Below are 71,411 nucleotides of genomic sequence, written 5' to 3' on the forward strand. Positions count from 1 at the left end.
TTCTTTGTCTCTGGGATCATATAACTATTTTTTCCTTCCTGAGAGAGAGCCCTGCCTCAGTCTCTCCAGTGCTTGCTGGGGTTGAAAGTGGGAGAATAGAAAACTAGTATTGAGTCTCATTAGGACAGAGTTCTGGCTTTAACTTCACTTTGAGTCTTTGGGTGATCTAAAATCAAAATTGATATAAAGTGTATTTAAGAATCAAAATAAGGGCTGGGGATGTGGCTCAATTGGTAGCGTACTCGCCTAGAGTGTGTGAGGCACTGGGTTCGGTTCTCAGCACCATATAAATGTGAAATAAAGATACTGTGTCCACCTAAAAACTAAAGAAATAAATATTTTTTTTTTAAAAAAAAGAATCAAAAAAAGGGGGAAGTCTAGTTTTGTCAGTCATATAATAACTAAAGTTCTTAGGTTTTCATAGAATTTTTATTATCACTCATAAATACAAAACTATAACGTAAGTCTGGCTACAATTTATAATGTAAATTTTAGTTGATAAGTGCAGTTGGCTCTTTATATTCAAATAATCCTCACTGTATATTCATAGAAGTCCACTGATATTCAGGAGATAAAGATTTCTGGCTGATCTTTCTCAGTTATCTTCTGTGCCTACTGGAAAATGCTAGAGTTATCCAAAAGTCTGTCCTGATTTTTCTTCTCATTTTAATCCTTTTCCTGAAATTTTTCAGTGTATCATGTGTAAGAGTAGCCTCATCATTTTCTTCTCTAAATCTGTTCCTGGTTGTCCACCAACTAAGCAAAAGTCACCAGCTATGGCTTAAGCCAGGGACCACACTATTGCTCACAGATCACATTCCATCATTCAACCAGTGACTGTTGTGCTTTCTACTCCTCTCTGTATGATCACTTTTCAGTCTCTCCAAAACCCGGCCACCACCCAGGAGCCCAGGAAAATTCTCCTTGGCTAGGTTGCAGCAGTAGCCTCCCTGCCTCCTGAGATCATCCAGATGCATCTTGCCTGAAATTCAACTTTGCTCCTGTCCTGAGCCTCCCTAAATCAATTCTGGTTCTTCCATAGAATTACACACAGACTCTTAGCATGGCCTAGAAGACCTCCTCCATCTGGCCTTCTAGCTCATGCTCCTTCCCATCTAGAGCTGTTAAGAACAGCAGTCATTCTAAACCTCTTTTACTTCGGCTGACCTCCTGTTCTCTCTCACCTCTAAGCCCATGCACATGAGATTCCTTCTCAACGGGATCCTTAGGTTCTCAGAGAGGATGTCTTTTTCTTCTAAGAAGCCCTCCTCTATCGCTCTAATGGGCTTCCTCTCCTCCTCTGTGCTCAGACACCACTCTCTATATTTAATACTGTTATGGTATTACAGTGCAACTCCATGTTTGATTGCTTGAATAACCCCAAGAAGGCAGAGCTGTATCCTTGGTCCAGAACCTTGGGTATCATAGGCTCAGTACATATCTATTGTATTGAATTATGGTATGTATGTTTGAATAAAAGCCACATTATTTATTTTGGATATTATTTAATTCCTAAGACAACCACATGGATTATGTATGATTATCCCCATTTAATGGAGAGTAAAGGAAGAGCCCAAGGTTCCATTGGTTTTCCACTTCACAATATCTCCTCATGGAAGAAGATTTTCCTTCCTTCCTCCTCCTCCTCCTCCTCCTCCTCCTCCTCCTCCTTTAATTCACAGGGCTCTGTTGTACTACTGGGACTTGCAGAGGACAAGGCCTTTCTTCAGTCAGACTGGTCTAAACAGAGCCAGCCCTCCTTCCCCTCCTTCCCCTCCCAAGCCACAGCTGTGTTCTGGAAAGCTGGATGGCTGAGGCCCCTAATAAAGAGCAGACCTCCCAACCTCCTTACTCCCTCCCCCACCCCTCACACGGTTTTTCAAATTAAAAGTAACTAAACATAAGGCCTCAAGGGGAGAGGGAAGTTAGGAGGACAACAACATCCCTAGATAACACAAAGCCAGGCTCTCTCGCAAGGTAAAAGGGTAACAAAAAGCCAGATCCACAGCGACCGGTCCTGCCACATCTGTCCCAGCTCTGAGGAATGTATGGCCCACCTTGGCTGGGCTGGACCATTCAGCCAGCTCTGGTTCTCAGGATCATTAAACAGGCTGTGTGTTAGGTATCATCCACAGGGAGCTGCCTTCTGCTACTCTCTGGAGAGTTCCAGAAAACACGGAGGTGACCCTGCATCTTGGACTGAGCCAGCGACCACGGAAGAGGTGGGTCAGGGGTCCTGGAGAGAGGGTCATTGCCAACCAATTTACACAGGCCTGTTGGACCCTTCAGGAGAACTCCCCTTTTTCCAAGTCTTGGACCGCTTTCAATCTTAGCGTGCAAAGAGGCTCCTGGGGCTAGCTTCCGAGCCTCCGCAGGGGGCAGACCCGAGGCAGGCGCTGAGTCCTCTTCCCTTTCAGGGACCCCACATCTGTGCGCTGCATCCGCGACCTCAGCCAGCCTTCCCGGCGAAGGACCCTTAGCTGGCCCCAGAGAGGCAGCGCTTCCACACGCGGACCAGAGCTAAAGGGGGTGGGAGAAAGGGCAGTCAGTGCCGTTTTCTTTTGCAAACCACCAAAGCCCTCACGTTCAATTCAAGCGGTCAGAAACACCCTGGCCCCTGCCCATCGACTGCATTTTGCTAAAAGAAATTCGCAAGTTTGTTTAAATGTGATTTTCACAACTAAAGGCTCTGGTTCCAATTACATCCTTAAGTCTTAAGCAAAAGAATCTTTTGCTTCAGGTCCTAGGAAAGTAGTGTTGGGGTGGGGGTGGAGCTGGGGAGCCGAGGAGAAGCCACAAGAAGCCAACTCCGAGGGAAACGCCCACGAAAGGCAGAGGTGTGGCGCCGCGAGCTGCAGCCACTCTTAGCCTGGAACTGGGTCGAAGGAGCTGGGGACACAGGGCAGGGCAGGCAAGCCTGCCTCCCCAAACAGTGACCATTTTGATCTGGTTGTAAAAGGTTTGCGGGACTCTCTTTTCGAAGGTTAGCTCATCACTGCACCTCTTTATACACTTGCACCCAATTTCTGGTTCCTAGAGGCGCGAAGACAGGGCCACAATCAGCGCGCTTCGCCTCCCTTTCCTCAAACTTCCCGGCCCAGATCAGTTCAGAAGTTGGGCCTCCTTCCCCTGCGGTCTCAGCCATCTGGACTCCCGATTTTCAGAGAAAACCTTCACTCTTAACCCCTGGGGTGGGAGTGGACACAAAAACCAAAACATAAGAGAAAATCACCATCCGGGTGCGTGTTGGGATCTTTGTACACAGCCTAGGCTGGCGAAGACCAGGACTTTGGGATCCCAGAGCGACAAGGTCCCCGCAGGATCTCCCGGGCAGACACCCAGGAAGGAGAGAAAGGACTCCGCGGCCAGCCGTGGCCAGGCAGTGCGTCCTGCCTACCGCGCCTCCGAGACCACCCAGGACCCCGGGCGTCGAGGGAGCCATCTGGAAGGATCTTAGAACAACACGGGAAGAACGCGGCTGGGCTCGCCCCACCTCCCCCCGACGCCCCGGTCTGACTGACGGGAGCAGACCCGACCTCTCCAGGAGCCCCGCGGACCGTGGAGGGCGGAAAACACGATTCAAACCCGCCTATGAGCAGTGGGAGGGGCGGGGGCTGCAGGGGCAGGACTGGGTTTAAGAAACCACCCGCCTCAGTTCGAGGGCCTCCTGCCCGGAGGTTGCTCCTGACCACTGGGTTTATTTTGCTTTGGCAGGGGAGGCAGATGTTGACCTCTCTTCATTTTTGCTCGATCCAGCCTCGCCGAAATCTCCGCCCCCCCCCCCCCCCCGCCACCATTTGCTTCCCTGCGCCACCCCCCACCGGGTCGCTGTCCCAGGAGTCAGCTCCCCAGGCCTTTAAACTTTTGAGAATGTCACACATGGAAACCTTTAGCAAATGTTTGTTAATGATCATAACAAAGGCATCATTCAAATTAGGCAGGTAATTACTACCAGAAGGACAACTGGGTCCTCGCTTGCTCATCCATTTCTCTCTGCTTTAGACTCCGGAGGAGTTTCGACTCAGAGACACCTCCGCCCAGCCCGCATTCTGGGCCCCTCTAAACGGCTCTAAAATGAACTGTGAAGTGACCATTTGCGGGGACCGCTGGGCCCCTGTGTGCTAGATAGAGACCGCGGTGGCCTGAACAAGCTGGCAGTAACTGCGTCGCAAAGGGGGCCCTGGTTGGCAGGCTCCCTACCTCGCCTCTTTCCCTTTTGGGTTCCAGGTTTAAAAACCCAGACCTCAACCTATCGTTAATAATAGCACGAATGCCGGTACCGGCTTCCCCCTTTACCTTCGCACTCTGATTTTTTTGAGGGGGTCCTTAGTCCCCGTTCGTTATCTACAAACATTACGGTATCCTGCTAGCATTCCGAACAAGGGGCTGTTCATACATTTGCCTTCAATGATTTCCTGAAGGAACATGTGGAAGTAATAGCGAGCAGTGCAGTCACTCCAGCTGAAGATGCACGAGAAGGGCGTGCAGAAGAGCCCGGGGGAATGAAGCCCCCAGCTCCGCCCTAGGAGTTTTTTTTTTTTTTCTTCTTCTTCTTCTTCTTCTTTTTTTTCTCCAGAGTTTGACACCCCACGATCCAGTCCCAGTTAAGTACAGCTCCGCGCTCTTTGGAGCTTCTCTCTAAGACCCTCCTCTGCCCGCTATCCTGGGTTCACCCTCCTGGTGAGGCAGAGGTGTTGGCTATTCGACATGCCAGTCCTAACCAGGTCGCTCTGCCCATTGAAGGGTGTGTGGAGTGGATGGTGGGGTGGGAGAGGAGGATAAAGGATGACTCCCCCCACCTCTCCCAAGCAAGATAATTCAAAATTCGAGCGCGGAAGGCTAATGGGCTCCCCTCCCCCGCCCTCTCTGGGCTGTCCCACTCCGCGCAAGTCTGGTTCTTGGAGCATCAGCGCCCCCTTTCCCTCGCAATCAGGATTGTGCTTTTCCAATACTGTGTCTTCTGGTCTGAGGCGCCGCGTTTGAGGCTCAACTTTAGCGTACGACCCATTCGGTGGGAGGGAATTGAGGGAGAGTCAAAATGCACCCTTCCCCGGGTTGCGGAGGTGGCAGGCTTGTTTTAGACGGTCCTCCAGACACCCAAGCCTGAGGTCTTTTGTATTGTGAGATAGAAGCTAGGGCAACCTCTCCCAGATAATCCCCATAACAAAGGCACAACAAGATAAGTGGCTCCTAGGGCATAAAGGTCGTCCTGTGCCAGAACGTTCCCAATTTACGCAGACTCTCGGTTATTTGTACTCTATCTCCGACTCCATAAGGTCTTTCAAAAACCGGTCATCATCTTATTGGACTCAACCGTTTGCCTAATCCCATTAAAGGATTAACAACTACATGGTTTCCCCCCCAACCCCCCCCCCCCGCACCCCCAGTACCCCAAGGATCCTAGTTCAAAACGGCGCAACCGCTTAGAGATTTCGCTCCAGGGCCCTATTTCTGGTTAGGCCAGGAGTTGCTACAGAGGGACATTTCTCAAGTCCAGATTATATTCTTTCTGGGCATTAACTGCAATTTTACGTGATCCTTTTTCTTCTTCTCAAAAAGAATACACAGCTATAGCATCGTAGGAAAATATCCCCCAAATTGGGAGGCAAACTCTGGAAATGATGTTTTGTTTGTAGTTCCACGAAACCCCTTTCCCGGCAGAGCGTCAACACCTCCCCTTTCAACCACCCCCACCCCATCTGGTCTGCTCCCCGCCCGCCCCCTTCTCAGCCTCCCCCCAGCCAGTTGTTGTTGAAGTCTGGGGGTTGGGACCGGACCCCCTGATTGCGTAAGAGCAAAAGTCAAGGCGCAATCTGGAGACTGGGAGATTCAGAGTGCAGGGAGTTCTAGGGTAACTTTTATTTTGAAGAGGCCAAGGAAGGGGGGGTTCATTTCCTGACAGCTATTTACTTAGAGCAAATGATTAGTTTTAGAAGGATGGACTATAACATTGAATCAATTACAAAACGCGGTTTTTGAGCCCATTACAGTTGGAACTAGAAGGAGAGAAACAGAGGAGGGGACTGCAGGAGAGACTTGGAGGCCGTGGACATACTTTTTACTCCATGTATAGGATTTCCATTTCGGATTGACATAGGAGGAGAAGGTAAGAGAAAGGAAAAAATGATTTTGTTTCTAAATGATCAGACTCTGGCTCTGGAAGAAGCGAAGTTAACTTCAAACTTGGGGCGAGGAGAAAAAAGAAGAAAAAATGTGGAGCTGAATTTCAGTTATGTATCCAGAGAGTAATTTATTCTGAATAAACTTCAGGGGGTTGGAGGGTGTAACCATAGAGTTAGGAAGTCTGAAATTAAACAACAACAACAACAACAACATTTTCCAGACCTATTTTTAAAAGCAGTGTTTTTCTAACAATCCTATGGCCTCCCAAAGAAACTGTTTAGGCTTACATTTTTGAGGTTTCTTTGGAGGTGGGGTGGTATTCGTGGATACTGGGACAAACACCAAATAACGCTGGGGGTGGAGGCAGAGGTGTTTGCCCTCTTCTTGGCAGTGGGTCCTGGAAGGCGACAGGTTTTTAATGAGTATTTTCATTCCTCGTTCGCGGTTTGGCGGGATATTGCAGCAGCCGGTGGTGTGGAGCGCGGCTGGAGGACCCGGAGAGGTGGGGAGAGCAGGGCGCCGAGTGGGACGCGGGAAAGGGTTTTGAGGCGGGGGAGGTGTGAAGGGCTTGCCTGGAGGAGGCCGGACCTCGGGTGCCTGCCGGGTGCACATGGCGCCAGCCAACCGCGCGTAATTACTGGACGGCGCTGCGCCTGGTGCGAGCCGCGGCCAGACTCAGCACTGCGGTGGAGGCAGGACCAGCAGAGAACTGGCCTGGGCGAGGGTTTGGGGAGCTCCGGAGCGATTTGCTGGGTCAGTGAGGTGTGAGTAACAGCCGGCACCAGCCCCGCGGTGCGCTCGGATTGAGTGCCTCCGGCGGGGGCGACAGCGGCGGCGCGGGCGAACGGTCTGGAGTAATGACAAACACATTTGGCCTCGAGTGAAAAAGTCGTCGTTGCCTCGCATTCCAGCAACTGGGATTTAAGGAATTTGGAGCTGCACTCCAAGGGGCCCTCATTGTGCACGGTGGTCCCCACCCCCCACTGGTCTCCACTCGCCTCCTTCTCCGTGGAATCGTTTTCTGCTCAGTCCCGGCCGCAAGCAGAAAAGGGTGCAAGCTTCCCCCAAGTGCTGACCTTCTGGTGAGGAAGTTAGAAACTACTCGAAACGGACAAAGTTGGCTGCTGGTAAGACAGGTGAGAGGCCAACCGTCCTCACCCATCCTGTGGGCACCCCAGCCTGGGGTACTCTCTCCCCTGGGTGCTTCTCTCGGTGTTGGGATGCGTGGCACTGGCCGCCCGCGCTCATCCGGCGCAGCTTCATCCTCACCAGTCGCCCTTTCCCTATTTCTTCCCCAGAGGCGGCCTCCCTGCGGGCTTCCGAACGTTCTGAGCGCATCTTTCCTTCAGTTTTTACACCTGAGATTAACTCCTCTGGGCAGCGCCAGGGGAGCGGGCGGCGTCCACTTGGCTTTGAAATTATTGGGGTCAGCGGTCTGTTCGGAAAGGGTGTTGACCAGCCCATTGCTAAAGGGAGAGTGTGGCCCGACCCGAGCGTGCAGCCGGACGGTGTCGGCACGGCTCGGCCAGGTGTACGGAGTGCCAGTGCCCTGGCGTCGCGCCTGAGTCAGAAAGGAGGTGCGGGGCACTCTGTCTACTGTAGGTCTCGTTCGAAGCCAGGGCACCCGTCCCGCACTAGACATCCCCCAGCCCAGGCCACGACCCTCGGAGTGTGCGGAAACTGCCTGGAGGAACTTGCCACTGAGTCCATCTTCGAGGGTGGGAGGAAAACGCTGGCTGGGAGGGAGCTGGCTGGGATGGTCCCTATGAAGTCTGGGCCGCCCTGCGCGGGGCTGCACTGCCTGGAAAAGCCCCGGACTGGGCGGTGTGGGAAATAGCTTTTTGGCTCCATGACCGTATTGCTCAATGTTTTGGACCCACTCGTCTCGCCTCGATCGCTCCCAATCAGAACTAGGAAGCTTTATGGAGTCTGAAGGCAAAGGAGGCACGACATCCCTGCGAGGTCCTGGGCCGCGGGAGGAGAGGGAGGGGCGCCCCCAAGCTTGCGGACCTCACCCACAGCCGCGCTGGCTCTGGTTTTTACATAACCCTGCTCTCCATCGGCCGACCTGGACTCTGGCGTTGCACCTCCTCCCCGTCCTCGGCCTCTTCCTTTCTACAGTCCTCTTGAAGAGGAACATTTTCTTGACTCCCAAACAGCCGGGGACCTGTCCTGTCCTACCCTGACGCCCTGGTCAGTCCCTGCTTCGGAGCTCTTGCATAGTCTTGCTTTTGGATTCACCCAAGTACAGCTGGACCTTGCTGTGAGTGGACCTAGAGAGTGAGTGGGCGCCAGAGGAGAGGGAGGCGCCAGGAGTGAGTCGTAGATGGTCCCTTGTGCCCAGCGATCTTGATCCAGCTCTTAAATCGCCAGGGACTTGAAACTGAGCCCAGGCGCCCAGCTCTCGGCCGGGGCTGCTTTCCTCCCGGGGCGCAGACAGGGGAGGGATGCAAGGGGAGGGGCAACGGGCTGGGCTTTGCAGCTGAAAACGCGTCTGGCGCCGAGGCGGGCCCGTTTTGTGCCTCCTGGGGACAGGCCGTGGGCGGCGCGCGTCCTGGGGACGTGGTGGCCAGCGTCTTCCTGTAGACCTCGATGGGTGGGACTCCTTCTGGCTTTCTGGGAGCTGGCACTAGGTTACACACTGTTAGTGGAAAAGTGACAATTTGGGCGGAAAGAGCAAAAGAACTGAATAAGTGACCAAAAGGTGCGGCTTTTAGTGTCCCTCGCGCCCAGCACGCGGGGTCTCCCTGCAGCATCAGCCTTGGGGAAGAGGGGCGTAAGGAATGTTGCGGGATCGCGCCCTGCGCGGGATGCAGGGTCAGGGGCAGATGGCTTTTCCCGACTACACTGTAGCCCTGCCGGTGCTTGCCTTTTGCTGAAACGGCTCGGCGGCATTTCCTTTTGTTTTAAACTGAACGGCGAACCGGGGCTGGGCTGGGAGAGTGGATGGTGGGAGGGGATAAAAGGGAACCTCAGACTAGGGTCGCCTCCTTCCCTTCCTTCTGCTACAGTTCTCCCTCCCCGATGAAAGGGGAGCGAGAGGCGACAGTGGACTAGGGTGTGCTCGGGGACGGTACGGCTAAGGCGAGCGTCGGGCCAGGTGGGTACCGGAGAAGGCCAATTTCTTAAAAGCTGAGGGGGCTCAGGCTTCCCTCGCCTCGGTCTGACCCTCTTACCGCCGCCCGCGGCCGTGTGGCTCTCTGGCCCACAGGAGGCGCTGGTGCACGCTTGTAACCCTAAACCCCTCGGCCCCTCTCCCTCCACCCCGCCCAGCCCCTCTCCCTCTACCCCGCCCGGCCCCCTCTCAGGTCTCAGTCGAAAACAATGCAAACGCCGAGCGCCGTGCCTGGGGTGTGGCGGCATCTTCTGCTCTGCGGCTGGGAGCGCGGCGACTAGGGGAGTGGGACCTCGGAGCGGACCGGCGTCCCCACCAGTACAGTGGCGACCGAGCCTCCCAGAGCGTGGAGGAGACGGAAGGTGGGGCGGCCCACGCCGCGAAGGTGTGGGTGTGGCGGTGACGGGAGCAAAACGTTGCTGGCGCGGAACCTCGAAGGGAAGGTTTGCAAGTCGCGGTCCCGGCTGCGCTGCCTGGGACCTGGAGTCTGAGCTGCGGGCTTCGGAGCGAGCCAGCCGGGTAAGGTACGCGGCGCTGCCGCGCCCTCTAGCGGGCTCCAGGGGCGCGCCCCGCGTCCGCTAACCCAGGGTCCGCGCCGCAGTCGCGGAACGGAGCTGGAAGCCAGGGCCCCTAGAAATTAGGATCATTAGGGTCACCTTTACCTCTTTTGGGGGCCTTGGATAACTCCCGGCAGGCGCTCCTGGTACCTGGAGGCGCTGGGTGGGCGAAAGGGGGCTAATGTCTCGGGTTTGGGTTGGATAATTGGAGTGTCAATTTTAATTCAGTCTGCGGGGGACCGGAGTCCCGCGCTCTCTTGGGGGACAGTTGCCAGCTTCTGCGTTCCAGCCTGGCACAAGTCGCCTTGCCGCGCCAGCGGCCTGTTGCTGTTTGTTTGTTTTACGACCCTGCGTTATTGTGCAACGGAAAGGTCGTTTCCAATCAGCCAGGCTGCGGTCCCTACCGGGCGGGTTTATGAGGGGTGAAAATGGCAAGGAACAGATTGGGCAGCACGGCTGGGGACCTGCATCGCGGCCCCGCTCGGCTCGGCCCAGGTGGTCTCCCTGCTCAGACGGGCTGAAACGCGAAGTGGTGAGGGCGTGGGCTCCACAATACCTGAGAGACGGTCCTGCTGAACTTTTACTGTCTGGCAGAGCTGCGTCCTCCTGGACGCCGAGGCCAGGTTGCCTGACGCACCGCTCCTAGCGACATGGTGGCGGTGCCCGCCTCTAGCCGAATCTCCTGGGGCCCTGAGGGGATTCAGACATTTTCGATAGCATCTTTGCTATGTTTGATTTCTATTCAAGGCTTTCAACAGAGGTCACCACGAAACCTAAAAGTACAGCCTAAGAAAGGAAGATTGTAAATTAAGATTTGGGGAATTTTAGCTCAGAATTCTTTGCAGTGACGTCTGTGTATCAGGGAACCCAGGGATGCACGTCTTTGGACCAACACTGCCATCTACTGGCCATTCTGAAGAACTGCCATGACCCTCGGAGTGAGCTTCAAGGAGATTCCAAGCAAGTGGGAAGAAACAGTTTTTCGCCTGTTAGGAGAATTTAGCTGCAAGAAACGTTGACGGACATTTGTTTTGTGGACATTTATGTAGTTTTCTGCCCTTTTTCCCCCTTGTTCTGGGGATGGAACCCAGGGTCAAAGTCATGCTAGGAAAATGCTCTACCACGGAGCTACACCCCCAGCCCTCTGCCCAGATTGTTAATCATCTAATTTACTAATGAGCAAAGGCTTTACCTTCCACTTCTGATGATCAGGGTAGAACTGTGAGGAGGTAGGCAGGCATTTGAGTTCCTGTTACAAGCAAAGAGATCTAGTTTTGGGGGGATTTGGTGACCTCAAGTTAAATGCTCAATTAGGTTGTCCCATTAAGAGTCACATCAGTTTAGTGTTGATTAGAAGAAACTATCATTTTGTTCTCCCATGGTTAAATATCTGGTTCATGGAAGCAAAAAGCTTTATGAATTCTGATTATCCCATAAAATGCTCCCGTGTAAAAATCCTCCAGCTCCCACCCATCATTGGAATGCCTGATGGAGCTCTGGGAAGAGCAAAACAACAGAGTTCTGGTGGGGCGCAGATCCTGGGAAACATAGTCTCCACTGGAAAACACAAGTGGCCACTGAGGTAGACCTGAATTGGGGTTGCCTGGGCTGAAGTTATGAGACTGAGTAGAACTTTGCCGAGAACAAGTAAGATGTGTAATTTTCACAGTTAGAATTAACTTAGGAGAGCCGAAATTAACCCAACCTCGGAAATCTGAATCTTGAGGTCATCAGTGGCTTTGGGGCCGTGAGAGTGTCTCTTGTGGTCTTTAATCATGCCAGGGTGGAGTGAAATTCAATATTCGATGGTCCTGCGGTGGGACGTGTTGTGCTGGTGGTGATGGAGAAGCTGGCTGTGATTTGATGAGAGGAATATCATGGTGTTTTGGACACAGGGCCCTTGCATTGCTTATTTCCTCTTCACTCTCTGAGCATGGTTCTCTTCCCTTGAAGTCCATCTTCAATGGCTCTTCACTTCTGATTGCAAGGAACGAGATGGTATACTGTTCAAGAGAAAGGGTGTAGCTGCAGTCAGACTCATTTCTCTCTTTATGGGATTGTTTATATTGATTCATCTCCTAATACTCTTCGCAGCTACATCAGGCAAGAGGTGGCAAGCACATGGGAGTGGACCGCTGGCCTGGGGTGAATTCAGAGTTCAGATCCACCTCCCCAGTGATACAGGACAAGGCTGGAAATATCCACCCCTGATGTTGTTTTCATATAATACAACTTAGGAGCCTGTAGAAAGAGAATCAGTCTGAAAACTAACGCCATTTGTATTCAGCTATTTAAGTGAGTCCTACATAATGTTGAAAGGCCAGCAAGTCAGATATTATTAGTCCCAATTTATAGAAGAAGAGACTGAGGTTCAGAGAGATGGGTAAAGAGTCATATTTGGGAACAGAACCTAGTCCAATGTGATTTGCACTGTGTTTTCTAGGAGAAGGAGCAAAAAAACCACGTCACCTGCTTGAGAGCAAACGTGGCACAGATCTCCTCCCCCAGCTTGTTTCTCTTCACTTGTAGAAAATGCTTTTTGAGCTGTGAATATGGAGGATTGAGATTGAATCCAACATATCGTTGGGTGAGAGAAATAATTAATGATTAAAAAATAATCTGAGGGGCTGGGGTTGTAGCTCAGTGATAGAGCGCTTGCCTAGCATGTGCAAGGCCCTGGGTTTGATTCTCAGCACTGCATAGAAATAAATAAAAATAAAGTTCTATCAACAACGCAAGAGTAAAATGATTTGAATGACATCTGCTTTTTCTCCCTGGAACGTGTCTGTCGCCACTGACTCTTCTGGCACCTCAGAATTTGTAACCTCAGTGACTTGTTTTTGCCCACCTGACTTGCGGATGATGTTCAGGATAGGAGGAACATTTCCTTCCAGAGTAGAAAAGCATCAGGAAGAGCAAGACTCACTCCCACAGGGCCAATAGGTGAGGGGCACCTCCATCTTTCCCGTCACCTCCCCGTGGGGCGGACACTCTGCAATCATTCACCAGTATGTGGTCCGAGTTACCCGTGAGTAATGACATGAAATTTCACAAACACGCCTGGGTTTCTAGTCAGGGAACTGGTGTTATCTGAGACGGGATTTTGAAATCTTAAGCAAACCCGTGTTGATGCTCAGCCTTGGCGTCACTATCGCTCTGCGGGAGGCCCTGTGCTCATTGCCCACTTTGTATGTCAGTCAGTAATCCTCCCTGCAGCAGGTCCCCCCTATCTGGACACACAGAAGGAAATCTGGTGGGGCCTGGCCAGGGTCAAATGCTCCTCGGAGCCTGCTCTGTAAATGCAGGGAGTCCCTCTCCTAAACTTGCCAATGCTTGAAAGAGACATGGCCAGCAAGCCTGGCTGCAGAGATGCAGGATAGAAATGTGATAAAACCCAAGACATCAAGCTGGCGCTGGAAGCCACTTTGAAGTCTGCTAAGAGGGTTATCAGCAGGAGGCTGATATTTGTATGTACAAACACGCAGGCTGTTACTGCTAATTGTGGTAAGTCAGGCGGCCAGCCTGGCTCTGGGGGCCCCTGTGCCTGCTACTGCAGCTGTGGGGAAACCCTGTGTCTCCCAGTACCCGCCAAGATCCCCAGAAGCCGCCAGCCAGCTAGCATCCTGTGAACTGACTGCACTTGGGTTCACATCACGGCAATTATTTCTCCCACTGTGGTGAGCAGGGAAAGAAAGGGAGGGGGCCTCCCATTTGCATTAGGAAATAGTGGGCGTGTAAGGGGACAGGACACTGACCTTCCCTTGTGAGAGACCTGGAGTGGAGTGGAGAGAGCAGAGCTTTTGCATCCCGCAGACCCTGTTACAATCCTGGCACTGCCCCCAGCTGTGTGTCTTTGGGTCATTTGGTAAACCTCTCTGGGCCTCAACTGCCATTTCTTGGACTTAGCTGTCACAGAGTTATTCTAACCAAACAAGGAATACACATACAAACTTTGGCTTAGTAAATGAAGATTTCTCATTCTCCTATGTTTTCCTTTCCAACTCTCCCACCTCCAGCATTCCATCTTTCAGCGGTCCTTCTTCTTCCTCCATTTTTCTGATAGAATCCAATGAAGTAGAAATGACATTTCTGCAACCGGGTCACTGTAAAGCCAAAACCCATGACCAGGCACCACCAGGAACTACATTTAGGCCATTATCGACTGGATCCTCCTCAACTAAAACAACCAAATAACAGCTAGGGCTAAGCAGGACATAGGTTGACCCCCAGCCCCCCAGGCTTGTAAAGACAGCTACCCAGGAATCCTGTGCACACAGCTTAGTCTCAGAGGTGACAAACCGAGTCCCCTGAGCTCGCTCCATGGCATGAGCTGGGGTGCAGCGGGACCCCCTCTATGGTTATCTTAAAGCTTTCATTCCTGCTCCGGCCCTAGGAGTGCAAGTTGGGTGCCTAGAGGCGCCAGTACCTGCAGGCCCACTTACAGCTCCTTTTCATTGACTTCAGCAAAAGGGTTTATCAGTGACTTGACCTGGGAGGTAGAGGAGGGATAAAGTGAGTGGAAGAATAGACGAGAAAGAAAAGTCAAAGGGGTCCTTTCAGCGAGCCACAGAATAGACGGGTCAGTGGTTTACTGCAGGGTGACACGGACTCCTCTGTTTATTTTTCATTTTTTCGGTGGTCCTGGGGATTAAACTCAGAGGTGCTTTACCTTTGAGCTACACCCCTTTTTCTTTCTTTCTTTCCTTTATTTATTTATTTATTTTTAAAGATTTTTTTTTTTAGTTATACATGGACACAATATCTTCAAATTGTTTATTTATTTACATGTGGTCCTGAGAATGGAACCCAGTGCCTCACATGTGTGAAGCAAGGGCTCTGCCACTTAGCTCAACCCCAGCCCAGCCCTTTTTATTTTGAGACAAGGTCTTGCTGAGTTGCTGAGGGTCTCAGACTGTGCTGAGGCTGGCCTCGAACTTGCGATCCTCCTGCCCCAGCCTCCTGAGTTGCTGGGATTACAGGCATGTGCCATGGTGTCCAGTTTGATTTCTTTTTCTCCCTGAATTTTTGTTTCCCTCCCTTATTTTCTTCTTGCCCACTGCTTGGCCCGTTTGTGTCTTGTGGGTGTTCTGTTTCCGTCTCTTTCTCCACTTCTCCACTCCCCAAATTTTGTTATGGGAAATCAGGTCTCTGCAGTGCTGTTTCCTTAATGTGAAAGTGAATGATTGAACACAGGAGTTCAGGCACCGTCCTCGCCTGTTTCCTCATTCAAGCTGTGCCCGGTGTCCCATGCCTTGCTTGGTCCTGTTGTAAATCTATCTGGTCTTAACCCGAACCCCAGCTGGGCTTGGGATGTTGCTCTGTGCCCCAGATGTCTTGTAAGTGTCCCGTAAGGGACATCAGTAAGTGGGACTTTCTCAAACTCTACATCAGAAAGATACTTTCATATTAAAAGTTGTTCCAGCCCAAGCAACTTTTCTGAAAGTCGTAGAGGATGAGACTTTTGATGAATTGTGACACGGAAGGAGGGACAACCCAGTTGGAGAAGGAACTGCTCTAGTTGAGAAGCTGAGAAAAAAAACCCATTAACATTTATTTCTTTATTTTTTACATTCTTAATTTAAATGGTCTAAAGAACAATTCTCCTGTATTCTCCAAGACAACACATTGGGACTTGTTGGAATTCTGAAAGCTACAGGTGATCCAAAAGGTATTTCAGCTTCAGATCCTGTCGTCATCTTGGAGTCCCATCAGGCTATTTGATTCTTTCTTTTTAGATCTCTGACAGTACATCTTAAATGAGGACTGTTTTTTTTTTAAATTTCTAAAATTTTTTTGCTAAATTGTTGCAGTTAACATTTTTGATCGTGCAAAGTATAAAGAGAACTAGGCTCCAGGGTTGTTTTCCATTAGCTAACACTGTTTCTGTTTGGCTTTTGACTTTTGCAGTTTTCCGGAGCTATGGGCACTTCCCATCAGGCCTTCCTGGTCTTCGGCTGTCTCCTCACAGGTATGCATCCCTGTCCTGGGGAGCCCTGTTTTCTGTGTACTCTGAGCATGTAGTTCACAAGATTGCAAACCCAAATGGAAAATTATCTAGAAGGATCACAAGTTGTCAGTTCCCTTTGCTGCTCTGAGTTAATTCCATTTCAAAAAGATCTCTAGTGCTGGTTTGAGAATTTATATATACAACCCTGGCATTGAAATGCTAGTTATAATAGTCCAATCTTGCCTGCTACCTTCTTCTGGGCTGCTGGGAGAGGTGTATCAGAAAAATTCAAGCCTATTCAAAGGAAATAAAGAATAGAAAATTCTTGCCCAGGCCATCATACCTGTCAAATCAGCTTGCCCTAATGAAAAATGCTTATGATGCTTGGAAGTCTCCAAGTCACCTCTACCCTGTCTAGGAATCTAATTGATAGGTAAGTGTTTAACTCTGGAGGAATACTATTATACTTTCTCATCGAGAGAATGCCATGTGCCATTTCTTGAAACATTTATCAGATTTCCCTAGTTTTCACCCAGGTATTTATGCAATGCAGATGCTCCTCTGAATCCACTGCTTTTCCAGCCCGAGGAGTTAAGTTAGCCTCATGTCTTTGTGTTTACCCACATGGGCACCATGGAATTGAGCAAGACCAGAGACTTAATAATTCTGAGCTCCACTAAGTGTGCCCCACCTATAGGGTGTTGGTTGGCCCAGTAGCCTTGACAACTGCTGTCCCAACAAGCCCAGGACCCACAGTGGTGGCATGCTGAAGTTGGATGGGATTATTCCCACATTAGCCTCCAAGGAATGTTATAGGCTATTCATTAAGTTATAATCTCTTCTGTCTGTTTTATAGATGAGGGAAGCTAGACTGAAATTTGAGGTCCTAAGATGAACTTCAGAGTTTGTGCTCTTCGGCTTTATCTATTATTTGTGAATGAATCTGCATCATCCTGCTTTGGCTTCTGCAAGTCATTAGAGAGTGACAGCATTAGAGGGAGAAGTGGCAGATGCGTCATTCTTGAGTACAGATCTGCTCTGTGCTTCCTTCAGACTATTTTCCTGCCCTCCCCCACCCCCCCGCCCACTTTTATTGTGGTGCTGGGGATCCCATGCATCCTAGGCAAGTGCTCTATTGCTGAGCTACATCCCCAGACCCCTCACCTCCTATTTTTTTTTTTTTTAACCAAGGGGAATTTCTTCAGGGAATGTACAGGATAAAGGACATATGTGCTTGAGCCCATGCCGTCTTGGGATATTTTATGGTCACACATAAGAGACTGAAATATGGAATTGGGATCAGATGTCCTCCATCCATCTGAGTGTTTGGAGGGGAGAAACTGGGGGGCTTTGGTGGGGTTATTGAGGCCCTTGGAACACTTACTGCTCTCAGCAGATGCAGTGGCTGTTATAATGGGGGTCCTTTCATGAGCATCCAGGCTAACGGATTTTTGCGTAGAAATGGTCATTGTTCGTGTGGCTGCTACTGTGGCTCCTCTCAGTTCCCTGAGTGAGACCGTCCTTTCTGGCTGCACCCTATTCAGAGCGTGTTTCCTTTTACAGGGCCGGGCCTAATCCTCTGCCAGCTTTCATTACCCTCCATCCTTCCAAACGAGAATGAAAAGGTTGTGCAGCTGAATGCATCCTTTTCTCTGCGGTGCTTTGGGGAGAGTGAAGTGAGCTGGCAGTACCCCATGTCTGAAGAAGAGAACCCCAATGTGGAAATCATAGATGAAGAGAACAACAGTGGCCTTTTTGTGACAGTGCTGGAAGTGGCCATTGCCTCGGCAGCCCACACTGGCTTGTACACTTGCTATTACAACCACACTCAGACAGAAGAAAGCGAGATTGAAGGCAGGCACATTTACATCTATGTGCCAGGTGAGTTGGAAGGCTCCCCTGGACGGGCTGCTTGGCCTGTCTCTCAGGATGACTGTGTGTGTGTGTGTGTGTGTCGGGGGCGCAATCAAATGCAAGGTCTTTGTAACTGTGCTAAGATTTTTTAAAATGTAAAATTACCAAGTATGTATTAGGGAAAATTTTAAAAATAGAGAGCACGCAAAATTAAATAAAGATCATTTGTAAAACCATTATCAAGAAATATTCATTTTGAGCCAGGGACAGTGGTGCTTGCCTGTAATCCCAGTGGCTCAGGAGGCTGAGGCAGGAGGATCGCAAGTTCAAAACCAGCCTCAGCAAAAGCAAGGCGCTAAGCTACTTCGTGAGACCGTGTTGCTAAATAAAATACAAAATCGGGCTGGGGATGGATGTGGCTCAGTGGTCGAGTGCCCCTGGGTTCAATCCCTGGTATCACTCTTCCACCCCCAAAATATTCATTTTTAGAAGGAGTCTTTGCTGTGTTGTTCAGGTTGGTCTTAAACTCCTGGGCTCTAGCGATCCTCCCACCTCAGCCTCCCAAAGAGCTGGGACTCTAGGTACGCGTCATTGTGCCCAGAGGAACATGCAAAATAAAATAAAGATCATCTGTAATGTCATTATCAAGCAATATTCCTTGTTGATACTTCAGAGCTGTACTAAATTTTGAAAATCATCTTTCATATGGCGGGTCCTTCATTGGCATTGTGCAAAGTCTGAAATAGACTCATTTCTACTCACTTCAAGTGAATTTAGTGAGGGGAAACCCCATGCTAATGACGTTATCCTGTGTCGAGATGGGAGTAAAATGGGATTAAGCAGGTGAGGGTGTTATGGGGGGAAGGCCTAGGAGAGGAAACGGGAGGGACCCTGCAGAGGCTGGGAGAGCCACGGTACTGTCTGGTCACTGACTTTGTGGGGTGACTGGGTTCCAGCCTGCTGTGCTGGCTGAGGAGGTTGTGGGAGACCCCAGCCTATGGACCCCGTTTCATTCATTCATTGGAAGAATTATCCCCGGGGAGTGTGGCTGTAGGTTTCCATGGACTTCTGGGCCAGGCCTTGGACCACGCTGTACCCTGTGGTCAGAGGGAGGGATGTGAGGTACCTTGGCCGAGCAGCCCACTGCCCAGGCTTACCTGTGAGCCTTCTGGTCTCCCTTCCGCCTGGCCCTCCCTGAGTGCTCCTTTGTGATTCTCTTGCTGTCCTCTGTCTCTGTGTATATTGCCTTCTGTGGAGGACAACTGTTCAAAGAAGGACCCTTCTGCTGTTTAAACACGGTGCACCATGGTAGGGAAGATGAGCATTTTAATGAAGTTCCGGCTGATGTGTTCTCTCTGTGTGTGTGTGTGTGTGTGTGTGTGTGTGTGTGTTTGTGATGCTGGGGATTGAACCCAGGGCCTTGTGCATGTGAGGCAAGTGCCGAGCCATATCCCCAGCCCTGTGTTCTGTGTATTTTAACCTGAAATTAATTGGCAGCTTAGTTTGCTGAAATCCTTGGTAACAAAGATCAAACATTTGGAACTCTAAACACAAATGTGAGTGGTAGGATTTTGGTATTTTGTTGGGCAAATTAAAGAGGGCTACTGTTAAACGTTAAACTGTTTATAATTCTTGCTGTTTCTGTTTTGGGATGGGTCAGGTAAGGAGGTTCTTCCTACAAATTGTTTTTGCCTTTGTTTTCCTTTTTTTTTTTTTTTTTTTTTTGGTACCAGGAACTGAACTCAGGGGCACTCAACCACTGAGCCACATCCCCAGCCCTGTTTTGTATTTTATTTAGAGACAGGGTCTGGAGTGGGGAATTGGGGGAGGGTATTCTCCCTGCTGTAAAGAGGATAGTGGGAACTAGGAACATAGGTTTGTTAAAGGTAGGTGAGTTGCAAAGTGTTGATCCACCTAAAATTGTTCAAAAAGGTTTTGTTGTTGTTGTTGTTCCCTCCCACCACAAACCCCATCCAAGTAGTTCCTGCTTTGCTGACCCACAGGGGTCTTTTCCTTGGTGTTGGGGACGGCCAGGGCCCCTTTCTGCAGCTGGTGCTTGAGACTCTTCGTTCTTCTTGCCATGGTTGCTTAACTCATTGCTTCTTGGAAGAGAAGATTTTAGGCCCTGGAATTGTAATTGATTTTCTTTTTTAGGTGATGATGGGAATAGAACCCAGGGCCTTGTGGAAGCTAAGCACGTGTTCTGCCACTGGGCTGCATCCCCAGCTAGGGACTTGATTACTTGAGTCATTATTTTTTGATAGATTTCTGAACTTCTCTTCAGTAATACTGTCTGTAGGCATTACGGGTCTAAAAGCATTTCCTGATATAAAAATTATGACTATGTTCTCCTGTTTTGAACAGAGTTAAACTGTATTATTTTGTTTTGCATTTAAAAATTTTGTCTTGAATTCTTGGCTAGAATTTCTATTTATCATCAGCATTTTTTTTTTTTTTTAAATTAGGGTATGGGCAGTTTGATATTATTCAGAGTTTTAAAAAATTACCTGTCACAATGACTCATATTGGTGGGGATGCTCTTCTGAATATATTTTAAAAAGTAAAATTCATACCTAATATGAATAATGCCAAGCTGGGGATGTAACTCAGTGGTAGAATGTTGGCCTAGCATGTGTGTTCCAGGGTTCCAGAATTGCAAAAAAAAAAAAAAAAAAAAGAAAACACCAATGGAATATTTTTTCTGTATATATATGAAAAAGTGAAATTAATGCTTAATAGATTCTTCTTTCCTTTCTGAACTACAGACCCGGATGTGGCCTTTGTGCCTCTAGGGATGACAGATTATTTAGTCATCGTGGAAGATGATGATTCTGCCATCATACCCTGCCGTACCACAGACCCGGAGACTCCTGTGATCTTACGCAACAGCGAGGGACTGGTGCCTGCCTCCTATGACAGCAAACAGGGCTTCAATGGGACCTTCAGCGTGGGGCCCTACATCTGTGAGGCCACCGTAAAAGGGAAGAAGTTCCAGACCATACCCTTTAACGTTTATGCTTTGAAAGGTACTTGTACCCTCTTTCTCCTTTAAATAAGAGCAACAGTCTAACTCATCAGATGCCTGTAGGATTTTTAATTTAATCATACTTCCTGGAAACAGAGAACTGGAATTCTGGTTTGGGGATTTAGGACCCCACCTTTACTATACAATGCTGCTGACTGCAGTGGTCATAGTTTTAATTTTAATAAGTTTTAAGCTTAGCATTAAGCTTAAAATCACTAAAGGCTAAAGTTTGCTTACCCATAAAAGGTTTATGTCTTATAGGCTGACTTTAAAATACTGTAAGGAATTCTTTTTGTGCATAAGCTTCTTACTATTTGATTCATGTTCTTGATGACAGAGACCCTAAAAACAAACACACCCCGGGGGCTTGGATGCCTGGATTAATTTTAGTAATTTAAGAATTAAGTGATTTTAGTTATGAGAAAAGGCTCTATTGTAGATTGTAGATTTCATAGTCCCTTTGATGTGAGTGGTTAGTGTGAATGGGAAGGTCTAAAGCAGATGGGGGTTGGGATGGGTAGATGTTTCTGGAGCATTCACCCTACACGTAGGCAAGGGTATGCCATCAGACTCTTGTTCCTTAACAAGAGTTTTGTGCCAGACACATACTGGGCTCTGGAAAGGAGCTAAAAACAACTGAGGAGCAGAGTGGAAGAGAAATGAAGGGACAGAAGTAAAGTGCCTATACCCAAGTAATGGCACCAGGGGTCTGTCAACAAATGCAGGGATAAAGAAAATGTGGTCTAGACACACCGTGGGGTTCTATGCAGCCACAAAGAAGAACAAAGTCATGTCATTGCAGGGAAATAAGTGGAAGTGGAGACCAGGATTTTGAATGACATGGTCAGACTCAGAAAAAAATGCATACTTTTTCTCCCATATGTGGAATCTGGAAGGAAAAATGGGGTGTCGGGGAGAGACTGCATTAAACTAGAAGGGAAACTATCCAGGTAGAGAAAGGGGATTGAGGGGAGGGAGGAAAGAAGGGGTGGGGGAGATATTGGGGAGTGATAACAAATTATGTTTTTATGTATGCACAAATATGTCACAATGAGATGTACCATTGCTTATAATTAATATGCACCAATTGAAAAAAAATTAAAGGTATCTAGAACAGTGTTGGTGAGTAAGGATTGGTGGATTAAATGAATGAATACGTCAGTAAGAGTGATTGAAAAAATGTTCAACTGTAACTAATCCAAATGTGGTGTTCTGTTCAATTGTAATTTATTTTTACTATTGTTATTAATTTGCATTTCTGTAGTATTATAAATACATGCCAAATGGTGTACACTGACTCAAAATGAAGGTTTCTGAGATTTTTCCAATCTTTATCGTGATGAAACTTTTGCAAATTATTTTTCAGGGTCTTCTTAAACAAACAAACCTAAATTTTGTAAGACCCTAACTATATTATGAATGTTTAGGTCTTTATATTTGTTGATTTTTATAGCGACATCAGAACTGGATCTAGAAATGGAGGCTCTGAAAACTGTGTATAAGTCAGGAGAAACGATCGTGGTTACCTGCGCTGTTTTTAACAATGAGGTGGTCGACCTGCAGTGGACTTACCCTGGAGAAGTGGTAGGTACCCTCAAGAGGCATGAAGATTCTGCACTGAGCCCTCTTCTTCATAAGTCAGAAAGAAATAGGAAAGTTCTATGGCTACAAGAAAACAGCCAAACAATTAGAAAAGCAAACAACCCCCCTGTTTTGTTTTGTTTTGTTTTTTGGTATCAGGGATTGAACTCCGGTGCTTAACCACTGAGCCACATCCCAGCCCTTTTTGACATTTTATTAGAAACAGGGCCTTGCTAAGTTAGTTACTTAGGGTCTTGCTAAGTTGCTGAGGCTGACTTTGAACTCGCCTTCCTCCTGCCTCAGCCTTCCTGAGCTGCTGGGATTATGGGTGTGCACCACTGTGCCTAGCCCTCTGTATTTTCACATTCATTAATTACTGAGAAAGCCATTCATTCTCATTGTCTTGGCTCTCATGCTTTGGATTTGAGGCATCTGATAGGATTGGTTACCTGCCCCTTTTCTTCTTTTTTCTTTCTTTCTCTTAGTTATAATTTAGTTATAATTTCCCAATCTATCTATCTTTCTTTCTTTCTTTCTTTCTTCTCTCTCTCTCTCTCTCTCTCTCTCTCTCTCTCTCTCTCTCTCTCTCTCTTTCTTTCTTTCTTTCTTGGTGCATTCTTCCTTTTCTGCTGGTTGGTACCCAGGACATTGGCCCTTCCTGTTCTGCCTCTTATCTGCCTAGCCCACCTTCAGTGAACAGGCATCTTTGTAATCATTCAACAGAGATTTAGTGATGGTCATGAAATCCTAAGCACTGTGCTGAAGCTGTCCCTGCCCTGAAGAGGGGAACCCAGAAGTGGAGATGAGAGACGGGAAGGGGACCATGTGCTACCTCTTGGTCACTGGAGATTCACACGTTGAGTCTCATTCATTCTTTTTGTTGTTATTTTGTTTTAGTTGTAATGAACACATCATCATTGTACATATTTAGGGGGTGCAGTGTGATGTTTTGATGCATGTATACCTTGTGTACTGATCAAATCAGGATAATGAGTATATCTGTTGTCTCAAATATTTATTGTTTCTTTGTGATAAACATTCGAAATCATTTCTTTTAGCTATTTTGAAATATATGTTATTATTGTCTTATAGTTGCTTTCATGTGTGATAGAAAACCAGAACCTATTTCTCCCATCTAACTTTAACTTTGTACAGGCTCATTCATTCTAATGCACTGTGGCAAGTGCGGAAGAGAATCATGTGTAGAAGCCTGGTGCAGAAATGATGGCCTGTGATTAACATTGCAGATGGGAGCCTCCTAGACAACAAAACCACACACACACACACACACACACACACACACACACACACAAACACCCATACATATCTTTTTTCTTCACTCCTGATTTATAAATTTCTGCTTTTTACTCTTTTTTAGCAGTTGAGAGCCCTTTTTCCTACTATCCATTTCTCTCTTGTTTTGACTGCTACTCTTCCCGCCTCTCGGGGACACCTGTTCGGAAGTTGGGTGTTCTCACATTAAGCCTTAGTAAACCTCATGCATTGAAGGGACACTCATAGTCCAATATGTGTACATCTCCCCTGAAATAGGAAGCAGTTTTTTTTTTTCTTTTTCATTCTGGGTCACTTTTAATCTTTAAACACAAACACTTCTTTTCATTTATGGGAGATAGATTCCCTCTCCTCTCCCAACCAAAACATGTGCCGTTTAGTCCACAAATATATAATCCAAACACTGTTTCTAAAACACATTTTCTCTTTTTTTTTTTTGTAGTACTGGGGATTGAACCCAGGAATGCTCTACCACTGAACTACATTATTAGCCCTTTTAATATTTTATTTTGAGACATGATCTTGCTAAGTTGCTCAGGCAGGCCTCAAACTTTTGATCCTCCTGTCTCAGCCTCCTGAGTCACTGGGATTATAGGCAAGCAGGAGAGCGCCACCATGCCTGGCTTACAACATGATTCTCTATGGAGCCTTTTTTTGGTCCTCTGAGGCATTTTGTTTGCCTGTATCTTTTCTGTCTTACTTCTTCGTGGTCCATGATGCCAGCTGAGATTGTTAATACAATGAGACCAAAGTGACAGTTTTTCCAGCTCTGTGATCATCAGTGATTTCAAATTCACCAACCTAACTAGGTTTGATCACCACAGTTGAAAGCTGGACCATGACTTTGGAGCACAGCCTGATACGGACCTGGCTCTTGCCTCTTTATTCAGCCTTGTCGACGCTCTTTAGAGTGACAGCCAGGACATCCATGTGCAGATTGTGGTGGGACAGAAAGATGGTGGAAAGTGGAGGGGCTAGTTTGTTTTTGTTTTTGTTTTTAGACTTTATATATTAGAGTACCTGTAGGTTCACAGCATGATTGAGACATTCCTGATGTAACCCCTATGCATTTTTTACAGGCTCACCTGTTATCAATATCCCCCACAAAGTAGGCATCTGTTACAACTGATGAACTGGTATTAAGAGCCACCATTGAGATTGAACTTAGGGTCACTCAACCACTGAGCCACATCCCCAGCCTTATTTTGCATTTAATTTAGAGGCAGGGTCTCACAGCGCTTCACTGTGACTGAGGCTAGCTTTGAACTAGTGATCCCCCTGCCCCAGCCTTCAGAGCCGCTGGGATTACAGGCATACACCACCGCGTTGGGCTAGGAGCAAGCATTTTAAAAGTCAGTTTTCTTCCCTTCTGTAGAAAGGCAAAGGTGTCACGATGCTGGAGGAAATCAAAGTCCCATCCATCAAATTGGTGTACACATTGACGGTCCCTGAGGCCACGGTGAAAGACAGTGGAGATTATGAATGTGCTGCCCGCCAGGCCACCAAGGAGGTCAAAGAAATGAAGAAAGTCACCATTTCTGTCCATGGTACATTCTGCTTTCTAAAATGTCAGTCGTCCATACTGCTTGGGATCCATATGCGGTAATCATTATTTATCAGAAACTCTTCCCTGTACAGAGACAGGGTTTGTTGAAATCAAACCCACCTTTGGCCAGTTGGAAGCTGTCAACCTGCATGAAGTCAGACATTTTGTGGTGGACGTGCAGGCCTACCCTCCTCCCAGGATATCTTGGCTGAAGGACAACCTGACTCTGATTGAAAATCTCACTGAGATCACCACTGATGTGGAAAAGATTCAGGAAATAAGGTACAGAACACCCTCCCCAACTGTGCCTTCATAACATGTGTATCCCTTGACAGACTGGCCATCGCGTGTCCCACGGCCCAAACCAAAAAGCCGTCTGGTACAAATGGCAGTGGGAGTTAAGATACAAAATCACCTCCCTTTAATTATGACATTCCAATATGGTAACAGCATATTTTTGAATATTTAGTGATAAAATGAGAAGAACTAAAGAACTCTGCCCCCATGACAGACAAGTTACTGGATCCAGCTAGGGGTGGAGGAAAGATGTTGAAATTGGAAGCACTTGGAGTGAATGTTTTCCTTGATTTTTGTCATATCATAAGTAGCTGTGTGGGACGGTTCCACTTGTGAGGCAATTATCACATAAGTTACGAAACAAGCCTCAGGGGCTTATCAGGGGCACATTTGCCTCTCTCAAAGCCTCCACAGGAATTAAAAGTGCAGCCTGGCTGAATCTGGTCAAGAGAGAGACATCTGGGGTAACATGGAGATCTCTGCCTTTGAGGAGAGTGGTAGATTGCTCACCCCTTGGCCTCAGTTTCCTCATCTATAATATAGGATTAATCATGCTTTATGTTTTTTAATGCAAAGAATTGGATCAGATGCTATCTGGAGGTCTCTTGAAATTTTAAGTTATGATTTGAATCCACAAGTCAGAAGGTGCCTCTTGAAGGGCCAGCCAATTCAGCCAGATGTCCTTGTTGGAAATTCCCGTGAGACAAAAGTTTGTTCTTTATTTCAAGCCTGCAGAAAAAGAGAAAATAGAACCTTTCTCATCAGTTCAGTTAACTCCAGGGTTTGCTTTTTACTTTCCAACCTGAATTCCACATGTAATTGATAAGCCACATCTGAGAAAATGGAACGTTTTTCCCTACAGTTCTGTGGGATCAAACCCAGGGCCTTGTGCATGCTAAGCACGTGCTCTACCACTGAGCTGCATCCCTCATAGAAAATGGAATTTTATGACCTTTATAGAGCAGTGATGGAAGTAGAAGTGGAATAATGAATCTGGAAGGTTTTTTTTGATGATATGAAAAGAAGGTGAACAATGAGGTGGGCAGCTTTCTACAAGGAACTTTCTAGGAGTCTGTTGAGGCCAAAGAGAAATAGGGTCTGATCTACAGGCTGTAATCATCAGCAGTGACAAGTGAGTCCTGCCAACTAAGTGGTTCTGGAAAGCTGCCTTATACAGTGATTCAAAAATCTTTCCGCATAAATTTTATTTTCCAGTTTATATTGTGGGCCAGGAAGCACAAGAATGAATATGGTGAATAGTATGTTTGGCTTCATGGAGCTTAAAACCACTGGACCCACTCCACTGGGTCAGTTTCCTTGGCTGAACGTACGTAGGCAATGAAGGACAGAGAATCACTTGGCCATCAGCAGCTGGTGTGCCTAAGGGGGCTCTCAGGAAATCCAGTGCTGAAGCAAATCCAATATGGTGCAGCCGAGGGAAACTCAGCCCAGGCTGCTCTTACACAGGTCCTGTTGCTTCAGCATTTGCACAGTGCTTCGGAGCCCAGGAAGTACTTTCCACATAGAATCTCGTTTAACAAGTCCTCAGAATGACTGCTGTGGGCACAATTGCCAAATTTTGTACACAAGGAAATTGAGGCATGGAGAATTTCAATAATGCCAAGGTCTTCTCACCTTTATAAAATAGCATAATATGCTAAGTTACAGGAACCATGAAGAAGAGCAACTAATTTTTGCATATTGTGATGTTTTATAAAGGACAGTTAAATGGGAAAATGTTTTTACACACTCACACACACACACAGCCAAATATCATGTGTAATATGCATAGAAAATCTTTTGGGGAAATGTTCATTTATTAAAGTATGAAGAAGTATATTTTTCCAACTTGTTTTCTTTTGGTAATGGAATTCCACACTTTATAAACAAATCAAATGAAGAGGGTGCATTGTACAAAACTTCTTCCTATTTCTGTCTGCATCTGCCCAGTTATCTCCTCCTCTCTACAGGGAAACACAATATTTAAGTATTGGGGTCTGAATCCAAGGATGCTCTACCACTGAGCTATATCCCGGGATTATTTTCTTCTTCTGTTTTTGTAAGACAGAGTCTTGCTAAATTGCTGAGGCTGGCCTTAAACTTGTCCTCCTGCCTCAGCTTCCTGATGTGCTGGGATTACAGGCAGAAGTCACCATACCCAGCTAAGGAAGCACTGTGATTGGTTTCCTTAGGTTCTTATGAAACTTTCTAGTTTCTTGAATCAATACAGGCAGTTAACAATGTTGAGTCCTGTATTCCTCTTCATATCACACTTGGAGGGTATCCTCATTTTTTCCTCAAATGGTGTTGCTTTTTTGGCTGAACTATATAAATGATGTGTATATAGGGGAAGAAAACAGGTAAAAATCAAGGAGTTTTCTTTCCCCTCTTTCCCTTCCTCCCTCTCCCTCTCCTCTCCCCTATTCTCCTCTCTTCCCTTCTCTCCTCCTCCTCCTCCTTCCCCCCGCCCCTTTCTCTCTTGATTTCTTTTTGAAAAGCTGGTAGTTTATTCTCATTCAAAAGGGAGATCTTACCAGAACTAATAGCTCTTGGAGATGGCCTTTGCTTACCTCAAAATGTCTGGTTTTCTGTTGTTGAGAATTGTGTCTGTTATTCAAATCTTTGATGTTTGGAAACTGTGTTGAGAGTCCAGGAAAGAGATGATAACAGATAAGAAAAAAATGTGTTTTACTTTTTGACAAAAATAAAATGAACCTTGGAAGACTGTCATTCTTTAAATAGTTGGAGTTTATTTAGCTATTGCTTATGGAAACAAAGTTATTGTTTTTGTTTTTTTTTCAGGTATCGAAGCAAATTAAAGCTGATCCGTGCTAAGGAAGAAGATAGTGGCCATTATACTATAATAGTTCAAAATGAAGATGATGTGAAGAGCTATACTTTTGAACTATTAACTCAAGGTATGTACAAGCAGTATAAAGGTATAGCTTGGTGAATGGCGCTCCCAAAGACAGCTTGGCAGAAGGAGAAGAAACCCTTTAGGGGAGAAGCAGGGCCGGGAGATGTCACATGTCAGGGATAGCTTTGTTGTACTTATGAATTTAGGTACTAGTACTATAGAAATAATCCGTGGTCTGAATAAAGTCAGCAAACTAATCCCCAAATTGGAAATGCTCCAAAATCTGAAAACTTTCTCAATATTGACATGACGCCACAGTGGAAAATCCCACACCTGACCTTTTGTGATAGTCACTACAGGTCACGGTCAAAACACAAGCACATCCCTATGTATTCACGAAACATAAATGGATTTCATGTTTGGACCTGGGTCCCATCCCCAAGATTTTTCTTTGTGTATATACAGCTATTCCAAAATCTGAAAAAAATCTGAAATCTGAAAGACTTCTGGCCCTAAGCATTTCCGACAGGATCACTTGACCTGTAATTCTGAGGCCTGCTGGGTTACTCTGGAGCACTCTGGGAATTTCTAGGCTCTGGCAGCTTAGCATCTGTTTAGTTCTGAGATGCGTACAGTGATGCTTTTTGGTCCAGATGACATGCAGGTGCTCTGGAAGGGTTTGCGTAGCTCCCCTGGAGACATGGCACAGTGGTCCCTGCTGAAGAGAGAGGAGTGGCCGAGTCTGTTACATTCAGGTTCAACTCCTGCTTACTAAGTCCCTCCATTTGAGGTGGGCTCTTTTGATCCTTACAGTAAGCCTCTGATATAAGTCTTAGCCTATCTCTAACTTGTTTGACCAGAGATTCTTTTTTTTGAGGGAGTGGGTATTGGGGATTGAACTCAGGGACACTCGACCACTGAGCCTCATTCTCATCCCTATTTTGTATTTTATTTAGAGACAGGGTCTCACTGCGCTGCTTAGCACCTCAATTTTGCTGAGGCTGGCTTTGAACTCGCCATCTTCCTACCTCAACTTCCTGAGCTGCTGGGATTATAGGCGTGTGCCATTGTGTCCGGCTGACCACAGATTTAAAAAAAAATTTTTTTTTTTGCCTTTTAGTTATAGGGGGACACAATATCTTTATTTAATTTTTTAGGTAGTGCTGAGGATGGAACCCAGTGCCTCATTCATGCTGGGCAAGTGTTCTACCTCTGAGCCACAACCCAGCCCCACAGATTCTTTTTTTTTATTTTTTTAAAGAGAGAGTGGGAGAGAGAGTGGGGGAGGGAGAAAGAGAGAGAGAGAATTTTTTTAATATTTATTTTTTAGTTCTCGGCGTACACAACATCTTTGTTTGTATGTGGTGCTGAGGATCGAACCCGGGGCGCACGCATGCCAGGCGAGCGCGCTACCGCTTGAGCCACATCCCCAGCCCTTTTTTTTTTTTTTTAAGAAGAACCTTTAATACCTAACAAAATCCTGCAGATGCAGTTGGTTAGATAACTGCTTTTGATTATATTTTCACTGAATCTATTAGTCAAACCCCAAACTCTCAGATAATTTGAAGAGCCCTTGCCTTTCAAGCCAAATGACTACAGGCACTTTCCAGTCCTCACTCCAGATTTTACACACCACAGGCACAAACCCCAAGACACTGAAACTGAAATGCTTCACCCAGCGGGGCTGTCACACTGGAGTGTTACTCTTGCAAGTGGATTCAGCCCCTCTAGCATGGTTCCAGTGCAAGGTGGTTGACTTCTGAAGTCACCTGCCGCTTTGGATTCCCCACGAGTTCTGGTGTTTGCATCTGACTTTTTTCCGCCTCTTGCAGTTCCATCCTCTATTCTGGATTTGGTCGACGACCATCATGGCTCCAGCGGAGGACAGACTGTGAGGTGCACGGCTGAGGGCACACCTCTTCCCGACATTGAGTGGATGATTTGCAAGGATATTAAAAAGTATGGAAACTGGACGTTCCTTATTGCTTGGTGATCATATTACTTCTCTGGCTGGTGCTTTTTGCACTAGTAGTTCTTATCTGACATAAGGCTCATGTTAGGGTTTTGAACATGGCCCCCAGCTTCCTGGTGTGTGTGTGTGTGTGTCGTGAGCATGTGTTCATGAAGAGCTGTAAGAAGAAGGTCCATGGCTTTCATCAGATCCTCTCTGAGTCTCTAATGTGAAAAAATAGTGAATTTTAAGAACCACTCTCCTATGAGGATCTTTACTACCTCTGGCCCATATTTTTACTTTATATTTATTTTCTGGCAAACTTTTTTTTAATTGGTGAATTATAATTATATACAATAGCAGACATCACTATGATACATTCATATCTGCACATAGCATAATTTGGTCTTATTCATATCCCTGTATCTTCTTTTTCCCTTCCTTCCTCCCTACCCCTAATTCCCATCCTCTACTCTATTGGTCTCCCTTCTATTTTCATGAGATTCTCTCCCAATTTTATCTTTTGTTTCCATATATAAGAGAAAACACAAGACCCTTGACTTTCTGTATCTGGGTTATATCCCTTAGCATGATGTTTTCTTTTTTTTTTTTTTTAATATTTATTTATTTATTTTAGTTTTCGGCGGACACAACATCTTTTTTTGTATGTGGTGCTGAGGATCGAACCCGGGCCGCACACATGCCAGGCGAGCACGCTACCATTTGAGCCACGTCCTCAGCCCAGCATGATGTTTTCCAGTTCCCACTATTTTCCTGCAGATGATATAATATCATTCTTTCTTATTGCTGAATAAAACCTCATCATTTATCCACACAATATTTTCTTTACCCATTCACCTGCTGATGGCTACCTGGACTGGTTCCATAACTTGGCTATTGTGAATTTTGCTTCTATAAACATGAGTATGCATGTATTGCTATAACGCTGACTTTAATCCTTTAGGATAAATACCGTGGAGTGGGATAGCTAGGTCATATGGTGATTCCATTCCTGACCTTTTGAGGAAACTCCATACTGATTTCCATAGTGGTTCTAGTAATTCATAATCCCACCAACATGCATAAGTGTCCCTTTCCCTCTACATCCTTGCCAGCATGAGTTATTATTTGTGTTCTTGATATTTGGCAAACTTTGGGTGGCTAGACTGGCATTTGTACATAAATGAAAATGGCATCCATGTGATTGCTCACTCCCTCACTTACCACCTGCCGTTGGGTGGGAGTTAACTCATCATTTCCTCATTTCTCTCTCATTTCTCTGCCTTCTTAGGTGGGCACATGGACACTCCATGGGCACTGGCTGTGTTCTGAAGCCTTGATTGCTTCTTCCTAAAGGCTGAGGCTCCTAGTCCTCCCCTCTTCTAGAACTTAAGGATGACTTGCATGCTGACTGGGGCTGGAATCTGGGTCTTATAACTCAATTTGAAGGATGAGTTATAACCCTTGTGACACCCTCAGAGTTGTTTTCAGTGTGGATGTTGAGAAGGACAGACTCCAGGCCTTTTGGAAGGAGTGGGAAATTGGCATCATTAAAGATGCTTGATGTTGAACTGCTCAGTTCACTCGTAGGGTCAAGGTTTGGGATCAGTAGTTCTATTTTATAGAACTTGTTTGTCTCTGCCTCCTTCATAGTAAACTCTCAGTTATTCACATGCAGGTTATTTCCTTTTGAGTATGAAAGTGAGTTTTACTATTAATATGCACAAAAAACAAGAAAGTTATCCCATAGGCACCTGCAAATGTAGACAAGGCAGGCAACATAACAAATTCACCAACCCACTCTTCTCCCTGACTGCCAATAACCAACCCTATATTTATGTGCTTTTTCTCTGCAGATGTAATAATGAAACGTCATGGACAGTCTTAGCCAACAATGTCTCAAATATCATCACGGAGATCCACCCTCGAGGCAAGAGTACCGTGGAGGGCCGAGTGACATTTGCCAAAGTAGAGGAGACCATTGCAGTTCGATGCCTGGCTAAGAATCTCCTTGGTTCTGGGAACCGAGAGCTGAAGCTGGTGGCTCCCAGTGAGTTGCTCAATAGTCAGGGGAACTCCAGCTCATCAGCTGGGCCTCATCTTTCTCGGGCAGCATGTGGAATCCCACATAGGGTGGTATCAGAATTCAGGTCCCCAGGCAGAAATTCAGCTTTGAATGCAGCCGAATCTAGCCCTTTCTTTCTTCAAATTCATATACCAAGCTGCATCTTGCAAAGGACATTGGACATTTTGCTTGTCTAATAGTATAGCTACTCGATCTCTGAGTTGCTGAACATTTGAACATTTGCATGTGGGATGGAGAATGAGGAAGAAGAATCTTCTATCTCATTGCTCCTTACGGTAGTTGAGACAGGTTGAATTCTTAAAACAAACACATAAACAAACAAAAAAACATGAAGTCACAAGCAATAGAAACAAATGCCACTTTTCAAAGTAAACTTTATTTAAAAAGCTTATGAAATACAGACTTTTGTACATGAAGTAGCACTCAATTTCATTTTTCAGTCTTTATTGTTCCCTTTCCGATTCTGTCTGAAAGGTTATGCTAAGAGCATCTTTGGAGAAAGTGCTGAGTTCCCCTGATTGAATTTTGGTGTAGTTTCATGGGTGTAAATGTTTGAGAGATGGTATTGCCCATCCCTAAAATGTGCCAGGCAGCCTCCATTCTTCCCTACTGGCAGCGAGATATTCCTGGCCAGGTATAACCAACACCTTCCTGCCCCCGGCCTATCTTCAAGGAAATTCTCCATCCTGTCTCTTTCTGATCCTCCAGCCCTGCGTTCTGAGCTTACGGTGGCAGCTGCAGTCCTGGTGCTGTTGGTGATTGTGATCATCTCACTTATTGTCCTGGTTGTCATTTGGAAACAGGTAGGTATTTTCCCAAAGCACTAAAATCTTTGAAGCCTGTGAGAACAACAGCTTAGTTCAATGCCAGGCACAGTGAAGGAGCTCAGTGATTACAGGTGGATGGATGTGGTTAGATCCTACTGCAGCTTGCTACTGCAGTGGGTGCTCTGGTGCCTTGGGACCTTGGTAATTCACCAGTTACCTGTCCTGGTCCTTTATAGAAACCAAGGTATGAAATTCGCTGGAGGGTCATTGAATCGATCAGCCCCGATGGACATGAATATATTTATGTGGACCCGATGCAGCTACCTTATGACTCGAGATGGGAATTTCCAAGAGATGGACTAGTGCTTGGTAAGTCCCTCTGACTGTGACCTCCCAAGACACTATTCTCACTTGTACGCACCATCACTATTTAAATCCCTGTAAGGGACCTGAGCTTTGCTTAGTAAGAACTATGCAATAGAAATTCACTTGCAGAAATATATTTCCATCTTGAAAATGAGTTAATTGAGGCTGAGGATGTAGCTCAGTGATAGAGCCCTGGCCTAGCATGCATGAAGACCTGGGTTCAATCCCTAGCACTGCAGGGGTAGGCATGGGGGAAAAGAAAAAACTGTATCATTGCAATGAATTTTAAAAATCTAATACCATAACAAATTATGGTTAAAGAAAATTTTACAAAGGGAGAAAGGAATATAAGGAGGCCTAGCAAAGATACCCACCAACATGGCTTTGCTTTGGAAATGACACCAATCGAAAATGAAGCGAATTTCTACAACTCAAAAACAGTAAATGGGAAATGAATGCGGACAGTCACAAAGTGGGTTTTGATTCAGTACATTCTGAGGGTGCATAAGAAGCTTTTATATATATATATATATATATATATATATATATATATATATATATATGAATGAAATATAGGAAATATAAGATATTAATATATGGGTACATCTTAAAGGAAAACATGTAACAATACCCAAGCCAACTTGTCACAGATTTCAAATATTTCAATCTTGGGCTGAGATCAAATACATGAAGTCCAAGGGAGTTTTTTTTTTTTTTATTTTTTAAAATCACATTCTGAATGAATGAAAACAGGACAAAGGCAAAGTTAGAGCTAGAGGTTGTGTCACAGTGAATAATATAACTAAATACAGGTTTTAATTATCTACCTGTCTCATTCCAAAATATGGCAGAGTTTAGGTCTTAGAGAGTTACTTAAACTGAAGTCAAACGAGGTATCCTCCCGGCTCCCAATTGCAAATGCTTTTCCTTAAGCTTTCTTTATTATATTTTCACCACTGTTTCCCCAAAAAGGATGAGGAGCTTAGGGAAATTAAAAAGTAATAAAATTCGGGGGAAAGGGTAAAATCCCTGCTATGCCAAGGGGCACTGCTTTGTCTCCCTGTTCCTGGGCCCTGTCAAGTTAATGGAGAAGCAGTACCTTTCCAGGAATTGCCAGCCATGCAGCCCTGCGGACAGGGGCAGTGTGGGCTCTCCTGGTGTCTTTCATGAGCAGAATCTACCCTGGCTGGGCTCTCCACAGTCAGGCTGATTATCTGGAAGCCTCTCCCTGGACTGTGAGCTCTTCAAGGATGGGGACAACAGTTTTAGTTTCTCTTTGTCTCTCCTGACATGAGGCAATGACTGGGCTCAGGCATGCTGAGCCTCTGTGGCCTTGCTGGCAATGGGCCGCAGTGGGCCCAGCTCAGTTTTTACTTGTGTACTCCTTGGAATCGGTGGTATTTTGAATACTCAAGTATTTCCAGTGGTTAAGGATTTATTGATGCAAAGGATGCCTCTGTTTGTGTGTGTAAAACAGAAGGGTGTTGAGCCAGGGGGTATGGGCAGGAGCCGGGAGGCAAAAAGCAAAGGAGCCCAGGGCTTGGCCAGCACCCAGCTGCTAGCCAGAGAGTTCACACCAGGGAGGGCTGCATCCTCCTCTCTCCCCGTCTGTGTTTTCCTTTCCGCTGCAAATGTTATTTGACAAAAGCAATTACTCTAATTTCCTCCCCTGTGGGCTCCATTCTTTTTTTGACAGGATGACTTGGAGGAGTAATTAGGCTTACTCAATATGGGGAAAGCATCCCCCCAGCTGTTCACCCCGCAGAGGAGCCCCGTGTGTTGATGGTTCTTCTTGTCCACAGGTCGCATCTTGGGATCTGGTGCATTTGGGAAAGTGGTTGAAGGAACAGCCTATGGATTAAGCCGGTCCCAGCCTGTTATGAAAGTAGCCGTGAAGATGCTCAAACGTAAGTGTTGGGAGGATTTGAATACGAAGATATTAAGTGAACTGATCAAAATCGGGTCCGAAATTGAAATACAGGCAGCGAGTAGCAAATTGAGGACTAGATTCCGGTTCTTTGACTCTAGATTTTATGTGTGTTTAGAAGTTGGTCACTTAATTCTATTTTGATTGTTCTTGTCACTTGTTATGTTGGAAAACGAGGAGTTGTTTCGAGGGACCTCTTTATATCCTAAAGACTAGGCACTGTCACCAGAGTCCAGACCCCATGGGCCCTCTGCTTCTCTTTTATACACTTGGTAAATGTAATAATGTTGAATCACAGGAGCAGCCACATTCTCGGGGTTTTCTGGAAATGAGAGCTAGGTAGTTGAGTTGAACTGACTCATGATTTATTTCTTCAACAGCCACTGCCAGGTCCAGTGAAAAACAAGCTCTCATGTCTGAGCTGAAGATAATGACTCACCTGGGGCCACATTTAAACATTGTCAACTTGCTGGGCGCCTGTACTAAGTCAGGTAGGCTCACCGACCTTCCTGGGAGTGTGGGTGTGCTCTGAACACCTGTGGTTGTGAAAAGCCGTCAGACCAGACTCAAATCCCCCCGCACGCCCCAGCCACACCAGTGAATATAAATCTTTTCCTTGGAGTCCTCTCGCTCCACTGAACGGATGGGAGGGAGTCCCTGTTTTTGAGCGGTATCTCCTGGTGGTCCAAACACAGCAATTCATGGCTTCTCTGTCCTTGGGTTTTCATTCTGGTTTTGGTCCCCGCAGGCCCCATCTACATCATCACTGAGTACTGTTTCTATGGGGATCTGGTCAACTATTTGCATAAGAATAGGGATAGCTTCCTGAGCCGCCACCCAGAGAAGCCAAAGAAAGAGCTGGACATCTTTGGATTGAACCCTGCTGATGAGAGCACACGCAGGTGGGTGTACAGAGACGTGGCTGTGTCATTGTCCTATAAGCCTCACAAATGGAGAGAACCCGTGTTCTGACAGAATCCGTGTCGGCAGGGTCAGGGCCCAAGGCAGCAAGACTTGAAGACAAGCTAGCCTGCCCAGTGGTCCCCGACAGTGCCGACGGATACCCGATGTCTGTAGGCACTTTGGACTGGGACATCATGCAGGAAGGCCTTGCTGATAGGAGTTAAGGGGAGTGAGAGTTGGAATCCTTCTGGAAGCCATTCTCCTGTTTATGTGCGATCCACTCTGGATGCATGAAATGCAGCACAGGCCATGGACGCCTGAGTTTATATACCTTGTGAGAATCTGTCTGAGGATCTCCAAGCTCCAGCTGGTGGCCCTTGCTGAACCTGGGTCTGTGGATCAAGCCAGTGATGGTGGTCTCCACTTCAGAAATCTGCTCGAAGGCTATGAAGATCTGTAAGATCAGAAAGTGCAATGAGTTGGCGTTGTACTCATTTACTTAATGGATACTAAGTGGGTGCTGAATTTATCAAGTAGCAAGAGTTGTCTCCTCAAGCCACAGGGTCACAAATCCCATGTTCATGGTTTGTAGACTGAAAAACAGAGAAAGAGTAATGATGGCCTTAATGTCATGATTTTTTTTCCCCCAATTTTAAGTGTAATAGACTTATAACATTTTATAAATCTTTGGGGACATACCCTCCTGTTGTAGATGTCATTTCAGGGTGTCTGCGTTCCCATTGAAGACGTGTAGAGGAGTGGCACTGAAAACAAATAAATCAGTGAAAAGATAGTAAGAACCTTGTCAGCCAGAGTTAGGAGAACCTGAATAATCCCCTGATCTTTCCCATTGCAAATGGTGGTCATCCTACAGCTTATGAAAAGTGCCTCCTTCGTGCCAGAAGGAGTCATTTTCCTTTCATGCCACTGGAACCTTCCTCCCGTCCCCATGCCTGGGTCTGAGATGCCCTGTGTGCTTGTGGGATTGTTGGAGACATCTTCTCAGGTCCTTCTCCCTGCCTGGACCGCCCCATGTGAAGGGTACTCTTTGGTTTTGCTTTTGCTCTGCCTCCCTCAGTACTGGGCACACGGTAGGGACCCACATCGTCATCTGCTGAAGCATCTGAGTGACCACTCCAGAAGGGCGCCTGGGTGAGATGTCTTTTCTGTTTTTACAGTTACGTGATTTTATCTTTTGAAAACAATGGTGATTACATGGACATGAAGCAAGCCGACACTACACAGTACGTCCCCATGCTGGAAAGGAAAGAGGTCTCCAAGTATTCGGACATCCAGAGATCACTGTACGATCGCCCGGCCTCGTATAAGAAGAAATCTATGTTAGGTAAAAGCATCTTTATCACTCTGCTTTAATATGATACTTAAAATACTCAGAGGTGGGTGAACAGGAATGATAAGTAGACCTGTCAGGCCACGTGGTCCCTGAATGCAGGTCTGCTCAGCTGGGTCTGTGACAGGTTATTATAGGTTGTGGCCTGTGAATTAAAAAGGACAGACTTCTTGTAATGAATTTCCCAAACTTCAAATGCGATTGCTTTATAGAGTCATTTATTCTGATATGATAACCTTTCTTTTTTGTTCTTTTTTTAAAAAAATATTTATTTTTTAGTTTTCGGCAGATACAACATTTTTGTTTGTATGGGGTGCTGAGGATCAAACCTGGGCCGCACGCATGCCAGGCGAGCACGCTACCGCTTGAGCCACATCCCCAGCCCCTCTTTTTTGTTCTTAACATGTCTTTTTAATTGGAAAAAAATTGTTCTCGATAGATTTATTTATTTTTGCAGTACCAGGGATCAAACTCGGAGCCTCATTTGTGCTAGCCAGTTACTCTACTACTGAGCTATAGCTCCAACCTCCTTTTTTTTTTTTTTTTTTTTTTAATGAAAACAGTGAGAATTGATTGTTTTGTTTTGTTTTGTTGATGATTGAACCCAGGGCCTTGTGTATGCTCAGCAGATGCTTCACCCCTGAACTACATTGCTACCTTTGATAATTGATTTTTTTTTTTTTTTTTCTGTGCCCTTACTTGACAAACTGCAAGTTAGGAAGTATTTGTTCTTTCTTCCTAGTGGCTTTTTCTTAAGTTTTATAAGACTTATATCTATGAGTTCAATAACCCTTAATTTTAGCTTTCCTAACATCCAATTTGAGACCAAAAACTGGAGAGTAGACAATTGGAGTTGTATTTTCTGACAAGTGTTTCTATTGACTGTTGTCTGAAGGCAGATCTGTTTTCAAAACAGAGGTGTAAATGGAGGATTGGATGGATTTATTAACCCCAGAGTGCCCAGCTGATGCTATACCAGATGGACCACCTCCTATCTGCTCGGGGGTGGCCCCTCTGGGGCTCTGGTCTAAATCACAGATTTGAAGTAGGGTAGGTGTAGATAGGTCTGACCTTGGCTTTTCCTGTGATGTTGTTGTCTTTGAGGCCTGAGCCCTCCCATTGGTTGATGCAAAAGTGTTGAGCTGCCATGAAATTGTTTGGAAAATCACTAATGTGCTCGGAATATTTTCAGGGTTCTTAAGCAAAAGGTACAATCCATTAAAAATAGAATGTGCTTGTTTTGCAAAGTTCAGTACACAATGATATTTTCCATTTCTGCAGTTCTCGGTTCCATCCACTTCACGTTGCCAAATGGGTGAACTTCCAAGCACTTTACAAAGATTAGCCAATGAGGGTTATCGGAACCAGTGCTTCCTCTCCTCTCCCATATTTTTAAAAATAGTTTACATTGCTTCCCAGGCTGAGCTGGTAGACTTGGCACCAGACATTGGGGGACCTGAGTCACGCTGAGGCCCAGGCCCTGTTGGCAAGCGCATTACAGTTTTCTGGCTTTCCTGTAGCTGGCTTGAAAAATGTGAATGGCTGAAGCTATTCTTCATTTTGCCTGAAAATCCTCAGAAGGACTGAGAACTACTGGCCTAGATGGCCTTCTTCCTCGAAAACTCTGGGACCCTTCCAGATGGGATGAACTGGGGAAAGTTACAAACAAAGGGAAGTCAATGCAAAGTCACTGGCACTGTTTTTTCCCCATATTTTTTTTATTAGTGCATTATGGTTGTACATATTGATAGGATTATTTTATATATCTGTACATGCATACAATATAACCATATAATTTGGCCAATATTAGACTAAGAGAGAACATTCAGCCTTTGGTTTTGGGGGATTGGCTTTTTTCACTTAGCAATACCCTTTAAATCCATCCGTTTACTGCCAAATGTCAGAAAGTCATTCTTATTTATGGCCAAGTAATACACCATTGTGTATATATATTGCATTTTCTTTATCTATTTATCTGTTGAAGGGCCCCTAGATTGGTTCCATAGCTTAGCTATTGTGAATTTAGCTGCAATAAACATTGATGTGGCTGTGTCACTATAGTACGCTGATTTAAAATTCTTTGAATATATACCAAGGAGTGGGATAACTGGGTCAAATGGTGGTTCCATTCCAAGTTTTCTGAGGAATCTCCATACTGCTTTCCAGAGTGGTTACACTAATTTATAGTTCCACCCACAATGTTACGAGTGTACCTTTTCCCCAACATCCTCATCAACATTTATTGTTACTAGTATTTTTGATAATTGCCATTCTGGCTAGAGTGAGATGAAATCTCAGTGTAGTTTTAATTTGTATTTCTCTAATTGCTAGAGATATTGAACATTTTTTTTCATACATTGGAGAAAAGATAGCCTCTTCAGCAAATGGTACCAGGAAAACTGAGATAACTGTATTTATATGGATTTGTCTCTGTGTCTTCTATTCCATTGGTCTTCTTGCCTTTTTGGCACCAATACCATGCTGTTTTTGTTACTAAAGCTCTGTAGGTCAATTTAAAGTTTGGTATTGTGATGCCCCCTGCTTCACTTTTCTCACTAAGGATTGCTTTGGCCCTTCTAGGCCTCTTATTTTTCAAAATGAGTTTCATGATTACTTTTTCTATTCTTATGGAATTTTAATGGGAATTGCATTGAACCTGTACTGTCAGCTCCACTCCCAGGGTGGAGTCACTGCAGGGTTCCGTGAAAGGAGTTCCTGTAGGTGGGGTTCCTGAAGGTGGGCTTAGGTCTAGGCAGGCCCCAGGTGCTTTGTTGAGTGGCAACTAGTTGGGAGATATTAGAATCTCTCACTTCTGGGGCCTGGTAGCTGCCCATCTACCTGGGGGACTGCACCCAGGAGACTCCCCAGGGTTCCACTCATGAGGGGAGGAGCCAATCCTTTGCCCTTTTAGCTGCCTGTGGATCCTGCCTTTCCTGGCTTCCTGGGCTCCCCAGCACAGTCACCCCCACTGGTTCAAATTCCTGCCCTGCTCTGAGCTGCCAGACTGAAAAGTGCGGGGTCCAGCCAGACTCTCCCCAGGCTCCCTGACCATACACTCTGTACCTGCTTTCCTCTTGATTTGTTAGGCACAGTTTAGGTGATGCGGCAGGGTGTCTGTCAGACCAAGAACTGGACCCAGTTCAGATTTCCTGGATCCTGGTTCCCATAGTTGCTTCAGAATGGCTCCTGCCTCAGCTCTCCATGGACAACTGGGAAACACGATGCGTCTTTCATGCACCAGTGTACTGTGCAGGCAGCCTCTGGACCAGCCAGCCAGTGTTTTTTTGATCTCAGGTTTCTTTGCGCTAAGCCATGCCTGAAATGCAGCTTCCTCAAGTTGCCCTTCCTGCTTTCCCCAGGGTCAGCTCTGGCCATGGGCTTTCTCTTTAATTTTATTGTATCCAACCTTCTGAGTCCCCAATCGTCTCTGAATGTCCAGTATTCAATTCCAGTGAAATAACTCTTCCACCCAACTCACTGGGAGGCCATATATCTACTACCTTGGTCTCAGCCATGGAGTGGCTTAGAAAGTAGCCTCCTGTACTCCCCACCTTCCCTGGTCTCTATTGACCCTGGTCTTTAAGCTTGTTTCCTTGTCTGATTGGTAGTTGATTTAATTGATGAGTTATAAGCCAAAGACTAGGAAGGTAGTTTGAAAAAGAAAATAAAGCAATTCTTAGAAACTATTTTTTTCTTGCTGTCCTCATGTATATTTGTCACAGAAAATTTCAGTGTGTATGTGTGAGTTTAAAGATGGCTGGTGTGATTACTAACTAAGGTTGGAAAAAAGAAATCTGGGAGGTAAACAAAATCGATAGGTGCTGGGCATGGTGATACAGGTCGTCATTCCAAATACTCCTGAGGTTGAGGCTGGGGAATTGCAAATTTGAGGCCAGCCTCAGGAACTTGGTCCTATCTCAAAATAAAAAATGAAAAGGGCTGGGATGTAGCTCAGTGGTAGGCTACTTGCCTATGATGTGTGAGTCCCTCGGTTCGATTTCCAGTACTTCAGAAAAACAAAAAACCAAAACCCAACAATACAAAACTACATGTGAGAACCCATTAGGGAGAAGAGTTTTGATTGGTCCTCATGGCCCTGTGTTCGTACATACTCATATATAAATCAGGGATGTCTTTCTGCGTTTAGGTTGACTTTCTCTTTAACTGAAATACTTGGGACCAAAGGTGTTTTGAATTTTGGATTTTTTTCAGGTTTTGGAACTTTGCATATATGCAATGAAATATCTTGGGGATGGGACTCTAGTCTAGACACAAACTCATTTATGTTTCATCTATACCTCTACGCAGAGCCTGAGGGTAACTTTATACAATCTCTTCAGTGTACTTGCATTTCAACTGTGACCCATTACATGGGGTCAAGTGTGGAATTTTCTACTTGTGCCATGTCAGTACTTAATAACTTTTGGATTTTGGAGCATTTGGGATTTTAAATTTGGGGGATAGGAATGAATGCTCAGCTTGTACAAATTTATTTTTAAAGAAAGAACCTTTTCATTTTTTTATTTATTTGCACTGCTGGGGATTGAATCCAGCGTCTCATGCATGTGAGGCAAGTGCTCTTGCCCTGAGCTTTGCCCTCATCCTCCTTTGCACAGTTTAGATACCCACCTGGGAGGTCTAGAAACTGCATAGGAAAATAGCTTTGGATGTGTTCTTTGGACAAGCCTCTGCAGTCTGACAAGCAGCCCAGCCTCATGGGAGTCCTAGTGGCGGGTGAGCTCTCATGCTGTCCTGCTCTCCTTCCTGTTCTGCAGACTCAGAAGTCAAAAACCTCCTTTCAGATGACAACTCAGAAGGCCTTACTTTGTTGGATTTGTTGAGCTTCACCTATCAAGTTGCCCGAGGAATGGAGTTTTTGGCTTCCAAAAATGTAGGTTCAAGGAACAGTGATGTCTTTAGACCTGGCTGCAGATTTCAGAGTGAGGGGAGGTGGGAAGCAGACGGCAGGAAAGAGACCTGGGAGAGGCGGGTGACAGTAGCTGCTTCTCCTTTACCCCTCTCCTTCTCTCCCCCTAGGGAGGACCTGGGTCCTAGCAACATTGGCTGTCTGTTTTTCTCCAGAGTTTTCTGTGTCTTAAAGGGGTTTGGTTGAGGGCAAGCCCACCATGCCAGGACAGACTTCCTTAGGTGCACGTCCTCAGCTTCAAGTGCCACCGTGGATCAGCCAGTCTGGCGGGAGAGCTGCCGTTTAACCACAGATGGATTGACCCTGAATGTTTCTTGCCTTTCCACCCAGTGTGTCCACCGGGACCTGGCTGCTCGCAATGTCCTCCTAGCACAAGGGAAGATTGTGAAGATCTGTGACTTTGGCCTGGCCAGGGACATCATGCACGATTCGAACTACGTGTCGAAGGGCAGCGTATGTATCCCTGTCCTCACTTGGCCTGCTCCCCTCCTTCCCTTTCTTCTCTGAAGTCAGCTGCTGCTTCTTGCCACTGGGAGCCTATATCTTTTTAATAAGGAGATTCATGAATGGGCTCCGGGGGTTCACTAAAGCTCAGGCCTGAGCATGAGTACCTGCACCACCTTGTAGGAGGGCTGGGATTTGGGCAAGTTCCTTGCCCATTCGTGCCTTGGTTTCTGTCTGTGGCCTGGAGGCAGTAGGAGTGCCTTCTCCTGAGCCGCTATAGGGGGTTAAATGGGGAAATTCATGTAAAGTGCTTAAGGCAGTGCCTGGAATATGGACACACCCAGGAAGTGTTGTTGATCAGCAAACTGCGTGCATGCAGATACAGGCAAGGCTTTGCAGGGACAGTGTTTCAGCTTTTATCAGATTTTCAAAAGGTGCACCTATGACCCCAAAAAGGTTAAGATCATTTGAGTTAATATGTCTTAGAGGTACAGTTTCTTTAAAAGTCATTGACTCATCTGCTCAAACTGTTCTCTCCATCCCTTTCACCTGAAGGCAGATGAAGCAGCTTAGGATATACCTGCCACCCACAGGTGCAACTCCACATCACCCCACTGCACTGGCTGTGAGACAGCTCACAGGGGTTGCCTCATCCAACTAGAGGACTCTGTCCTGTGCCTCTGCTCTGTGTGCCGCAGGTACTCATGTGGCCATGACCTAGAGCTGTGGCTTTTCCTAGGCACCTTGAACGCTCTACTGATCTTTGGTATTGGTAGAGCCAAGCTCTCACCTGTTCATGTGAGGTTGTAAGTCTCTGGAAGGATGCTAATATGGTTACTTTATGTACTTACCTCAGTTTAGTATTTTCCCTGAAGTTTGGATCCAGTTTCACAACAGAGGCTATAAAATACATCTCAGTGTGTGATTCTTTGAAAATGACTACACATTTCTTAATGTTCAGAAGCTATAATCAGCTCACAGATGGCTGGATCTTAGTTCTGTTCATCGGAATCCCTGCCAGGAGGGGACAGGTCTGTTCAGGGCTCCACTTTTTGGGCAACAATTCAGGATTCAATGTTTTTGGACATTATTCCTTTGGAAGAGGTGGGACGCAACATTGACCATTAGTTGCCAAATATGGATTAAGAAACCTTGGGGTAGCGGGTCCTGCGAGTGCTGCAGTCAACAGCACACACAAGACCCTGCAAAAGGCGACATCATTAGTGCAAGTTATTCTCAGTCCAGGGAGGACCCCTTTCCACCCCCACCCCTGCAGATCATCATTGAAGAGACTGGGGGTTAATGGCCTCCCTTCTTCTCTGCAGACCTTCCTTCCTGTGAAGTGGATGGCCCCGGAGAGCATCTTTGACAACCTCTACACCACGCTGAGCGATGTCTGGTCTTATGGGATTCTGCTCTGGGAGATCTTTTCTCTTGGTATGGGCCTGGCAGCTCTGCTTGTTTGGATTGTTCTAGAACTGCTCTGGAAGGGAGAGTGTTTGTCCCAGCTCCAGGATGTGATTGCTGCTGGGCTGCAGGCTGTGTGAACCCACCATTGGACCTTACTGTGTTGTGGGCCAGTAAAGACCGAGAGGGAGATCTGGGGGCTGTGCCTGACCCCTGGACTCTCCTCTGGGCTATGCCACAGTGATTTTTCTCCTACCATAAGTGCTCCTGATGACACCCATTCCCTGGCTGCTTCTTCACGTGGGACTTTGGGTTGAAAGGTTCAGCAGGTGTGAGGGAGTGTTCCCTCCTCCTCACCTGATGGTGATGGGAGCCGGGGGAAGGTAGCCTGGCGAGGGAGAGGAGCACGGCTCCCTTTCCTGGTCATTCTGGAGGGGAGAGACTTCTTAGGCATCTAGCCAGTCAGTCTCCAGGGACTGAACAACCCAGGTGTCCCGTGCTGCCTGGTGAGGGCCCTACGAGAAGGATAGGTCACTACCCCTGCCCTCCAGATGGCTCACACAAGGAGAGAAGGTTCACACACTTAGAAAGCCTGTGGTGCTGACCGAACACTGTCATGCGAGCCCAGGGATAGGAGAGAATCCTGGAATAGTTTTGGAAGGCTTCAGAGGAGGAACTGAACTTGACCTGGCTCTGGCTATAAAAACAGGAAGGGTTTCACGAATGAATGTGTGTGTTTTCCTGGGGAAAGTCAAGTGCTTTTTCCCTCCTGGGACTCCTTTTTCTACCTTAGTTCTCCCTGTAGAAAGGGGCACTGTGGATCTTGTGGCCCAACAGAGAGAGTCTCACACCTCCCCCTGAAAAGCAGAGAATCATCTAGACAAGCCAAACCCCAATTTTGACTTGTGCTTTAATTATGTGAGCTTTTCTAGTCAAAATAATTTTCTTGCCCCTGATGATTCAGAATTTCCCCCTTGCTTTTCTGGTTTGCTTATGTTTGTAGCTCCAATCATCTGAAGCGTGGAAAAACATTTTAATGCTTTTTTTCTAAAAATGCAGAATTTTTGCCCAAGGTGCTTGGGCTAGACCAACCTAGAGTCCTTGTTAAGTATTTTTCTTTTTTGTGTGGTACTCGGTCTGTGAATGCCAGACAGGCACTCCACCACTGGGCTACATCCCCAGCGTCCCTTTGCAGGTCAAAGAGATGATAATACTTCATTTCCTTGGGAGAACCAGGACATTGAGGCACCAGGATCACCGGTGTTCCTCAGTGTGCTCTGTCACCTCATGCCTTCTAGCAACCTGCGGTTCATTTGCCATCCTCTTATCTTCTCTGCCTCTTAGGTGGCACACCCTACCCTGGCATGATGGTGGATTCTACTTTCTACAACAAGATCAAGAGTGGGTACCGGATGGCCAAGCCTGACCATGCCACCAGTGAAGTGTGAGCTCCTTCCCCCTCCGTGGTCCCACGTCCCTGCCATGTAGTCTTTGGGGTTGGGGCTGCCCACCTACTCTACCCATGCCCACTCCGAGCCCTGTGTCTCTCCAGCTATGAGATCATGGTGCAGTGCTGGAACAGTGAGCCAGAGAAGAGACCCTCCTTCTACCACCTGAGCGAGATAGTGGAGAATCTTCTGCCTGGACAGTATAAAAAGGTTTGTCTGGGCCTGTTAGGGTGGTGGAAGAATATGAGTCCTGGGGGGAGAGAATGGCTGGCATTTAGGCCAACACTGTTAGCACTGATTGAAAACAGCATTTTCAAAGGAGGACACAGATTGTGTGATCCTGTGTCTGGGGCTTTATGGAGCGCCCCGCGAGCTCCTGGTAGCAATGATGAATGAAAACCTCCCCTTTCTGCGGGGCTCCCCTTTCATCTTATGTCCCTGACACCTGTAAGCACTTTGTTCTCCAGATGTTTCAGTATCTGAAACTCCTGTGTAGTTAGAAGTGTCAGGACAACCACGTTCATTAAATTGCTGATTTGAATGCATTTAAATCCAGGCATTTAAATCCATGGTAAGTTGGCTTTCACCAGCTGACTGGAAGGAGTAACCTGACTGTTATCTGTGGCTCCAGCTGGTTTTCTGTGGCAAAGGAAGCATTGTGCAAAAGAACAAATGTCATTCCGTGGATCCAAGCAGAAGGTGTAAATGAGTGAAACAACTTTCTGCTGAGGCCTTAAAAGGGCAACTCAGGCGAATTTGTAATAAATTCTGTTTCTTTGATTTGCATTAGTCACTGTGTAGACTTTCCATGCTTACTTCTCTTCCATCTCAAGGAGATGTAGCATTAGGAGATTGCACTGGAAACTCCCATATGTTGAACTGGTAGTTAAATACTTGAGTTGGATTACCTCAGTGCCCACTACAACTTATTCTTTTTTTAAAAAAAATTAAATTTGTTTAAATGCCTTTTTATTTATTTTTTTTAGTTTTGTTTATATATGACAGTAGAGAATATTTTGACATATTTATATAAATATGGAGCCTATCTTATTCTATTAGGATCTCAGTTTTGTAGTTCTACATGATGTGGAGATTCACTGTGATGTCTTCATGTATGAACATAGGAAAGTTATATCAGATTCTTTCCACTGTCTTTCCACTTCTTATTCTCCCTCCTTCCCTTCATTCCCCTTTGTTTAATCTACTGAACTTCTTCCCATCTCCCCTTGTTGTGGGTTAGCACCCAAATATCAGAGAGAGCATTGGAACTTTGGGTTTTGGGGATTGGCTTATTTTGCTTAGCATGATAGTCTCCAGATCCAACTTTTATAAGGGAGACAAGATGGATACAGAAGGAAAATAACCTTAGGTTGGTCAAAGATGCTCTGATTGGGAAGAGATTGACATTACTGCTTAAAATAGAGTTTTGTTTTGTACTGGGGATTGAATCCAGGACCTTGTGCGTGAGTGCTCTACCACTGAGCTATAGCCTTCGCCATTTTTATTTTATTTTGATACAGGGCTTTCCTAAGCTACTCAGGCTGGCCTCAAACTTGCAATCCTGCCTCAACCTCCTCAGTAGCTGGAATTATGTCTGTGTGTCATAATGCCCAGTGGAAAATAGCATTTTTTATATTGGAGGTTAGAATTCCCTGACATTTAGGAATCAGAAAGATGTTGGGTATTCTGCCCCCAGTAGAAGTCCCCACCCCTTTCTATAGGAACCTGGGAGAGACTATGTGAGGAAAGCTATGGGAGTGCTGGATGTGAGTCCCAGCTTCTGACTTGGGGAAGGGGCTCTGGATATCTGAAGACCTAACAGCAGAAGAGCTCCACCATGTCCTCATCTTTGGGGAGCAAGATGCACAATCCCTAGGGCCCTTTGTAGTTTTGAAAACACCTCCCACATAAGTCACATATGTCCCCTGACTCCTGGGACTGTGTGTGGGTGAGTCATGTTTCCCTGGCAGAGAATCTTTGACCTAAGTCCTCAGGACATAAGATTGTCCTTCGTTTATCTAAATCCCACGTCTATGAGGTAGTTTGGAAACACATTTAAATTGTTGTAAGTTCTGAATGTCTATATTCATTGAATTTTATCCATGATATTTGACTAAATATGTGAAATGAATGCTCACAGAGTTATGAAAAAATTCACCTGGACTTCCTGAAGAGTGACCATCCCGCTGTGGCACGCATGCGTGTGGACTCAGACAATGCATACATTGGCGTCACCTACAAAAATGAAGAAGACAAGCTGAAGGACTGGGAAGGTGGCTTGGATGAGCAGAGACTGAGCGCAGACAGTGGCTACATCATCCCTCTGCCTGACATCGACCCTGTTCCTGAGGAGGAAGACCTGGGCAAGAGGAACAGACACAGGTAGATATGGGTAGCCACCCAGCTGCCCGCCTTGCCTCCCCCAGAACTCCCAAAGGGGAGAACCCAGGCTACTGATAACGAGGCTCTCCTGGATATCAAACTGTACTGGGTGATCAAGGTGCACGATCCCCAGGGTTCTTTGGCAGTTTTGAAAACACCTTCTAGAATATTCTGATCTGTCCCTGCACCTGGGACTGTGTGTGACAGAGTCATAGTTCCCTGGTGGAGAATCTTTGACCTCAGTCCTTGGGCCATTTGATCACACCAACACAGCAGCTGTGAGGATTGGTAATACTTGCCTTTTCTCTGTTGTCTTAGAAAGTCACTGAGCTGAGGATGGAGTAGAGAGAGACACGGAGCCAGGTTATTTGGTGCTCCATCAGTGGTTCTTAATCTTGGCTACAAATTGGAATCACTTGGAGAGGATTTAAAAACTACCGATATTCAAGCCACATCCAGGCTGATTTGTTCTTTCCTTTAAAACTTGTATTATGGAGAATTTCTAACAAATGCACAATTTACATAGTATAGTAGGGTCAGGTGACCATCACCCAACTTTGATGTGTCCAAACTCAGGGCTAGTTTGATGGCATGCACAACCATACCTTCACCTCCTGGGTCCCCTCTGGATTATTTGGAAGCAAACCTTGACATATCATTTCATCTGTAAACATTGTTGTAGGTTTCTCTAAGAGATAAGTGCTCTATTATTAAAAAAAAGCTACAGTAATTAAAAGTTATTAAAAATAACTACTGTGCCATCTTCTCACCCTAAGAAATGGGCAGTGGTTTAAGAGCAACAGATACCCAGAGCTGCAATTTCCCTGGTCATCTCACTAATGTTATTGTACTTTTTTTTTTTTTTTTCTATTCAAGACCCAAATAAAAGTCACACATTGCATTTGGTGATGTGTCTCTGTCAGTTCTCCTGGCCTCCTCTGTGGCCCCTTGTATATCATTTGTGAGGAACCAGAGTGTTTGCAAGCGGGGCTCCATGTTCAGAATCCTGCCGATCCCATCCCTGTGGTGCCTTTATTTTCTCCTGTATTAGTTGTATTACTGGGTGTTGGTTCTGAGGCTTGACTGGGTCAGCTGGATTTTCAGAATGATGTGTGTCCTTCAGTCAGGAGGTACAACCGTCCTACTGTCTTTTGTGACATGAGCAGTGTTGGTGATCATTACTGAGATTCACCTTGGTGATGCTAATGCTCAGCCAGGTTTGAGAACTGCTAGCTCACGTGGACCAGATGGACAGGGCCACGACCTTGTTCCCAGCTCTCACCGCCTGGCCTTTGGTGGAGTGATAGTGGCTCCTGGATCAGGGTCCACATTGTTCATGGGTTCCCTTTGTTCAGGACATTGCTTTACCTTCTTCCTTAGTCATTCAGTTAAATACATGCAGTTATTTAAGCAGAAGAGCATAGCAGTGTTTTGGAGGTTTCTGATTATACTTTCTCTAACCAATATAAGTAGAAGGTACAGTCAGCCCTTGTTTATCTGGAGGCTCTGGGTAATTTAGAAGCACAGTTTTTGTTTTTGGAACTGGAGGTGGGGCCAAATGGCCTGTCTGACTTACCTTTCTAATTATGCTTTGTGTAGGTAGCTTTTACAATGGGCTTATATTCCTTTAGCAAGCAGTGTTCCTCCACTTTGGGGGGCTTGTGCTGGGCAGTGGGTCTAGGGGCCCTCTCTGCCTCAGATCTCTTCTCCATTTGCTTTCATTGTGTTGACGGTTCTGAGCAATACGTCACCTGTAAAAGGGTTCTGCTTTGAAATAAAGTTAGAAATCCCAGGGTAAATGATATCAGGAAGATGCCTGGAAGTTTTCTAGGAAAATACCAGGCTGGGCTGTAGAATTCACATTCTACAAAGAGAACAATTCTAGTTGCTAGGTACTTGTTAGACTTGCTAATTTGAACTTCTACGAGGGCAATGTATTTGGTCTTCTTAGAAACACTCATGATGTATCCCAAATATCCTCACCTCGTCAGGAGAGACTCTGGCCCTAAGTGGTGAGATGGGCTGGGTAGGAGGGGACCCAGCTGGGAGGCTTTGGCTCAGGCAGGCAGGAGTCAACAGGGAATTTATCAGCCTTCTCCTAAGGCTTATTTGTTGGCTTTGGGAGGGGAGTGGGCATGGAAAGACAGTGCCTTGTTGTGGAGGGCTCGGAGTATCAGGTTAGAACTCACCGGAACCAGGCCTTGGGCTATAAGATAGGCACAATTGCTCAGGAACCAGTTGAAAGTCCAGTTGTCAGCTGTCACTGTGAAGCCTGAGCTTGGGTGCCAAAGCATCTGGCAGGAATGGCTCCTCACTTCCAGTGGCAGTTACCTGCTTTTGTCCCCACATTCCTGCCTCCGCCTGTGAGATAGATAAGCAGAGGGGTCTGACTTACCTATCAAACTGCCCCCCCCCACACACACCTGGAGGGGCGGGGGCAGCAGTTCCTACCATGGCATTTATGGTAGTGTCAATCCAAGGATGGATTGGGCCTCTAGCTGGGGCCAGGGACCTACAAGCAGCATCCAGCTTCCAGAGAGAGGGGTGTTAGGACTAGGTGATCATCAAAACCAGCCGAATAGACTGGGGTTCAAAATGAGGTGCCAGGACCAGGGTACAAATGGGGAGGCAAAGGCTCAGTTCCAGGGAAAGTCCCGGTCTGGGATCACGAAGGGACAGCACAGCTCAGGGTTCTGGGAGCTCTCCAATCACTGTTTCCTCTAGGCTTCCAATTGGCCAGCCTTGGTTCCCTGCTTGGAAATGGATAGAGAGAGGAGGAACATGGACCATGGAGTCAGAGTGGGCCAGATAGGACGTGGCTGGAGGATGAGAGCACATGTGAGGGTGTGTGAGTGTGGGTGCACACAATGTCCTATGGAAGGCCAAACTCTCTTTATGGTCTATAAGCCATGTGTACAGCAGTCTCACAATTAGGAGAATAAACTTTGGTCCTGCCCATCAGCAGAGGATGATGAGTTTGCAGCAAAAAGATGTACAGAAAAACAAAGATAGCAATACAAAGCAGAGCAAGGATAAGACTGTAAGATTCACAGAAGGGAGGACAGACGGGGACTGTGACAGGCCAGTGACTTTAGGGAAAAGGATTTTCCCAAAAACTTTGGTGAAAAATGCTTAAATGTACAGAGATGTTGTAAGAATATATCTACCACTTAAGTCAACACTTGTTGACATTTTGTCACATGGGCTTTATCTAGCTGTATGTAAGTAACCGATGTTGTGCGTCACCTATTACATGTAGAATGTATACGCATAGCATGTCACATACAGCCATATGCAAACTTTATGTTTCTTGATCCATCATTTGCAACTAGATGGGAAACACCAAGATACTTCCCTCCCAGGGTACAACACACACTTCCTAAGAATAAGAGTACTTTTCCACATGATCACAATATTGTGATCAGACATAAGGAAATCAAGAGCTCTTCCCTGATTATCATGTAATGCCCAGACTTTCTTCAGATTCAGAATACAAGTTTGAATAATAATTGCTAACACTTATTGAACATTTGTATGCTTCATGATTATGACCTTATTTAATCATCCCAGCAGGTATACTGTTGGGCATTCTTGTCATGCCATTTTATAGGCAAGAAGACAAGTTCAAGTTCAGGATGTTAAGTAAGGTGTGTGACGTCCACCCCAGACATAAGGCTTTTTTACTCTAGTTACCCTCCCTCTTAGCCCATATTCTAGTAAGGAAGAGCCTTCACTGGGTCCTTTGAGACTTAGAGGGTGCAGGATGCAATGGGAAGGGGGAAGAGGCATTTCAGGAGAGAGGGGTGAAATCCCCAGAACTCAGTCTGGAAGCTCAGGAAGTCTCCGGGAGAGCAAGTGGCTGCTCTGGCTGTGCTTGCAGCGGGTTTCCTTTCTTCCCTCTTCCTTCCTGAGGACTTTTTATCAGCCGATGCTTATCTTCTCTTCCATTAGCATTGCATAGGGAAAGTAGAAATTATCACGGTTTGTTTGCAACTCAGATGTAAGACCTGGGAGGAGGAAAGCTGAGTAAAGAAGGCCTGTGCACTTTGGTTTTCCATGTGACCCGCGCAGCGAGGGATGATGAGCAGCTGTCTGCCATGGTGGCAGAGTAGCCACATCTGGCAGCCTGAGTGTGAGTGCCAAAGAATCCTGCGAGTGTCGCTCATCTGCCTTGGCAGCCACCCTGGAAACGGGGTCACGGCTTAGCTGACGAGTACCCATGCCTCACCTTTCCTTTTCTCCCCCTCTGCCAGCTCACAGACCTCTGAAGAGAGTGCCATTGAGACAGGTTCCAGCAGCTCCACCTTCATCAAGAGAGAGGACGAGACCATTGAGGACATCGACATGATGGATGACATTGGCATAGACTCCTCAGACCTGGTGGAGGACAGCTTCCTGTAACCAGCAGATTTGGGGTGTGCCTTCTACTCCAGGAGCCGCTTTCGGGTCCTTCTAAGAAAACCACTTTATCACAATGCAACGGTCCAGAGGAGGATTGGGTGATGTGTGAAGTTCCCAGCCAAGGGCCTCAGGGAGCCTTCTACATAGGAACAAATGGGATACTTTGAAATGAACTTTCTCAGCGTTGTCTCTGGCAATGCTTCAGGAGCATCTCAGCGGTGTGTGAAGTTTGGAAATAGGTGGACAAGGGAATAATAAGGCCACAGAAGTCGAGCTTTGTGTTTCAAGGGCATTGGTGAGATTCCCACAGTCAGAATTCGTACTGCAACAAAACTCCAGCATTGTATTTATGTAAATAACTCTAACCAAGGATGTGTTTAGATTTGTATTAACTATCTTCTCTGGACTTCTGAAGAGACCACTCAATCCATCCATGTACTTCTCTCTTGAAACCTGGTTATCAGCTGCTGTTGAACTTTTTAATGAAGTGCATGCAAAACCACTCTTGAACCTTAAAAGGTACTGGTACTATCACATTTTACCTTTTTTTTTTTTCAGTGTTAAAGAGATAAAAGATAACAATTAACCAACCTTGTTTGATAGATTTGGGTCCTTTAGAAGCCCAACAACTCATTTTCGTATTGTAATCAATGTTTATAATAATACTACTGTTATCAGTAATGCTAAATGTGTAATATGTAACATGATTTCCCTACAGAGAAAGCACAATTAAAAAAAAAAAAAAACTTACTAGGTAGGTGACAAGTTTGACAGTTTCTGACATTTATATTAAATAACATGTTTCTCTATAAAATATGATAATAGTCTTAGTTGATTAAATTTAGTAAGCATAGAGAGCAAGTATAAGTAGTGATGTCCAGGAAGTCAAAGCTTTTAATTGTGTACTAAATAGGTTCCCTAATCCATGATACTAGAATCAGTTAATGACCCACAAAGTAATGGGATTAGAAATAAGCAAAACCCCTGAATCCTCAGTGTGCTCAATAGAAAGGCATGAGCCTGTGCCAGTGACTTCTTGTGTCATGATCCAGTGGAAATTACAACAGTCGGCAAGAAGAAAGGATTTGCAGAGAGACTTCTTTCATGACCTGTGATAACTATGGTGGATCCCCAAATCTACAAACCTTAAGAACCAGAAGGATGCTCTAACATCAGCTTCTTTCATTCATCTCTTTCCCCCAAGAGAGAGTTTAAAACCCTGAGATGATAAAGGTGTTGTTTCATGAAGGCTGTGTGTGCATTAGCCTGACTCTAATTCCCACATATGACCGGCAGCTGCAATCACTAGATTCTATGTCTCCGTTCCAGAGATTCTGGATTAGTTTGAGGGAAGCAGGGACCTCTATGTTAATAACTCCCTGGCTATTCTGATCAGTCACTTTTCAAAAACACTGGCTTAGGTTACAGGAGGTTGCTATGGGAAAAAAAAAATAATTGGAAATTTGGAACTGAGCTAAAAGTCAACCATGCCGGAAGCCTACTATTTAAGTCCTTTTGGCTTTAGGTCACTGACATTTAATGCCATATATCTAGCAATTGCTGCCCTTAATTTAACTTTCCTGTCTTAGTTGAGGCTTGGAAAGCTAAATCTTGGTTTTGGCACATCTTCTAAAAGTTTGAGACAAAGTAAAGTCACAGCTTCCTACTGCACGGTGGAACCGATTTGTCCCCCTCAAGGAAAAGCACGTAAAATACATGACACAATTCTGTTTGCAACATTTCCTGGTCTCTGGACAGATAGCCAGGTCAATATTCTGGTGAAAAAGATCAAAAAGTTTTCCTAATATTTTGGGATTAGGTGGGAGGATGGACTGTCACATCCATCCAAACTGTTAAATTGGTTAGTGCGGGTTCATCGGCATTCTCCGCAATGTTCTTAATTGCCGACACCAAATGAATGAAACATGGGCTGTGATTACTGCAATCACTGTATGTGCTTCCGGCAGGTGATGCTTTGGAAGATGTAGCAGCAATAACAAGGTACTTGACTACCCACTGGTGTCATCTCAATGCAAGCCCCAACTTTCTTACCCACCTTTTTCATGGGAAGTGTGAAGACTGAGCCAGATTGGCCAATTAAAAACGAAAACCTGACTAGGTTCCGTGGAGCCAATTAGACTTGAAATACATTTTGTGTGTTTCTAGAATCACAGCTCAAGCATTCTGTTTATCACCCACTCTCCCTTGCACAGCCTTATTTTGTTGGTGCTTTGCATTCTGATGTTACTTTGAGTCTTGCGTGACATCACCGAGGCTGAACAAAGATTCTCAGACCAGCAGCTTTCAGTCCTTACAAATGCTCCCACCTAGGATGAAATGGGACTCTTTTTTTTCCCCTTGCAGTGTTTTCAGTGTATCTCAGATTTGCTTCCTTTTGAATCTCCTGCAAAGTCCCCCTCAAGAAAAATTGCCAATCCTTCCTTGCTTTCTATTTTTATGATGACAATCAAAGCTGGCCTGCGAAACACAATTTGTGACTTTTTTTTTAAATGATCGGTGATATCCTTAAAATGTGGTCTGCCAATCTGTACAAAATGGTCCTATTTTTGTGAAGAGGGACATGAGATAAAATGATGTTATACATCGATATGTATATATGTATTTCTATATAGACTTGGAGAATACTGCCAAAACATTTATGACAAGCTGTATCACTGCCTTTGTTTATATTTTTTTAACTGTGATATTCCCCACAGGCACATTAACTGTTGCACTTTTGAATGTCCAAAATTTATATTTTAGAAATAATAAAGAGAAAAAATACTTACATGTTCCCAAAATGGTGGTGTGGTGAATGTGTGACAAGAACTTGCTAGGGAAGGGAAATCAATACAAAATGTATTTCAAATGCCCCTGTTCATTTTTTTCCTCTTAAAACCTGTAAATGAAGATCTATTTCAATAAATGATATATATGTATATATAAATATAATTTAAAGTTTTGCTGAGGTTCCAGCATTTTTTTGTTTTTAGTTTGATCATATATATTAAAGCCATCCTGTTCAGCTTTCTTAGCAACATTACAGTAGGACTCTATGTTTCTAATGGACCCATAGACAACTGAAGATTTAAGATGTTATTTGGGTTATTGAGTTTTCAGACACATCACTTGATGTAAAGATGATTGGCACTTGGCTCATTTTGATCCTGTCTTTTTGTTTGCTTACCTGTCATGTTGGGTGGTATTTTGCTCTCTTACGTAAGGAACAGAAGGCTACGTTTACTCTGTACAACATTCAAACAGTGTAGAAGGGTAAGAACTGTAATGTTAAAGCCTCTTTTCCTCCACTGTATCTCTTCCCTCTCTTATTTTCCAGAAGCAAAACCACATCACTGTTTTGTATTCTTTCACTCCTTCGATTTCTTTTCTGTGCATCTGTGTCTATAACCTATCTCTATTTTCATTTCATATTTAGCCTAAATGTGATTGCATTTTATGTATCACTTTGCAATGTGCTTTTTTTCCCTTTTTCTTTTTAAATTGACTATTTATTAAAGCAGTTTGAGGTTCACAGCAGTGAAGTGAGTGAAGATGCAGAGATTCCCCACATGCCCCCCGCCCCCACATATATACAGCTCCCCCGTTATCCACATTTCCCCATCAGCATGGAACACTCATTACAACTGAGGAACTTGTATTGACACGTCATCAGCTCCACAGAGCTTTTGCCTTTTTATGCTGTTTCTTGGAGATCTCTGTGGGAGGTATATATAGGTGGACCTCTCAATTTTTTATCAGCTTCATGGTATCCCATTATGTAAATGTACTTTATTTTATGCAATCACATTCCTGCAAAATAGAGTTTTTTGCTATTAAAATGACTTTATGAACATCCTTACCCACACATCATTGGACACCATAGTAGTGTTTTGTTCAAATAGATTGCTACAAATAAAATGGCTAGGCCCCAAGGTAGGCAGAAATAAATTGATGTTGAGCCCACATCTCCCTGTACGATTGCCATGTAAATTCTTGAAGGTCTGCGTGAGAATTACTGGCTTTGCAAATTCTCTGCAGTTTCCTAAACCCCCAAACCCCACACCACTGCCATTGCTCAGGAATTGTAGTCTCCAAAACCAGGTTGGAAGAGATGTGCTGGGGAAAGTGCAGGAGTACTTGGGCTTGTGTTCTGACATATGCCAAAGTAAATGACTAAGAATTTTTTAAAATGATACAATTCACCTTAGTTTCAACTCATGGATAATGGAAATTCTGTTGTTAATAATTGGACTATAGCATCCTCTTCCAATATAACTCCTGACTGCCCCAGTATGAATAGCCTTCATATCCAAGCAGATCTCCTTAGGAATTTGGCCATAGGTTGGGTATCAGCTCATCCTAAGTTCTGGGAAGGAGTCAGATCTCTGGGAGCAATAATCTTGCTGATTAAACAAGAGCTCTCTAATGCAGCATCAACATGGAGTGCTCCAAGCTTGGCTAGAGAGATTATTAGAGAGATTATTTGATCATCTTTTTTTTTGATGTTTAATTTTACATCTTAATATAGTACTGACATCTCTACTTACTGTCTCTAGTCCTGATAAAATAAAAATGGCTTTTATTATTGGAGGGTTTTATAAGTTTTCAAAGATCTTTCACATTTATTTTTTTCTACTCTTACAATTGACTTTTCCTCTTATTCCTACAATGACAGGGAGACATTTTATAGGTGAGGAAACCAGGGTACCACAAGACAAATAAGTTCTCTAAAAATGATATAGCTGGGCAATGGTAGCCCTGGGATTAGAAATTCCAAACACACTAATTCCTCTGTCATTTACACTACAACACACCATGAGAAAAGCAAGCGATTTGGGGAAATATCAGTGCTCAGAAGTAGTTTGTTGTACTTCAATATTTTCAAAGACAAACGATAGATGAGTTGCCTGTGAACCTATCCTACATGTCTGTGATCAGAACAATTTCTTTTCAGGCTATAGCACAAAGAGCTGATAATGGGTGTTATGACTCTAATAGGGTTGTGTTTCATGAAATGCAGCTCAGGAAAATGGCCTAGAATATCAGAATCCATCATAGACTAGACAATTTTGTCTGGGGTAAGTGTGATAGAAATGCTTCATTATCTCTGTCTCCAAATACATGTAAGAATTAAATCCAATTGCATTGTTTTAGCAGAATTAATATACTGTATATCCAACAGACACAAATTTTCACCCCCATAATTAAGCTATATGGGAAAATACGTATGTGGCCTTAATTAGTAGATTCTGTTTCACCTGGCGACGTAAATAGCACCCGTGTCCTGAAGAATAATGAATGTAATCTTCAAAATGAATTCATGCACTAGTAATGTTTCCATCACCCACATTTTAGTTTACATATAAAGTGATGGAGACATCAAGGACACATGGTCTCACATGGTAGGGGAACATATTTGCTCCCTGTTTCTGGTTTATAGGCTAATTGGAATTTTAAAAAGATTTGCCACATTATCCTGGCAGATGGTATTTTGCTTTATCATTATTCATGGGTATTAATGACTTCCCTCTGGAGCATGTGTATCCTGTCTATTTTGAATTTCATTACATTTCATGCTGACTGCTCCAAACAGAATCAGATCCAGTATTTTCTGTGCAGTACTTGAGCTGCAGAACCTTTGGTTGGTCAAAGCTTTAGACTTGACTGGGAATCAAGTCACTTTTTGAAATGAAGGAAACCTTTTTTTTTTTTTTTTTTGTCTCTGTTCTGTGTATTCCTTCACACTTCTAATTTTGTTCAGCTTGCTCTCCCGCAGGGCTGCGGGTAGGATCAGGTGGATGCAAAGACATTTCCAGAGAGAATGCATCTTTCATTAGCCTGAGATGATTAGGCATCCTTTCTTTCTCCCTGGAAAGACTTGGGTTTGGTTTCCTATTCAGAAAATGCTTGAGAACGTGATGCAATGATCCAGCTGCAGAAAGTCATTTTTTAATTAATTCCTTCCACAAATATTTATTATAGAACAGATTTCTCTTTGTTGGGTTATTCTGTAAAATGCTTAAGCCTGAATGAGGCAGCCGGCAGAGTTCACTCCATCCAATTCATTACCTGAGGGGACCATTACATCACAGAGAAGGGCACTGCAGAGCAGAGCATTATGGGAGGTAGAGGCCATGGTCCTTCCTTGGAGTCACAGAGGCCAAGCGGGTAGATTCAGAGTGCAGCTTGCTGAAGCCTTGAGATAAAACAGGAGCTTTGCGGCAGCAGAGGACATGAAGCGGCCAGAGCATTTGAGTGTGGGGAGCCGCGGCTTCTTGCAATCCGCGTCCTTGCTGTGATTTCAGGCACTTACATGGCTACTTCTACATACATCCTCCAAACTTGTATCCCTCTATTCTACAACTCTACAGAGCTAAGCACCGTTTTAGGTCATAATTTTCCATGTATGCAGGAATCTTGCCCATTGCAATAATTACCCATGGCAATTATCGCAATGGGCAAGATTCCTGCATACATGGAAATAGTGCCTCTATGGAGCAGGGGCAGAGCTGTTTGAGGCTCAGAAGTGTAAAGACAAAGTCCCCCTCTGGGGTAGAGCTTGGTCAGGTTTGCTAACAGCTCATTAGAGAAGATTGGAATTTTCTAGTACAATTGTCCCTTGATATCATGAGGAATTAACTCCAGCGCCCCCTGCAGATACCCAAATCCACAGATGTAGATGTTCAATCCCTTATATAAAAAGGCATAGTTTTTGCAGATAACCTATGCACGTCCTTCTGCATACTTTGTCATCCCCGAATTGGTTACAATACCTAATGTGATGATGGTAAAGAGTTAGGTGTAAAGAGTTGTCATACTGCATTATTTAAGAAATAATAACAAGAAAAATAAAGCCTGTGTATGTACAGTACAGATGCAGTTGTCGCAGGTCTATACAATAGATTTTGCCCAAATAGGATAGGGGCCAGACATGCTCCAACCACAAGAGGTGGAAGGGCTGAGGTTCTGTAACATCCAGCCGCTGCAGCAGGGTGCACCACTTCTTTTGGGTAGATTGAGAGGAGTTCTGGGTTTATGGTAAATTCAAGTTTCACTTTTCGGATTTTTTTTTTTTTTAATTTGCTTATTTTTTCCCTGGTACTGGCGACTGAACTGAGGGGCACTTTATCATTAAGCTACATTCCCATCCTCTTTATTTTGATACAAGGTCTTGCTAAATTATTGTCCTGACTGGCCTGGAATTTGCGATCCTCCTGCTTCCGCTTCCAAGTAGTTGGGATTACAGTCCTGGGGGTTCACAACTGGTTGAATCTGTGGATGCACAGTCCACTGATTCAGATGGCCGGCTATTTTGATGTTTTTACTGCAATTCCATATCCTTTGATAATTTACTTAAAAGTGGTTCATGTTTTGATGCTACTTAAGTTGTGTTTTTTCAATTTGTATTTGTTGGTCATTTATGGAAATCCAATTGACCTTATAGTTTGCCACCTTGAACATTCCTTAGGACATTTTTACATAGATAATAATGTTATCTGTTAAGTAAAGACAGTGTTACTTCTTCCTTCTCAATGTGGCTGCCTTTCATTTCTTCGACTTCCCTATTGCACTGGCTAGGAACTCCATCCAAAGCTGGATTGAAATAGCAGAAGCCACAGTCTTGCTGGGTTCCTGATATTATGGAGAAATTATTCAGTTTTTCACCATTAAAAATAATGTGTAGCTTGGTATGGTGGTGCCTGTCTGTAATCCTGGTTAGTTGGGAGGCTAAGGCAGGAGGATCACAGGTTCAAAGCCAGCCTCAGCAATTTAGCAAGGCCCTAAGCAATTCAGCGAGACCCTGTCTCTAAAAAAGAAAAAAGAAAAGAAAAAAAAAGAAGAAAAGAAAAAAAAAAGTGTAGGTTTTTCATAGATATACTTTATCAGATTAAGGAATTTTCCTTCTTGGTTTGGTGAGAATTTGTATCTGAAGTAGGTGTATTTGTGAAAAGCCTTCTTCTTCTTCTTTTAAAATCTACCTCGATATTGTCATATGGTTTTTCTTTTTTTCATTCATTAGTATGGTGAATTATATTGACTGATTTCCAAGTACCCAAATAATACTGCATTCCTGAGTTAAAATTTGTGGAGTTATGATTTATTATCCTTTTTATATGTTTCTGGATGTGATTTGCTAATGTTTTGTAAAGTAGGAGTTTTAAATCTGTGTTCATGATTGATAATGACTTATAGTTTTCCATTCTGGTCATGTCTTTGCCTTTGTTTGGCATCCATCTAAGAGTGGCATCAGAGAATGGGTTGGATGTGTTGCCTCCTCTTCTCTTTTCTGGAAAGATTTGTGTAGAATTGATATTATTATTTTTTTCTTAAATGTTTGATATAACTTGCTACTGAACCTATCCAGGCTTGCCAGTTTCTTTGTTGGAAGATTATAAATTACTAACTCAGTTTTCTCAATAGATACAAGGCTATTCAGATATTTTTTCATTCTTGAATAAGATTGTGTGGTTTGAGGTTTTGAAGGAATTTGTGATATAAGTTATTGAATTTATGGCATGAAGTTGTTGACTTTCTTCTTCATTATTCTTTAATATTGGAGGATCGCAGTGTTGACTTCCCATTCATTCACGGTATTGATCATTGTTGCCAACTCTCCTTTTTATTGATGATTTTGACTGGAGGTTTACCAATCTTATTACAGTTTTGAAGAGTCAGCTTTTGGTCTCATAGTGTGGGTACTTGTTATTTGTCCCATTTTTATTTTATTGATTTCTACTCTTTATTAGTTCTTTGCTTCTGCTTACTGTAGGCGTAGTTCTTATTTTTTTCCCTAAGTTCTTAAGGTAGAGGCTTAGATAATTTATTTAAGACTGTAATTCTTTTGAAGACAAGGATTTAATGCTATAAATTTCTTTCTGGTCATTATCTTAGCTGCATCCTACAAATTTTGACTAAGTGCAAAGAACCTTTCATTTAGCAAGGGGAACTGAAGGGTGTATGTGAAATGAGTTTTAAAGGCTTTTTTTTTTTTTTTTTTTTTTTTTCTGAAGAAGGTGGGAGTAGTCTAAGCCAAAAGAAAGACAGGCTGGAATGTTTTAGTTGATCTTCCCCTTATAAAATGTGCTCATGAATCTTTGATAATTGTACTCTACAGATAGAACATGTCTTTGAAATGCAGGGACAGAGCCTGCCAGGCCCATAAACCAAAATTGATGGAAAGGCCTAAAAGTTGTCTGGCTCTTTGAAGTTGACCTGTTAGCTGATGCCATTTCAGATGAGGACAATATTGGTCCAATGCAGAGTGAAAAGAAGGGCAGTCATATGTGAAATTTGGGGGTATTGATCAGAATGAAGACAAAATGAGACTCATATGGAGTGATAGGACATGGTCTGCTTAGATATGGGTACAGAGTCATTAGAAATCTTCTTATCAGAGTGACATTACTGGGGATACTCCAGCCTTTCTACAGCCATGAGATCCTTATCTCTGCATAATTTCTCATCCTCTGCAGCAGATATCATAATCTACGTGAGAGCAGATTGGCTCACTTTTCCTTTCGAAATATCATTTTATTGCTTTTTTTCTAATATAAATGTAGAAAATAAAATTTCCCTTCCAGCTAGAATTTTATTCCGGCCAATACTATGTAAGTATACTTTTGGAGAAGGACTTCCCTAGTGCATTAAAAAGGCCAAAACTTGAGAAGAAGTTTTTCTTTTTCAATTTGCCCTCCCCATATTTTCTTGCCTGGGACTTAGTAACACTGCCTGGAGTTGCAGCAGCCATCTTTTGAAATGTAGTTGAAAACCACACAGTGAAAATAGCAGTTCAGGAGTCAGAGGATGGGCTCCTTGGTGACATTCTTGCACAGTTACTTTAGCTCCTGACATAATTACCTCCAGATTCCTTTTTTTTTTTAATATATATTTTTTAGTTTTCTGTGGACACAACATCTTTGTTTGTATTTGGTGCTGAGGATCGAACCCGGGCTACACGCATGCCAGGCGAGTGCTCTACCGCTTGAGCCACATCCCCAGCCCCCCCACCTTTTTTTTTTTTTGCATGAGAAAAGTAAATATGTAAGTGACTGTCTTGGTGTTGTCCAGTATTTGGAACAAATACATTCATAAGCAATGCAGCATACTAAAAAGTTAGTTGGGCATGCCTGTCATTCTAATCTTTAATATATTTCCCTCATGGGGCCTACAACATCTTTTGGTTTTCCTGTTGATTCACTGGTTACTTTTTCTCAAGCTCTTAGCCAAACCTTTGTTTTTAGAGTGCCCCTCCCCCGTTCATCTAATCATGACTTCAAGTCCCTTATTGATGCTGGTAACTCCTAAATGTGTGTTTCCAACCTGGGCCTCTTCCTGAACTACGTATTCACATGTCCAGCTGTCTACTCAGCATCTTCATGGATATCACATAGTAGGCCTCTTTTTCCCCTAACATAGTCAACCTCTTAATTTCAAAACTGAACTCTTCCTTCGCTTGGATTTGACCTGTCCTCTCCATCATGATGACCATGCTTATCTTCCCATCATCCATGACTCAAATTGGAGTTCTCCCTGACCTTCTCTTTCTTGTCCTGCATCTTAGCTGTCAAGACTCAGGCTCCATCTTACCCACGTATCTGAAATGTGATCAGAACCCGACTAGACTCCTCCACCTCCAATGCCACCATCAGTCCCTTTCCTGGGGTCACTGCCTCGGCCTCCTTCAGGGCCTGACTGCTTTGCTCTTTCCCCTTCCACAACAGAGTGATCTGAAGCCAGGGTCACTCCTCTGCCCAGTACCCTGCAGTGGTCTCCTTTTTGCTCAAAGTAAAACACAGTCTTGAAATTAGTGTCAAGGCCCTGCACGATCTGCCCTCTGTCACCTCCCTGGTGTCCTCTCCTGCTCTCTCTTCTCTCTTCCTTCCAACCTCCCTGGCCTCATTGCCATTTCCATGAAGGCACACCCCTGCAGTGACCTTTAGCTGGCTATCCCTTTGCCTGTAATGCTGTTTTTCTAGTGATGTTTGGGTAACTCCCTGGCTGCCTTCTTGGTTCTGCTCAAGTCCCCCCTGAGGCCAACCATGACTGTCCTACTTAACATTGCCTGGGCACCATCCTGCCACCCACCCCACATGCCCCTTCCACTTCCTGCCCCACTCACCCTGCTGTCTCTTTCCAGCCTTCTAACACATGGGGTTGTTGATCGACGAGCTCTTGGTCTCCTCTGCTGGAAGGTGAGCTGCACAATGACACAATGTTTTGCTCATTGAAATATCCCTGTGCCTCGTTCCATGCCTGGCCCAGAGTAAGTGCTTAGGAAATATTTGTTGCTGGATTGAATGAATCACTCATCCACAGAGGGAGGAGTGACAGGGGGAGGTTCAGGGCTGCACACTAACTGAAAAAGCAAGCCTCAAGTTTCCGGCAGCTCACCAAGCCAAATGGTGTTGACCCCAAAGCTCCTGCCCACGTGGATCCACTCAGATGCCTAATGCCTGATGGCTGCACTCCTCTCAAGTGACAAAACACGACTATCATCATGACAGTGAATGGATGGGGCATTTTAGACAAGGTTGCATCTGAAAATCGCTCCTTATGTTGAAATAGAGCTTCTTTTGAGCCAGAAGCATCGAGCACCCAGACTTACAGGGAGAATGCCATTGCTTGTTGCAAACAAAACTCAGAGGTTTTCCCCTTTTTTAATAGTTTTGTTTTTCTTCTTAATTTGTTAGTTTTCTATGGCCATATTTAACATTGATTTTTTTTTCTCAACTTTTTTTTAATGAAAAAATTTCAAACATCAGGAAAAGTTGAAAACACTGTACAGAGAACCCCCATTTACCCACCAACCAGATTCTATAATTGACAACAGAAACCCAGAGTTTTGTTGGCAACTCGTCCAGTGCAGGGGGAGCGAGGAGAGGGAAGTCAGAGGTGGTGGAATGGAGTGCTTGGGTGGTCTTGGGTGGTGGCTGTTTTTGTAAGGCATGCAAATTTGCAGAACTTGGGGTGATTTTTTTTTTCCCAGAAAAAAACGGTCTTCTACCTCTCTGAGATTGAGAATTTGCTCCACTTCTGGTCTGAATAAGCAAACACTGTTTAGCCTCCGTTCCTCTTCAGATTCGGGAGTTTCGATGGGAGCTACTTGGCAAAGGACCCGTGCCTCCATAGAGGCTCGCTTCAGTGTGGAGCCCACACTCAATGGTCTGTATTTAGACTGTGCGACAGCTGAGGAGGAGCCACTTCATGGAGCTGCGCTGAGTGACGGCTTTAGAAATTGCCTATCCCCCCAAGCTGTGCAGCGGGAAGGGGACCCGGGACACTGGCAGAGTTGGGAGTTGGAGTGGTCCTTAAATCTTGGACCCCAGGCACCCCCTCTGCTTCACCTTCACCGTGGTTCTGCTGTGATCTGCTCTGATTCTGAATCCTGTGGAGCTGGCATTAGAAGCTCCAGGATATCTGGCATTTCCACAAGCTGAGCTTGAGGCCACTGTGTTGTCCTCTGCTCTGATAAGCCTGTCCTTGTTCTCATCTTGAAACTGCCAGGGGTTCTCTGTGCAAAGTTTTACACACACACACACACACACATTCTTTATTTCTCTTTTTAAACAGTGATAAGTATAGAGTTTAATACCATTTGGTGGCTGGAAAAGGCCATTTTCCTTCTGTTTCCTTTTTTTTTTTTTCCCATTCATGGATGGCCTTCCTTTGCAAAACATCATTTTTTTTTTTTATCAAGGATTGCATTTAGAACAATAGGAATTAAAAGTCTGATGAGAAGTTTCTGTAAACTAAAAATTGGGTTTAAACAAAAGCTTAATAGTCAGGTCCTGGTTTTGCCAGGTCTGTAGAACTCTTGTGCCTGGGACCCGGATTCTGATGACTTCAGGGTATCAGTTTCTTAAAGCTGAAACCTCTTGCAGCCAAGGGGTGGAGCCTCTGAGGCCCTGGGCTGCAGATGGTGTCCAGTACCACAAGGGGCTGCTAGAGAGCAGCAGAAAGGAAACTACTTCAATGCGTCCTCTTTTGGCCTCCTCCCCTTCTCCTTAATCTTGGTGGAAGTAGGTATTTTCCTCTTTGGGGGGCGATATTTACTCATCTTGTCATATGACATTTCTTTATGACAATCGCTCAGTCTCTCTGGTCTTTGGAGGGGCTCCTAAGATGCTTTTCCATCACCCCCCACGAGAAATGAGGAAGCTATTTAAGTTGATGTGGTCTTCAGAGGAGAGGAAGAAGGAGGGGGGCCTTTCATCCATAGGGACCCAGCTGCCCACCAGTCGTCTTTGATCAAGGACAGATGAACAGATTCCAAAAAGTGCTGCTGCTTGCAGGATGAGCTGGCCCTACCACAGGGCGGCTTCGGGGGAGGAAATCAGGTTGGCTTTCGGCCTCGTTTACTTACTCCTTTGGTCCGGCAAACTGGACAGACTTCTAGAAGAATTATCAGACTAAAGGGAGCTGAGTATAAGGAGATAGAGAGATAGATAGGTGGGTGGATAGATAGATAGATACAAAGAAAGAATGTATGTATGAACTCTGTACCAAATGGAGTATGCACCCCCTGCAGCCGAGAGACCTACTCTTTCTAAATTTTCTGAAATGTTTTAAATTTTGCAATTATGCCATCAGAGCTGTTAGATCTTAATCACAATGAACACTATTTTTGTATTTTTTTTTCAGTACATTCCCTTGAGATTCAATGATTCTTAATTGCTAATAGAATCCCAAGGGAGGCATTTGGAAGATCTCTTTGGCTTGTTGTAGTGTGGGTCTAAGATACTGAAAGAAGTGTAGAGGTGTTCCCTGAGGGTGTAAGAAAGAGCATTTTGTTCCTTCATACACTAGTCTAACCTGCTTTCTTCTTTCCTGTACATTACTATATGGTCTTTTTCTTGAATTTACTGTCTTGTTGGATGATCATATTGAATGATCTATCAGATATGTTAATGCATAAATTATTAAATCCAAACATCAGTGGTTTTATAATGTAGAGGCTTATATTTTATTTGACAACCCTGAAATTTGGAAGTCACCAGAGACCCAGAAACAGTCTTTCTGTCCATTCCCCATCCTTAGTTTGTAGCTTCTGCCCTCATGCAGGTTCCGTCATAGTCCAGGATGGCCACTGAAGGCCTAGCCATCAGGCCCAAGTTCTAGGGAGGAATTCAAAAAAGGTAAAAGAGCAAAAGGGTGTATGTCTCCTTCCTCCCTTTGGAGGACTTTTTAGAAGTCTCATTCAAAAGCTTCCATTTATATCCCATTAGCTATCACTACCAAAAAGTGCTGGGCACACCGAGATCCTTGACAGTATGGGAGTCTGTTGTTGAGGAAACATGGAGAATGGACATAGGATAGGCAACTGGCAGCCTCTGCCACATCAGAAATCCAATTCTCCGATGCCCATGAGAATGCAGAGGACATAGACCGAGGAGTTAGCACTCTGAGAGCTGCACTGTCTTTCTGCCCTCACCACGCCTGTCCATCCACTGGCCTTTTGGTGGAGTCCCTCAGGCCTCTCTTACCTTGAATTCCCCTGGTGTCATTTGACAACGAATCTTCTCTATTTTCTGCGCTACCCTCTCTCATGGTGTCCAGACTCACATAACCAATTATCGACTAGGGCTCCTTGTAGGATCCTCAAATTTAGGAAGTCTTAAAGGAGCCTGCCTTCAGTGTGCAGACACCAGCTGTTCCAGCCCAGGCCTGGATGCCATTCCGACCTCTTCTCCTCACACCCTCCAAGTTCTGCTCCCTAAGTCTCTCTCCTCCCCCTCCTCTCCCTTTCCACAGCCACCACCAGGAACAAGCCCACGTCACCTCTCACCTGGGGCCACAATTCCTGAGAGGTCTGGGCTCCTGCAGTCCCCCCTTACTCTCATCCATTCTCTATACAACAGCCAGAGAAACTATTAATTTTTAATTTATTTTACAAAATAAGGCTACTTATGTCACCTCACAGCTGAATATGAATCAGTGGCGTCTTGCTGTCTCCAGGAGAAGGTTCAACTCTGAAAGGAGTAGGCAGCCCTTGGTGAGCTGGCCCCTGCCCTGGTCACTTTTTCCCACTCTCCCTTTCTCGCTGGCTAGCCACATGATTTTCTTGCTTGCTTATGTGCTAAACTCTTTGCTATCCCAGGCCTTGGCACACAGTTCTCTCTCTGCCTGGAAGGTCTTTCCTCCAATGCCACCTCTCTGTTTAGTGAATCACCATTATTTTTTTTGAATATTAGATCCACACACCCCCAGACCATGCCATTTGTTAGTAAACTCAGAGCTCACTGTCCTTGTCCTTTGAAGTGTTCATCAGTCTTCTAATTACTTGCTCAATGGTAGGTTCCTTGAAGCCAGGCTTTCTTTGTCTTCCCCTATACCCCAGTGCCTGGCACAGAACTTAGCACCTATTCACTCCGTGAATACAATCCTTCATGCCTTTACCCATTAATTCGAAAATATCTGCTGACACTCTTGTCTTCCTCTGTGGTTCAGTGGTCAGTGGAGAAAGACTTAGGAAGATAATTACCCAAATAGTTACTTCTTTAGGGTTTTAATCAGGGATGCAAACAGAAAGCTGGAGCATTAGAAATGGTGTAAATGGGACATAGGAGGGACAAGGAGAAGGAGCGGGAAGGGGAAGGATGAAAGGGGAGCAAACGGGAAGAAGCAAACGGGAAGATTTCTTCATCTCCATTCCCTCCCATAGCCTTACGCTGGACCATCAAATTACATAAGCCCAGTGTGAGACAGCTCAGTAAAAGTATTTTTTAACCAATTACATATCATTAGTGCTGCTTCCTTGGAGCTTGGGATTTCAGAACAATCATCCAGGAACTAGTTCCTCTGCTTGGCCCTCCACCATTTTTTTCTCGGACTGTCAGAACCTGCACGGAGCAGGTTCCATACACCAGCTACACAGGCACCTGTTAATTCTCCACTAGGCTCCTGAGGTGGGCCAACGTGGGTAAGTGAGGTAGTGGCTCAGTGAGTGCACAGCCTGTTGTGGTTCCAGGATGCTGAACAAGAGGGGCTTGGAGATGGGAAGGGAGTTAGAGGGGGTCCTAGGCACCCCTCTTTTCCTCCCTTCCTCCCTCCCTTCCTCCCTCCCTGCCTCTTTCCCTCCCTTCCTCCCTCTCTTGCTTCCTTCCTTAGTGCTGGGTGTGAAACCCAGGCTCCGAACCTTGCATATGCTTTACCACTGAGCCTCACTCCTAGTCTCCTAGGACAGCCATCTTAGAGCTTTCTTTGCCAAGATAAATAAAAAGAGCAGTTTTCTTTTCTTCCTTTTTTTTTTCTTTTTCTTTTTTGTACACAGAATTGAATCCGGGGGTGCTTAACCACTGAGCCACATCCATAACCCCTTTTATATTTTATTTTTAGACAGGTTCTCACTAAGTTGCTTAGGGCCTCACTAAGTTGCTGAGGCTGGCTTTGTACTTGTGATCCTTCTGCCTTGGCCTCCCAAACTGCTGGGATTACAGGCATGTGTCACTGTACCTGGCAAAAAATAGCAGTTTTCTAAAAATGCTTTTATTCAGTACACACACACACACACACACACACACTTATAATGAAAGAATAAGAACACCAAGAGCTTGAGGGCAGCCTGATGAAGATTAGCAGTGTTTTGCCACCAACTCTGCCCCTGTCACAGGTCATCCTGTGACATCAGACAACTGACACCCTCAAGATATATTGAGCATTCATTGATGGCCAAGCACTAATGTGTTAATGTGTCCCAGAGAGTCAGATGCGGAATAAGGGTGAAGTTCCTGGCTGGGGGCCGGAGGGCATCCATTCTGTGAGCCCTCATCTTTGGACTCTGGGGTTTCTCATGGGCCAACCTGCCCTCCACCTGCCTTACCCACATGGTGGATAGAGGAGTCAGATTTTTTTCACATGAAATCTGTGAGTTTGGGGCCTGGGAGAGCCCACGCAGATGCAGGTGCTTTACCTGCACAGGTGAGCCATCGCTGCGCCGAATGACCTTGGGAGAATTCTTCGCTGCTTGTCCAAGGCTGCAGGTTGGCCACCAGGGGGAAGCATCGCACCAGGATAGCGCTCGGCCGACCTGTTCTTTGTCCCGCTCTCCTATTGTCATCCGGAGGGGAAGGCAGGTGAGGGCCACCTCAGGCAGCTATTGTTCAGCCAGTAGAAGTGACCATGCCGCCTGGGGTCTGCAACAAGGCCAGGCAGCCAGTGGACACTGGTGAACAGTCACTGCCGTCAGTGAACATTCAGGATGGAATTTATGAATGAAGGCAAATAAAGCACTGAGAAAGATCACCCTTTGCGGCAAGGTCTTGGATTCCAAAGGTTCATGGAGTGTTGAAAAATGGGAATCAAAAAATCAGCTGGCCTTGAGGTGTGGTCCTGTGCTTCTGGCCGAGACTTTTAGCCTCATCTTTCCCACAGTGCACTACGGCTTTCTGTCCAGATCATAGTGCTGTCCTGAGACTGCAGCCAGAAGCATGGCCCAAGGTACCCTAGAAAGGATGACCCAGGACGGCAGAAGTACCAGCACCACTGCTCAGGTGAGCAGGGAAGAGCCGCTCTAAGCTGCCCCAGACTCTGGTTCACTTGACCTGGCAGTGAAGGGTTGTCCAGGCCTTGCTGTCCTTTTGCACTCCGGTGGAGTACTCCAAACCCTTCCTGCCTCTCCAGGTGGCAGGACTTGTCATCTTTGTAGACAGCACGGGCTCCCACTCTGGGGACCACTAAAGCCTTCGATCTCAGAGCCTAGGAGCCAAGGGCCATTCCTGGGTGATAGCCAGCAAGACACAGGACTTCAGTCCTATTGTCACACGGAAAGGAATTCTGCTAACCCTGGAAAGAGCATAACAGTGGACCTTTCAGCCAGGCATGGTGGCGCACACCTGTAATTCCAGCAGTTCTGGAGGCTGAGGCAGGAGGATCTTGAGTTTAAAGTAAGCCTCAGCAAAAGCCAGGCGCTAAGCAACTCAGTGGGGTCCTGTCTCTAAATAAAATACAAAACAGGGCTGGGGGTGTGGCTCGGTGGTGGAGTGCCCCTGAGTTCAATCCTCAATACTGACCCCTCCAAAAAAAAAAAAAAAAAAGTGGATCTTTCAGTAATCGATTTTCCTTTTCCTTAACTTTAACCTCAGGCCGGGTCAGCTGACTTCCTGCTCTGCAGTACCTCTCCCAGCCTGGATGCTTGGGGGTCATCTGATCTTTATGGGGAGACCTTGGGCAACAGAAAGTGATGCCTTTGGCTAATTTACTGTGCACCTTTATAGCGATGCCCATGCCTGTGCTTGCCCTGTTAGAATTGGATTTTCCAGAGTGTTCCCAGAACGCAGGGGAACCAAGCACCACCCCAGATGTTCTCAGCCTTCCTCTTGCCTTGCTGGGTGCTTATGGTGAGTGTGTTAGGCAAAGTGCCTCAGGATTTCCAACCCTGGTGAACTCACACCTTCTCCTAATATTCAGGCAAACATAAATCTGGGTGCTATGGTGAGGGCTTTGCAGATGTGATTAAAGTTACATATCAGTCGACCTTAAGAGAGAGAGAGAGAATATCCAGATGGGCCAGACTCAGCCGCATGAGCCCTCTAAATGAATGTCTGGAGGTCAGGGTCAGAGAAGGCAGAGAGATTCCAAGTGCGAGAGCCAGCAAGATATGGGGACCTCAGTCCTTCTACTGCAAGGAGAGGAACTCTGCTCAACTGGAACAAGTTTGAAAGGGAATCTTCCTCGTTGATCCTCCAGGTAGAAATAAAGCTGGCAGACAGCCTGATTCTGCCTCCAGAGACGCTGGACCGAGGACCTGGCGGAAACATGCTGGACTCCAGACCCCGGGAAACCGTGAGTACATTTATGTAGCAATAAATCACTAAGTTTGTGATAATTTATTACACAATTCATACATCATATAATTCAC

General features: G+C 45.3%; 1 protein-coding gene across 2 annotated transcripts; it reads left to right on the plus strand.

The window, feature by feature from the left end:
• The first annotated feature begins 5,948 nt into the window (after positions 1-5,948).
• On the plus strand, positions 5,949-55,507 carry Pdgfra (platelet derived growth factor receptor alpha). 2 transcript variants are annotated; one of them, XM_076864504.2, is made up of 23 exons: positions 5,949-6,106; positions 15,703-15,763; positions 17,306-17,623; positions 20,362-20,622; positions 22,075-22,205; positions 24,871-25,042; positions 25,134-25,323; positions 28,141-28,256; positions 30,028-30,154; positions 32,003-32,196; positions 32,941-33,035; positions 33,236-33,368; positions 35,168-35,272; positions 35,673-35,783; positions 36,041-36,194; positions 37,374-37,540; positions 42,322-42,437; positions 42,804-42,926; positions 44,243-44,354; positions 45,669-45,768; positions 45,877-45,982; positions 47,913-48,154; positions 52,408-55,507. In XM_076864504.2, the coding sequence occupies exons 2-23, from the start codon at positions 15,715-15,717 to the stop codon at positions 52,553-52,555; spliced, it is 3,270 nt and encodes a 1,089-aa protein (XP_076720619.1). In that variant the 5' UTR covers positions 5,949-6,106; positions 15,703-15,714; the 3' UTR covers positions 52,556-55,507. The 2 variants fall into 2 exon arrangements, with proteins under 2 accessions (XP_076720619.1, XP_076720620.1); XM_076864505.2 differs by having other exon boundaries at positions 20,455-20,622.
• The last annotated feature ends 15,904 nt before the right edge of the window (positions 55,508-71,411 follow it).

The sequence above is a fragment of the Callospermophilus lateralis genome, chromosome 8 (genome assembly GCF_048772815.1).
Source record: "Callospermophilus lateralis isolate mCalLat2 chromosome 8, mCalLat2.hap1, whole genome shotgun sequence".
In the NCBI taxonomy this organism is placed as follows: Eukaryota; Metazoa; Chordata; class Mammalia; order Rodentia; family Sciuridae; genus Callospermophilus; species Callospermophilus lateralis.

Bases quoted from the DNA above. Each gene is read 5' to 3' on its own strand.
- Pdgfra (XM_076864504.2), top strand. From the start codon at position 15,715: ATGGGCACTTCCCATCAGGCCTTCCTGGTCTTCGGCTGTCTCCTCACA. The intron at 35,273-35,672 runs GTAAGTGTTGGG...TTTCTTCAACAG, and splicing joins AGCCGTGAAGATGCTCAAAC to CCACTGCCAGGTCCAGTGAA. The intron at 42,927-44,242 runs GTATGTATCCCT...TCTTCTCTGCAG, and splicing joins ACTACGTGTCGAAGGGCAGC to ACCTTCCTTCCTGTGAAGTG.